This window comes from Oncorhynchus kisutch, linkage group LG5 (genome assembly GCF_002021735.2).
Source record: "Oncorhynchus kisutch isolate 150728-3 linkage group LG5, Okis_V2, whole genome shotgun sequence".
In the NCBI taxonomy this organism is placed as follows: Eukaryota; Metazoa; Chordata; class Actinopteri; order Salmoniformes; family Salmonidae; genus Oncorhynchus; species Oncorhynchus kisutch.
Window position 1 is genome coordinate 23493391 of NC_034178.2, and position 72089 is coordinate 23565479.

Consider the following 72089-nt stretch of genomic DNA (forward strand, 5'->3'; position numbering starts at 1 on the left):
TTTGGAATGTCACAGCATAAACCAAGCTATGAGGTCAAAGGAATTGTCTGTATAGCTCTGAGACAGGATTGTGTCGAGGCACAGATCTGGGGATGGCTACCAAAATATTTCTGCAACGTTGAAGGGGCCCAAGAACACAGTGGAGTCCATCATTCTTAAATGGAAGAAGTTTGGAACAACCAAGACTCTTCCCAGAGCCGGCTGCCCAGCCAAACTGAGCAATCGGGGGAGAAGGGCCTTGGTCAGGGAGGTGACCAACAACCTGAGATGGGAGAACCTTCCAGAAGGACAACCATCTTTCAGCACTCCACCAATTAGGCCTTTATGGTAGAGTGGCCAGCCACTCAACAATAAAAGGCACATGACAGCCTGCTTTGAATTTGCCAAATAGGCACCAAAGGACAAGATTCTATGGTCTGATGAAACCAAGATTGAAGTTTCTGGTCTGAATGCCAAGTGTCACTCCTCGAGGTAACCTGGCACCATCCGTACGGTGAAGCATGGTGGTGGCAGTATCATGCTGTGGGATGTTTTACAGCGACCGGGACTACGAGACCAGTAAGGAAACGAATAAAATAAGTCAGTAGGAACGTTTATTTGACCTGAGGAAAAGATGAAAAGAGCAAAGTAAAGAGAGATTCTTGATGAAAACCTGCTCCAGAGCACTCAGGACCTCAGCCTGAGGTGTGGGTTCACCTTCCAACAGGACAAGGACTCTAAGCACACAGCCAAGACAACACAGGAGTGGCTTCAGGACAAGCCTCTGAAAATCCTTTAGTGGCCCAGCCAGAGCCCGGAATTGAACCTGATCGAACATCTCTGGAGAGACCTGAAAATAGCTGTGCAGCGACGCTCCCCATACAACCTAACAGACCTTGAGAGGATCTGCAGAGAAGAAAAGGGAGAAACTTCCCAAATACAGGTGTGCCAAGCTTGTAGCGTCATACCGAAGAAGACTCGAGGCTGTAATCGCTGCCAAAGGCGCTTCAACAAAGTACTGAGTAAAGGGTCAGAATAAGCCAAGGGCGATTTATCTATTTGACAAGCATTTCGTACAATAGAAATAAAGTACTTCCTTGTTTATCACGCATACCATAACCTTTGAATGTTGGTGTAGTCTACTGACTGATTTCTTATGAACATTGGGGGTAAAATAACCCTGGACTGTCCATATTTGAAATGTGTAACTAAATCAAACCCATATCAACTCAGTAGGTCTATATGTGCGTGCTGAATGCAGTCACCCTAACCGCTAGACCACCCCAGACCACTGTTGAACTACATTTTGAATTCATTCATAACCTTAGGATACACTAGAAACTTGTTTGTCATAGATTAGTGGAGACCTATATCTATCTTGTCTTGATTGTATTTTATTTCACCTTTTATTTAACTAGTCAGTTAAGAACAAATTCTTATTTACAATGGCGGCCTGCACCCGCCAAACCTGGACGACGCTTGACCAATTGTGCACCGCCCTATGGGACTCCCAATCACGGCCGGTTGTGATTCAGCCTTGATGCATCAGAAAAATTCTCTATGGCAAAATAGTGATTGAGTTAAGATCTAACATCTGTATCAGTATCGACACATGCCTCAACAACCCACTTAGCAATCGTTCTCTCTGCGTAGTGTTTTGGGGAACACCGTTGTGTTGGAAAGATGCATCGCTAAAACACTCTGAAGCCCAAGTTCCATTGCTAACATGAAACCGGGCACCATATAATAAAATTGGGGTTTAAACGCACAGGACAACAACTGTCCATCACTGGCAAATCCCTAAGCCAAACACATTATAGCAAAATAATAAAAACATCCAAGCTTACTGTATGTACAGTAGTTTTCCCACTGACTTTTATGTACCAGTTCAGTTTTATATGCTCGTCTCGTTTCTGTAGACATAGTGATGTATGTTAAAATGTCTCATTGAATTGTCTCACAATAACTTCACTCTTACAACTATTTTCCCTTATATAGACTTTAAGATGTGAGTGGGGCTCTAAGTTCAGAGAATGTTTTGTCCAGATCACTGAGCTCTTATTTGACCCTGGGTTCACAGTTGACTTGAGCTGTCTGCCTAAACACCAGGGTGCCAGGAGTTTAAATTAGACTTTCTCCTAGAGGTCACGGCATCAGGAGCACAGACCTACTGTTTTTTTACACCATGCATGGCTACATAGTCATGAAGTAAACAAAATGCACTCCAACAGTTACGAAACTAGGCCAAAATTACTGTTAATGTTGTCATTGGTAAGTCGTTGTTACAGTATTAGCATTGGTCATTTGGAAAAGCACAGTGGGTAGCCTAGAGTTAAATAGTTTCATTAAACTTTATTTAGTCATCTCTAAGTTTGAATTTATTGTATTCCACACAAAAGGCGCAAGATCATCCCAGTCCTGGCATGTGTCCCTACTGTGCCTTCCCAGTGGTTCCTATTTCAAAGGGGGGTGGGGTCTACACTTGCACTGTCATTGCCTGTATTTTAATACCTGCATGAGCCTCCACTCCTTCATTCCATGACAGAATACCAGTTGAGACGAGGCAAAAACCTCACAGGAACACTCATTCCTCCCAGCTTGGTGACTTGAATCTTGGATACCTTTACTTTTACTTGGACTTTTTGTGAGTCACAACAAGCATTTTGTGTGTTTTAAAAAGTTGCATTTACAGCAGTAGCTTACCTGTTCCATTCCAACGGCCAAGGTTCCGTCCTACCCAGCATCATTCCCAGGAGAGTGAGCGAATCCCCGGGTGGGTACAGGTGAGTAGGGTCCAAGGAATTCTGCAGCGATGCTGAAAATGTAATGGAGAGAGCATGTTTTTTTTTCAGTATTCACTGACTGCATATCTATAGACCAGTGTCAGTGTGTTTTGTTTTGCTACTCTATAGGCAAATAAATATTTTGGTCAAACAGGCAACATGACCCAGTAAGGAAATGTCTGTCTGACCCTTCATTAGCGGCACTATGGGATTGTCATTTCTGATGTTACCATCATAGGGTATAATAAGAGTTGCCAATATGAAGTCTATCCCTGAGGTGTAGCTAATTTATATACACCTATACTGCTCAGTCATATCAAAGCTATGTATGCACTACTGTGCAGTCACGGTAGTCTACACTTGAAGATAAGAAATGCTTTGTAGTAAAACTATTACAAATATTTACAACTTATGTTGTTAGTATTAGTGTTAGGCAAATACATTACTGTAGTAGAAATTGCAGCAGAAGTTGCTGGTAGCCTATTGGTTTGTGCTGGACTAGATAATGATTATCTTTAAAGAGTTCATTGGGATAGGATGGAATTAGTCAAATCTATATTTGCCAATCTGTGCTTATTAGGCTAATGGTTTGATGAAATGCTATTATTAAATTGCAGTTTAAAAAGTATACCTTAAACAAAACTTGGCTTACACTATCATTTAGTACAATTCATTATTTAGAAACTATCATCAAACAGGATAATATCCAACAAACCCACATCTCCCAGTGAAATTGTGTATAATGAGAATTGCGGTTAGTTTAAAAAACAAAAAGTGATTCTATACAACCTGGTTATCAATGCAACATTGTGTTTTGTAGAGCGAGTGTGTTGAGGGTGCTAACTGCCGGTATGTGTGGGTGCACAGTGACTGCCTGGAGAAGAAGAGGCAGGAGAAACTGCTAACAGTAGCAAAGTCCACATCTGCTTCCAATCGAGAAGGAACAAGAAGCTGCTGTGTCTTAATCTGAATATGTGCTCAAGCTGTCACTCAACTCCCTTCCAGCCACATAGCCAGCCACAACTGTCTATTCTCTTCACTCACTATGAATGTGTAGCTCACTCTCCCTTCCTCCCTCTCTCTCTCCCCCTTCCTCTCACACCTCTTTCTCCCCTCTTGTAGAATTTACTTAATTAAATTGGTGGAACTTGATGTGCACCAGGTTCATTCATGTAGAAATTAATTGACAAAATTTTGTCTTGTCTTTTTGGGGGAGGTAGAACTCATTAGAATAATACCAAGCATATTTCGCAACCATACCTTAACAACTGCTGGCTTAGGAACTGGCAGAGAAGCTCATCGGTGAGAAAGAAACCCCACAGGAAAAATAGTTGTATTACTATATTTATATACTATACTATCCACTGGTGTTTTTGCACAAAAACATTACAATGAACACTGTGGTATTTACTGTTGTGTTTTTGCTGATATGACTGTGGTGTTTTGCAGACATTAGTGTAGCATACTGTAGTCTGTTTAATACATTTTTTTATTATCCTATTTTATGATCTTTTTGGGGCTTTCTCCTTGAAGAAACCTACCGGACAAATACATTTTCCATAACCTGTAAGTAGGTAGGACTGGGGAATGAATGGCTAGGTTCAGTTCTTCTGCTCTTTTCTTTAACCTGTAGGGAACAAAATATATAGTCACAAATATGAGGGAGGGGAAAGGGCATATGCAAATTGTATAGTATTCTACTACAACATTCTATAGTTAGCACTACACAATCAAGGGATAATACAATGTGTAGTATAGTATTCTACAGTATATTTAAAAAATATATAGTAAGCACTACATGATTGAGGGATACTACAGTGTGTAGTATAGTATTCTACAGTATGCTACACAATTCTATAGTAAGCTCTACACACGATTGAGGGATAGAAAAGTGTGTAATATAGTATTCTACAGTATATTACAAAATTCTATAATACGTACTACACATGATCGAGAGATACTAAAGAGTATAGCACACTACAGTTTACTACTATAGAATGCTATAGTAAGCACCATAGTATTTTTTTGTAAACAGTAGTATTTTGTTATGTGGGGTAGATGGGAGCATAAAGCTCCCTACTGAAATCTTCAATCTTCTTGTTAATGTCACGATCTTGGAAATGAGTAGACCAAGGCGCAGCATGAGAATAGTTCCACATATTTGTTTAAGTGAAACTAACAAAATAACAAAACTTACAAAGACCGTGAGGACGTAGTGCCCAAACACTACGTCTACCAGCTGCCTCTAATTGGGAACCACACAAATCACCAACCTAGAAATCTATAAAAAATAGATAACCCCCCCAGTCACGCTCTGACCTAAACACCATAGAGAACCGAGGGCTGTCTATGGTCAGGGTGTGACAGTTAACTGGAAATAAATGTTAGTAGCTAGGACGAATACAACTCAAAGAGCTAGAACTGACACAATTAATTAATTTGGGAGGTACTTGAGTTTAAACATGATTACCTGAAAACATTTTGTCAATCTGACATAGTAAATCAGTTATTATTTCTCAATTCAATAGGTGAATCTAGGATGATGTCCTTCTAGGCAGAGTTGCAAAGAAAAAGCCATCTCTCAGACTGACCGATAAAAATAAAAGATTAAGATGGGACACAGACACTGGACAGAGGAACTCATCCTGAAGACCAGCATCCCGGAGTCGCCTCTTCATTGTTGACGTTGAGACTGGTATTATGCTGGTACTATTTCATGAAGCTGCCAGTTGAGGCCTTGTGAAGCATCTGCTTCTCAAACTAGACAGTCTAATGTACTTGTCCTTTTGCTCAGTTGTAATGTACTTGTCTTCTTGGGCCTCCCACTCCTCTTTCTATTCTGGTTAGAGTCAGTTTGCACTGTTGTGTGAAGGGAGTAGTACACAGCGTTGTACCAGATCTTCAGTTTCTTGGCAATTTCTCAGAACAAGAATAGACTGACGAGTTTCAGAAGAAAGTTATTTGTTTCTGGCCATTTTGAGCCTGTAATCGAAACCACAAATGCTGATGTTCCAGATACTCAACTAGTCTAAAGAAGGCAAGTTTTATTGCTTCTTTAATTAGCACAACAGTTTTCAGCTGTGCTAACATAATTGCAAAAGGGTTTTCTAATGATCAATTAGCCTTTTAAAATGATAAACTTGGATTATCTAACACAACATGCCATTGGAACACAGGAGTGACGGTTGCTGATAATGGGCCTCTGTACGCCTATGTAGATATTCCATAAAAAATCTGCCGTTTCCAGCTACAATAGTCATTTACAACATTAACAATGTCTAGACTGTATTTCTGTTCAATTTTCTGTTATTTTATTAAATAAGGCAAAAAAATTGCTTTTTTTTCAAAAACAAAGGCATTTCTAAGTGACCCCAAACCTTTGAATGGTAGTGTATGTATATATATATATATATATATATATATATATATATATATATATATATATATATATATATATATATATTTAAATGGGAATCACATTCTTATCAATAGGCCATAATGAATTTTGGCCCAATAGGCCTGGCATATTGCCACGTTCAAGGAGCTTTCCGTTTTGATTGGCTTATTTTGCCTAAAAACCTTTAGGACTACCTATATAAAAAAAACTGCATCTCTGCCCAGCCTCGCAAGAGTGACCAAAGGGATGTTATGCATCCCCAGTGGCTCTGCAAGTGTGGATGATATTCTCCGCTGCTGGCCTGCTCTCCTGCTCTCCAGTCATAGCATGAGCCTGAAGCCACAGACTGGCCAAACTCGTGTTTTAAAAATGAATTCAAAGGCACTAATAAGTCATTTTTTGTTTAATTTGTATTAAATTCTAAGTATGTCACAGCCTATATGTGCAATTTATAGACTATAGTGATTTAATACAAAGAAATGTTTAAATGCTGACCACTTTCCAACAGGATTTCCAACAGCAGAACTCTTGCTCACATACTCTGGTAGTGGGGCACACTGAAGCTTCTTTGTACCTGCACACAGACACATGCACAGGGTTACGGCAGGAGGCTTCTAAAACACACGTCTAGAGTTATTTCTGCACTGAGTCTGGGAGGAGAACAAGTGAGACTGATCAAGACCACAATGCATAAGGCTTTCTCTGAGCAGGATCTGGGCTCTTTGCGAGGTCCTGATCTATCTTTTTCATCACACTTAGTTCTGTCTGTATCCCTCTTTTCTTCTTTCCATCACTCTCTTGTTATCTATGAAATTAGTCTGTGGGATTTAACATACGTTTTCATATCAGAGGGATTCATGGCTCATGTCAATTTATATGGCAGAGCTGGGCAGGAATGTGCTGGTGGTAAAGTACCCATGGATGTCTCTGACATGTTTTGTTCTGTATTCTCTCATTGCAGTGCAGTGTGAAGCCTGCCTAAACCCAGACCAGCTCCGACAGGTCCAGCTCCCAGCCCAGCACCCTAAACATGAGACAGCTGTGTGTCTGTGTGTCTGTTCTGCTAGTCTTGGCCACCCTGGCTGTGGCTAGGCCAAAAGCAGGTTAGCCTAATCCAACAGTGAAGTAATAAAATTACCATGAATGCATTGCAGTTCGGCACACATTCAATTGCTTCTTACCTCATAATGTTGTGTTAGATTCAATTAGAATGAGATCTGGCTTTGCAAGGAAGTTAATGAAATTCAAACAAAATTACTGTTTACTTGTATGCTTATGCCGTAGATAATTTCATATTCATGCAGTTTGTGATGAATTTGCAGATATTCAACTCAATTCCAATCCGGCACCGGAGCAGAAGTGCAAGTCTGGCCCAGTGGACCTGGTGTTCATTATTGACAGCTCTCGCAGTGTGCGACCCCATGAGTTTGAGACCATGCGCAAATTCATGATCGACATCATCCACACACTGGACGTGGGATCGAACGCTACCCGGGTGGGCCTGGTACAGTACTCCAGCCAGGTCCACAACCTTTTATCTAGTTCTCAATTTATCTGTGTTTTTACACCTTAGTGAAGGACTACGCTTGGAGAGGGAAGATAGTTCTTGGCATGTATTTCTTATCTTGTCTTCCATTTCCAATCGTAGTTATTGTAACTCCACAAAGTCTAGAGAACTATCACTAAAGGCTAAAAGCATTTGCGATGCCATGTTTTTTTTCCCTAGGGTTTAACTAAAAGGTTTTTTTCACTGTTAAAGACACAGTTGTACCTAAATATAGTAAGTTAGACATTCAAACCCTGCAGATGAAGAGGTGACTGATGCTTTGTATGCTTCTATGACTCTAGGTTCAGAACGAATTCTCTCTCAAGACCCACGCAAAGCTGCAGGGCATGGTGAAAGGCATCAATGAGATCATCCCCTTGGCACAGGGCACCATGACGGGCCTGGCCATCAAGTATGTCATGAACCATGCCTTCACGGCAGCTGAGGGTGACAGACCCAAGGTGCCCAATGTAGCTGTCATTGTAACGGACGGACGGCCCCAGGACCGTGTGGCGGAAGTGGCGGCCGAGGCTCGGGACAAGGGCATCGAGATCTACACAGTAGGCGTGGCCCGGGCGGATATGACCTCACTGCGCGCCATGGCATCGCCACCCTTCGAGGATCATGTCTTCCTGGTGGAGTCCTTTGACCTGATCCACCAGTTTGGCCTGCAGTTCCAGGACAAGCTCTGTGGTGGGTTGGGTTGATATATAATATTTTTGAATTATCATCAAACGTGTGTACAGCAATATGCGCGATGTAAGCAATTATCAAGATACCACTCAGTTTCAATCATATATTGAGAAAATCACACTTTACAGTTGCTGAAGTGTCAAGGTCATCAGTGTTCACAAAGGTATGTATTCGTACCTGAGACTTTTAAAGCTTGTAAAATGTTTATCCGTTAATTTGTCCTCATAAACTCAACTCATTTTCAGCTCTCGCTATAAGTTACATCCTTGGCAGCACAATATCAAACATTTAATTCTAATTCTAGCTTTGGGGAACTTGATCATCTTCCAAAACAGTATGAGCAAATCCTTGATATTTCCTAATGTCAATGATATGAGAGTGATTGAAGGTAGATGTCTTTGCTCACCTGCTGGGGTTCCAGGGATGGATCTATGCCTGGAGTCTGACCATGGCTGCGAGCACCTCTGTGAGAGTTCCCCTGGCTCTTTCCACTGCCTGTGTCGGCCAGGGTACACTCTCAACAAGGATTCCAAGACCTGCACAGGTAGGCTGTCCATTGGGCTAGACATGAGACAACTTAATGCTTTTTTAAAATTAATGAACGATATATAATGTCAGTCAAGTGCATGCATAACTGTAGTGTATTCATTTTCATCACTTGAATTTAATTTCATCACTTGATCACAAGTAAAAACAAAAACGAGCAACGAGCTCTCGATTAAAAAGAAAGCTGGATGAAGTGGGACAGGTAACGACAGCGGAGACATCTCAGCTGACAACCTATATTTACAGTATGGAAACCATAGACAACCATGGCAGCCCATCCAACAGTAACTGGGCCTGGTTCTTGTATATGCCAATGGGAAATTTGTAAGAAAGTTTTAATTGTGAGCATGTAGCCATGTATCTATTCAATATGCATTGCGGAAGTTCAGCTTTACAGCGTCATTGAAATTTAAAGGCAATGTTCTAGCTTACTGAATTCACGATAAGCGCTGCATATGTCATCTCAAATGGAAATTATCTTCACATTTCTATCACAGAATCTGTAACGATTCAGATTGAATAGAGCCCTAGGTCAAGTTAGGATTCAGCAGTTACTGATTTACCATCAACCGTGATTTTTGTCTCTTTGTATGATACAGCCATAGATCTGTGTGCTGAGGGGAAGCATGACTGTGAGCAGAGCTGTATCCCCTCCCCTGGAGCCTTCACCTGCGGCTGCAACATTGGCTACACCCTCAACAACGACAAGAAGACCTGCACAAGTTAGTGAGGCCATCATAGCATAATCCATCCAAACCCATAGACCAGTGGTCACCAACCTTTTCTGAGTCAAGAACAGTTTCTGAGTCAAATTGCAAGCAGGGATCTACTGCTCAGATTTTTTTGAAACATTACTTAAAAGCCTATGAAACATTAACCAATTAAAAACAGTTATGTAGCAACGATGTTTGTGCAGTAGGCAATAGGCCGAATACATTATCACTGCATATTGGCTATGCTTGAATTACCCTGCCAATGTTGTTCTTCTCAGACCATTTAGAAATTATTTTCAAAAATTTTAGGTACATACCTAAATCATATGTTTTATTACTTCTGAGGCACAGATGAGTGAGCATAATAATTAATTTATAGGAACACATTGATATACTCATTTATTGCAGCTGCAGCGCTGGTTTTAGCCAGAATGTAATTATTGATTTTTAGATGTTTTATTATTATTACTTGTTAATTTTTTTCTCACAAAAGTAGTGCACTGGGCTATTAATAGTCCTGAATTAGCAGACCGATATAACATCTGCAGAACTTGGAAAAGTATTTTCCCAGCATTGTGAAACACTGAATTTGGCCTCGCTGCTATTAGCCCATAGAAACACTTTGAATAACAGCTTCTTACTTGGATAAACAGACAGTCCCCCCAAAAGTCTAAATGAAGTTTATTCTGATGTGTCATGTAACTTTAAAAAAAATGTATTTAACCTCTTATTTTAGGCTCTAAACTATCTCCATATATATGCTTCTGTATATTTTTTAAACTGGTACCCGGCTACATTCAGACTAGTTATGTGAGGCTTGTGGGCGTCCTAGAGCAAAACAACCAACATGTACGTGTTCGTGAGAGACTCACCTTTCCACCATATTAGTGTGTAGCCCAAACAGATCAGACGCTACAGAGGCTTTCGTGAGAAGACTGATTTTCGGGATGTCTCGTGGTCTGACAAACACTGCTCTAGCTCTGACACCTTTCACCACAGTTGCGGATGCAGTGGAATGAGATGCAGCCCATGCAAAATATGCGGAGTTCTACTTTCAGACACATGAAATGGTTCAAAATGGGAACACTTTTTGTTTTTACTGTCTATGGCTCGAGGAAACTGTGCAGACACAGTGATCTGAGCTATCTGATTGGCCAGCAGTAGGCCTATAGGTGCACTTGATTTGCTCTCTGGGCCTGCCGTGTAGTCGGAGTTCTACTTTCAGACACATGAAATGGTGAAAAATGGGAACACTGCCATTCCCGTGCTAGGGCTGCTGAATCAAGTGCACCTTGCTATAAGACTCTAAATTGAGCTCAGATGCATCCTGTTTCTACTGATCATCCATGAGATGCTTCTACAACTTGATTGGAGTCCACTTGTGGTAAATTCAATTGATTGTTCATGATTTGGAAAGGCACACACCTGTCTATTTGATCATCCATGAGATGAGGCCTTATACAGCTCATTTAGTGCCAGCATCGGTTTGTGGTGGTAAATAGACAACTCCGAAAAATATAGATGAAAACTCTTTAAGTAAATAGTGTGGTATACAGCTTATCATTCCACTGATACCGAGGGTCTCAGCGGTCTAAGGCACTGCATCTCAGTGCTAGAGGTGTCACAACAGACACTGGTTCGATTCCAGGCTGCGTCACAACCGGCCGTGATTGGGAGTCCCATAGGGTGGCGCACTATTGGCCCAGCATCATCCGGGTTAGGGTTTGGCCGTCATTGTAAATAAGAATATGTTCTTCACTGACTTGCCTAGTTAAATAAATAAAATAAAAATATATAAATGAGATACTCTACCTCAGACGAGCAAAACCTTAAGACTTCCTCAATATTTGATTTTGCTCAGCTGTTCTATTATGCTGATGGACCAAAAACTCAGCCAGCTGTATGTTAACCATGTCGGCTTCAGCCACGACTTTGTGAAACTTAAGATATTACAGTTTTTAATGTCCCATTGGTTGGATTGTCTTGATCGGAGCTCATCCATTTAGTTATCAATTGATTGCACGTTGGCTAATAGGACTGATGGTAGAGGGGGATTACTCACTCGCTGTCAGATCCTTACAAGGCACCCCAACCTATGTCCCCAATATCTCGGTCTCTTCTTCATGCGAATGGCGGGGATTGGGCCTTGTCCATCGTCTGAAGTAAATCCTTCACGTCTGACTCGTTAAATAAAAAATATTTGTCTAGTACGACGTGAGTAATCGCTGTCCACAAGCACTTTCGGTCATAAGAGACGGTGGCAAAAACAACCAAATAACGTGAAAAATAACGTGAAAAAACACACAATAGCACAATTGGTTAAAACGGAAGCCATCTCCTCCGGCACATTCATCAAAGGTAGATGCAGGCGTTCTGTACTAAAAACAGCAGTCAAGCACCCAAATGACCTTGCTAGCTACTTTCAGGCAAAAATGAAGGAACAGCTCACTGAACATAACTTGCACTAGCAGAGCTGGTTAGGCTGATATGTTATCCAGAGTGTTGGTGAGTGCAACTGTGCTGTCAGATTGTCTGCCAATGAGTAGGGTTGATCCGAACACTCTGACCTCACAACGGCAGTCAAGCACCCAAGCTAACTGGCTAACATTGGCTAGCTTGCTAGCTACTTCCAGACACAAATGAGAGAACACCCTACTCTGACCATTTTAATCGCCCTAACAGAGCTGGTTAGGTTGTTTTCATGTTATCTAGAACGTTGGTGACTGTAACACTGCTGCTGGCAACAATGTAATTACGATTTTTGGCCAACATTTACTGACAGCGGCCATATTCGGTGGGTTTTGAGCATTAGTCAATTCAGCGCTCTGGCACACTCAGACGAGAGTCTTTTGTTCAGACATGTAGCTAGCTAACAATGAGCCATAATCCCAACTCATGTGTCACGTTCGTCGAATGGAGGAGACCAAGGCGCAGCGTAAGATGAATACATACTTTTTAATGAAGACGAAGAACACTTAAAACCTGTTGTGACTAGGGGGCAGTATTTTCATTTTTGGGAAAAAAACATTCCCGTAGTAAATATTTTGTCAGGACAAGATGCTAGAATATGCATATAATTGACAGCTTAGAATAGAAAACACTCTAAAGTTTCCAAAACTGTAAAAATATTGTCTGTGAGTATAACAGAACTGATGTTGCAGGCGAAAGCCTGAGAAAAATCCAATCCGGAAGTGCCTCATGTTTTGAAAGCACATGCGTTCCAATCCGTCCCTATTGAGCAGTGAACGGGCTATCAACCAGATTACTCTTTCTCCGTATTCCCGAAGGTGTCTACAGCATTGTGACGTACTTTTACGCATTTATGTTGAAGAATACCCGTAAGCGGCTACATTGCGCAAGTGGTCACCTGATGCTCTCAGAGAGATTCTCGCGTAAAATACAGAGGTAGCCATTACTCCAATCGGTCCTACTGAAAAATGAATTGTCTCGATGGATATATTATCGAATATATATTTGAAAAACACCTTGAGGATTAATTATAAACAACGTTTGCCATGTTCCTGTCGATATTATGGAGCTAATCATGAATATTTTTCGCCGTTTTCGTGATTGCAATTTCCGGGCGATTTCTCAGCCAAACGTGAAGAACAAACAGAGCTATTTCACCTACAAAAATAATATTTTTGGAGAAAAGGAACATTTGCTATCTAACTGGGAGTCTCGTGAGTGAAAACATCCGAAGCTCATCAAAGGTAAACAATTTAATTTGATTGCTTTTCTGATTTCCGTGACCAAGTTACCTGCTGCTAGCTGGACAAAATGCTATGCTATGCTACCGATAAACTTACACAAATGCTTGTCTAGCTTTGGCTGTAAAGCATATTTTGAAAATCTGAGATGACAGGGTGATTAACAAAAGGCTAAGCTGTGTCTCAATATATAAAATGCATATTATCGAACAAAACAAAAATGTACTGTGTAACATGTCATATGACTGCCATCTGATGAAGATTTTCAAGAGGTTAGTGATAGATTTTTTTTTTTATCCTGCTTTTGTGCTTTTTATCTTTTGCTGGAAAAAATGGCTACGTTTTTTCTTTGGTTTGGTGGTGGTCTAAAATAAATATCTGTTGTGTTTTTGCCGTAAAACATTTAAAAAATCTGACACGCTGGGTAGATGAACAAGGTGTTTGTCTTTCATTTGAGGTATTGGACTTGTTAATGTGTGGAGGTTAAATATTTCTAAAGAATATTTTTGCATTCCCTACGCTACCTTTACAGCTGAACGGGGGGGTGGAGTTCCCGTAGGGGAACCCATCGCCTCAACAGGTTTTAACCTCTCTGAACTACCGATACCGGATCCGGCAGCGTGACTACACCCTCAGGCTCATTACCATAATGCAACGTTAACGATTTCTAAAAATCGCAAATGAAATGAAATAAATATGCCTGCTCTCAAGCTTAGCTTAACACTGTCATCTCAGATTTTCAAAATATGCTTTTGAACCATAGAAAATCAATCATTTGTGTAAGAGTGTTGATGGCTAGCTTAGCATTTAGCGTAGCATTTAGCACATAACATTTTCACAAAAACCAGCAAAGGAATCAAATAAAATAATTTACCTCATGTTTCAATGAGGAGACTCTCAGTTACATAGCAGATGTCCAGTTTTTCCTGAAAGATTCTTTGTGTAGGACAAATCGCTCCGTTTTGTTACTGCACATTTGGCTACCGAAACGAACCGAAAACTCAGTCACCAAAACGTCGAACTTTTTTCCGAATTAACTCCATAATATCGACCGAAACATGGCAAACGTTGTTTGAATCAATCCTCAAGGTGTTTTTTCACATATCTCTTCATTGATATGCCGTTCGTGGAAGCATGGTTTTTTCTCAGAATCCCATGGAAAAATACCAGCACCTGAGTTTTGCGCACCAATTTCCACGCAGGACACTGTGCGGACACTTGGAAAATGTAGTCTCTTATGGTCAATCTTCCAATGATATGCCTGCAAATACGTCACAATGCTCCAGACCCCTTGGGGAAACGATAGAAAGGGTAGGCTCATTCCTGTCGCATTCACAGCCATATAAGGAGATGATGCAAATCGGAGCCTCAGAAATCCTGTTCATTTCCTGGTTGCAGAAACATCTTGGTTTCGCCTGTAGCATGAGCTCTGGGGCACTCACAGTGAAAATCTTTGCAGTTCTGGAAACATCAGAGTGTCTTCTTTCCAAAGCTACCAATTCCATGCATAGTCAAGCATCTTTTTGTGACAAAAAAAATATAGAATTTTCCGTAGAGCTCCGAGACAAGATTGTGTCGAGGCACAGATCTGGGGAAGGGTACCAAAACATTTCTGCAGCATTAAAAGTGCCCAAGAACACAGTGGCCTCCATCATTCTTAAATGGATGAAGTTTGGAGCCACCAAGACTCTTCCTAGAGCTGGCCGCCCGGCCAAACTGATCAATTGGGGGAGAAGGTCCTTGATCAGGTAGGTGACCAAGGACCCAATGGTCACTCTGACAGAGCTCCAGAGTTATTCTGTGGAGATGGGAGAACCTTCCAGAAGGACAATCAATCAATGAAATGTATTTTTAAAGCCCTTTTTATATCAGCCGAAGTCACAAAGTGCTGTACAGAAACCCAGCCTAAAACCCCAAACAGCAAACAATGCAGGTGTCGAAGTATGGTGGCTAGGAAATAATCCCTAGAAAAGCAGAAACCTAGAGAGGAACCAAGCACTGAGGGGTGGCCAGACCTCTTCTGGCTGTGCCAGGTGGAGATTATGACAGAACATGGCAGAGATGTTCAAACGTTCATAGATGACCAGCAGGGTCAAATAATAATAATCGCAGTGGTTGTAGAGGGTGCAACAGGTCAGCACCTCAGAAGTAAATGTCAATTGGATTTTCATAGCCCATCATTCAGAGTTAGAGACAGTATGTGGTGGAGAGAGAGTCCATAACAGCAGGTCCGGGACACGGTAGTACCTCCAGTGAACAGGTCAGGGTTCCATAGCCACAGGCAGAACAGTTGAAACTGGAGCAGCAGCATGACTAGATGGACTGGGGACTGCAAGGAGTCATCAGGCCAGGTAGTCCTGAGGCATGGTCCTGGGGCTCAGGTCCTTCGTGAGAAGAGAGAGCAAAAGAGAGAGAGGAGAGAGAGAAGGAGAAAAAAAGCGAGAGAATTAGAGGGAGCATACTTAAATTCACACAAGACATCGGATAAGACCGGCGAAATACTCCAGATAACAGACTGACCCTAGCCCTCCAACACAAACTATTGCAGCATAAATACTGGAGGCTGAGACAGGAGTGGTCGGGAGACACTGTGGCTCTGTCTGACAATACCCCTGGACAGGGCCGAACAGGTAGGATATAACCCCACCCACAAGCACAGCCCCAACACCACTAGTGGGATATCTTCAAACCACCAACCTTCTACCCTGGGACAAGGTCGGGTATAGCCCACAGATATCCCCCCCTCGGGGGGGCACCAACACAGACAAGAAGATCACGTCAGTGGCGCATCCCTCCTAGGGCCAGCATGGAAGTGCACTAGTAAGCCAGTGACTCAGCCCCCCCCCCCCCCCCTCGTAGAGGGTTAGAGGCAGAGAATCCCAGAGGAGAGAGGGGAACCGGACAGGCAGAGACAGCAAGGGCGGATCGTCGCTCCAGTGCCTTTCCGTTCACCTTCACACCCCTGGGCCAGACTACACTCAATCATAGGATCTACTGAAGAGACGAGTCATCAATGAAGGCTTAAAAGCCAAAACCGAATCTGCGTCTCTCACATGGCCACATAGACCATTCCATAAAAATTTAGCTCTATAGGAGAAAGCCCTGCCTCCAGTGTTTGCTTAGAAATTCTAGGGACAGTAAGGAGGCCTGCGTCTTGTGACCATAGCGTACGTGTAGGTATGTACGGCAGGACCAAATCGGAAAGATGGATAGGAGCAAGCCCATGTAATGCTTTGTATGTTAGCAGTAAAACCTTGAAATCAACCCTTGACTTAACAGAAAGCCAGTGTCGAGAGGCTAGCGCTGGAGTAAAATAATAACATTTTGGTTTCTAGTCAAGATTCCATCAGCCGTGTTTACCACTAACTGAAGTTTATTTAGTGCTTTATCCAGGCAGCCGGAAAGTAAAGCTTGGCAGTAGTCTAATCTAGAAGTGACAAAAGCATGGATACATTTGTTTGCATAATTCTTGGACAGAACGTTTCTGATGTTAAAAAAGCTGTCCTTTAAAAATTCATGATATGTTCGTCAAAAGGGATCAAGGTCCAGAGTAATGCTGAGGTCCTTCAGTTTTATTTGAGATGACTGTACAACCATCAATATTAATTGTCAGGTCCAACAGAAGATCTCTTTGTTACTTGGGACCTAGAACTAGCATCTCTGTTTTGTCCGAGTTTAAAAGTTAACTTCATATGGTATAGGGGCCAAAAGCCAGGGAAAATGCAGCGTGGCAAATTCAAATAAAATGATATAAAAATCTAACTTTCATTAAATCACACATGTAAGATACTAAATTAAAGCGTCATCCAGCCAACATGTCAGATTTTAAAAAGGCTTTTCGGCGAAAGAATAATAAGAAGCTATTATCTGATGATAGCACAACAGTAAACAAAGAGGGTAGCATATTTCAACCCTGCAGGCGCTACACAAAACGCAGAAATAAAATACACTGCTCAAAAAAATAAAGGGAACACTAAAATAACACATCCTAGATCTGATTGAATGAAATATTCTTATGAAATACTTTTTTCTTTACATAGTTGAATGTGCTGACAACAAAATCACACAAAAATGATCAATGGAAATCAAATTTATCAACCCATGGAGGTCTGGATTTGGAGCCACACTCAAAATTAAAGTGGAAAACCACACTACAGGCTGATCCAACTTTGATGTAATGTCCTTAAAACAAGTCAAAATGAGGCTCAGTAGTGTGTGGCCTCCACGTGCCTGTATGACCTCCCTACAACGCCTGGGCATGCTCCTGATGAGGTGGCGGATGGTCTCCTGAGGGATCTCCTCCCAGACCTGGACTAAAGCATCTGCCAACTCCTGGACAGTCTGTGGTGCAACCATTGGTGGATGGAGCGAGACATGATGTCCCAGATGTGCTCAATTCAGGTCTGGGGAACATCAATGCATTCCTATTGCAGGAACTGCTGACACACTCCAGCCACATGAGGTCTAGCATTGTCTTGCATTAGGAGGAACCCAGGGCCAACCACACCAGCATATGGTCTCACAAGGGGTCTGAGGATCTCATCTCGGTACCTAATGGCAGTCAGGCTACCTCTGGCGAGTACATGGAGGGCTGTGCGGCCCCCCCAAAGAAATGCCACCCCACACCATTACTGACCCACCGCCAAACCGGTCATGCTGGAGGATGTTGCAGGCAACAGAACGCTCTCCACGGCGTCTCCAGACTATCACGTCTGTCACGTGCTCAGTGTGAACCTGCTTTCATATGTGAAGAGCACAGCGTGCCAGTGGTGAATTTGCCAATCTTGGTGTTCTCTGGCAAATGCCAAACGTCCTGCACGGTGTTGGGCTGTAAGCACAACCCCCACCTGTGGACGTCGGGCCCTCATACCACCCTCATGGAGTCTGTTTCTGACCGTTTGAGCAGACACATGCACATTTGTGGCCTGCTGGAGGTCATTATGCAGGGCTCTGGCAGTGCTCCTCCTGCTCCTCCTTGCACAAAGGCGGAGGTAACGGTCCTGCTGCTGGGTTGTTGCCCTCCTACCTACGGCCTCCTCCACGTCTCCTGATGTACTGGCCTGTCTCCTGGTAGCGCCTCCATGCTCTGGACACTATGCTGACAGACACAGCAAACCTTCTTGCCACATCTCGCATTGATGTGCCATCCTGGATGAGCTGCACTACCTGAGCCACTTGTTGTAGACTCCGTCTCATGCTACCACTAGAGTGAAAGCACTGCCAGCATTCAAAAGTGACCAAAACATCAGCCAGGAAGCATAGGAACTGACAAGTGGTCTGTGGTCCCCACCTGCAGAACCACTCCTTTATTGGGGGTGTCTTGCTAAATGCCAATAATTTCCACCTGTTGTCTATTCCCTTTGCACAACAGCATGTGAAATGTATTGTCAATCAGTGTTGCTTCCTAAGTGAACAGTTTGATTTCACAGAAGTGTGATTGACTTGGATTTACATTGTGTTGTTTAAGTGTTCCTTTTATTTTTTTGAGCAGTGTATAAAACATGCCTTACCTTTGACGAGCTTCTTTTGTTGGCACTCCAATATGTCCCATAAACATCACAATTGGTGCTTTTGTTCGATTAGTTCCGTCCATATATATAAAAATGTGCATTTATTTGGCGCGTTTGACCCAGAAAAAAATAGCTTCCAAATTGCGCAACATCACTAAAAAATATTTCAAAAATTGCCTGTAAACTTTGCCAAAACATTTCAAACAACTTTTCTAATACAACTTTAGGTGTTTTTAAACATTAATAATTGATCAAATTGAAGACGGGTCTATCTGTGTTCAATACAGGAAGACAACAAACCAAGCTACTTTTCAAGTCTTGCGCAACTCTCAACAGTGTTACGCAGTTCCTAGATGGCCATACTTCTTCATTGCACAAAGGAATAACCTCAACCAAATTCCAAAGACTGGTGACATCCAGTGGAAGCGGTAGGAACTGAAAACATGTTCCTAAGAAATATCGTTTCCCAATGAGATCTCAATGAACAGACAGAAACCTAAAAAAAAATCTGAACAGTTAGTCCTCTGGGTTTTGCCTGATACATAAGTTCTGTTATACTCACAAACAAGTTTTAGAAATCTACTAATAATATGCATATTTTATATTCTTGGCATGAGTAGCAGGAAGTTGAAATTGGGTACGCTATTTATCCAAAAGTGAAAATGCTGTCCCCAATACCTTAAGAAGTTAAAAATGTGCCGCAATCCACTACCTTATGTCTGAAACACAGGCTTCCAGGGAGGGCAATTTTGAGGATTCACATGTTTCATCGAAAGTTACAGCTGTGTATTGTCCGCATAGTAGTGAAAGTTAAAATTATGTTTCCGAATGACATCACCAAGAGGTAAAATAATGTAAACAATAGTGGTCCTAAAACAGAACCTTGAGAAACACCGAAATTTACAGTTGTCAAAAGACCAACCATCAACAGAGACAAGCTGATATCTTTCCGACAGATAACATCTAAACCAGGCCAGAAATTATCTGTCTAGACCAATTTGGGTTTCCAATCTCTACAAAATAATGTGGCCTCCAGTAGAAAGCAGCACTAAGGCACAAGGACAGATGCAGAGCCTTGGTCTGACTCCATTAACCTCTAGTGACACCCCATCCCGTGAACTGGACCGTTGTCATCATCTGACACTAATTAGCATAACACAACGGACATAAATATTACAAGTAAATATTCCTATTCATGAAAATCACAAGTGAAATATATTGAGACACAGCTTAGCCTTTTGTTAATCACCCTGTCATCTCAGATTTTCAAAATATGCTTTACAGCCAAAGCTAGACAAGCATTTGTGTAAGTTTATCGATAGCCTAGCATAGCATTTTGTCCAGCTAGAGCAGGTAACTTGGTCACGTAAATCAGAAAAGCAATCAAATTAAATCGTTTACCTTTGATGAGCTTCGGATGTTTTCACTCACAAGACTCCCAGTTAGATAGCAAATGTTCCTTTTTTACAAAAATATTATTTTTGTAGGCAAAATAGCTCCATTTGTTCTTCACGTTTGGCTGAGAAATCGCCCGGAAATTGCAGTCACGAAAACGGCGAAAAAATATTGCAAATTAGCTCCATAGTATCGACAGAAACATGGCAAACGTTGTTTATAATCAATCTTCAATGTGTTTTTCAAATATCTATTCGATAATATATCCATCGGGACAATTCGTTTTTCAGTAGGAACGATTGGAGTAATGGCTACCTCTGTATTTTACGAGAGAATCTCTCTGGGAGCATCAGGTGACCACTTGCGCAATGTAGCCGCCTACGGGTATTCTTCAACATAAATGCGTAAAAGTACGTCACAATGCTGTAGACACCTTCAGGAATACGGAGAAAGAGTAATCTGGTTGATAGCCCATTCACTGCTCAATAGGGACACATTGGAACGCAGCGCTTTCAAAACATGGGGCACTTACGGATTGGATTTTTCTCAGGCTTTCACCTGCAACATCAGTTCTGTTATACTCACAGACAATATTTTTACATTTTTTTGAAACTTTAGAGTGTTTTCTATCCTAAGCTGTCAATTATATGCATATTCTAGCATCTTGTCCTGACAAAATATCCCGTTTACTACGGGAACGTTATTTTTCCAAAAATGAAAATACTGCCCCCTAGTCACAATTAAAGCAATATTTCCCATAGACTTAAGGGTCCTGCTTTAAATGACGTGCAGCTTATGAAGCCTTCATAAAGCCTTCATTAGCACTACATAAATGTGTGACAAATACAATCAAGAGCATTACTGAATACTATTTAATATTATGCATTATAAATGAATTTCTACAAGCATATCATTTTCTTGCATTTTCCTTCCTTCAGTGATCGACTACTGTTCGTTTGGGAATCACAGCTGTCAGCATGAGTGTGTGGATGTACTGAATGGCTATTTCTGCCGCTGTGCTGAGGGATACACGCTCCAAGAGGATGGAAAAACCTGCCAGAGTAAGTTTCTACACACTTTAAAGGGCCAATGCAGCTGCTTTTATCTCAATATCAAATCATTTCTGGGTAACAATTAAGTACAGTTCCTTACTGTGATTGTTTTCAATTAAAATGGTTAAAAAATAAACAGCAAAGAGCTGTCTCAAGTAAGTATTTTTGCTAGGACTGTTTGGGAGTGGTCTGAGTGGGGAAAGGAAAACTGAAAACTAGCTGTTATTGGCAGAGGTTTGGAACTCTCATATTTAGATCATTTACTGCCAGGTGATGTCAACAGGCAGGCCAAACCTCTATCCAACTAAAAGGGCATTATCATCAATTTCACAGTATTATTCCAACCTCATATTGTGGAAATATATATAAATCATAGAAAAATCAAATTTTTGACTGCACTGGGACTTTAAGAGGCTTGAATCTTTATAAAGCCAGGAGCACGCTTCAGCTATTGAACCCAAATATTGAAGTCTATGTAAGATTAATTGACAAAAATGTTTTTGTTTTTTTACATTAGTCTACACATAGCCATTTGGGTGTACAACTGTTTTATTTTACATGGGGGGAAAAATACTCTAAATTGGATGTTCGGAAAAAGTGGTGACCATTATCTGTGTGTACTGTTAATCTAATGAACGAACATTAGATTAATAAACACAAACCTAATAAGTGGTATGACCTACAGTAGTTACTCCTCTCTACTTAAAAACAAACAAACAAAAAAAGCTATCCAACCAAGCCTTTGTTATCCAATTCACTTTCACTGAGTTTTCTAACTTAATCAAATACACTGGACTCAACTGGATATGGTCACTTGCCTAGAAATACTCGAGAAAATCTCAAGATCAATCTGCTCTTTGACAGATAGTTCCCATGAAGTGAAACCTTATATTTTCGCCAGGCCACATCCATGGATGACTATACCGCCAAACATAATACTAAAGCCTTTATTAATTTATTCATTCATCATCATACATGTGCCAAAAAAAGTATGTTGGTTATTTCTCCAATTGGTACATCACAATGACGTATGCATACGTGCATAAATGTTTGCGAGTATCTCCTGATAATGCTTACTGGCCATATCAATATTTTTGTACTGTTTTGTTATTTATTTGTGCCAGACGTGTCTACAATTACAGTGGCTTGCGAAAGTATGCACCCCCGTGTAATATATATATATATTTTTGGGGGGGGTTGTATCATTTGATTTACACAACTTTGAAAATGCTAAATATTTTTTTATTATTTTTTATTATAAGACAAAAAAACTGAACTTGAGCGTGCAATACTTTGTAGAGCCACCTTTTGCTGCAATTAAAGCTGCAGGTCTCTTGGGATATGTCTCAATAACCTTGGCACATCTAGCTACTGGGATCATTGCCCCTTCAAAACTGCTCCAGCTACTTCAAGTTGAATGGGTTCCGCTGGTGTACAGCAATCTTTAAGTAATACCACAGATTCTCAATTGGATTGATGTCTGGGCTTTGACTAGGCTATTCCAAGACATTTAAATGTTTCCCCTTAAACCACTCGAGTGTTGCTTTAGCAGTATGCTTAGGGTCTGTCACGATCGTCGTAATGAGCGGACTAAGGCGCAGCGTGAGTAAAGTTCCACATATTTTTCATCTCCGTGAAACAAACAACTAAACGTGAAGTCATGACGTGCACACAGGCAACTAAACATAAACAATATCCCACAAATGGCTACTTAAATATGAAAAATGGCTACTTAAATATGGTCCCCAATTAGAGGCAATGATTACCAGCTGCCTCTAATTGGGAACCATACGAAACACCAACATAGAACATTTAAACTAGAAGACCCCCTAGTCACGCCCTGACTAGAAACAAGAGCTCTCTATGGTGAGGGCGTGACAGGGTCAATGTCCTGCTGGAAGGTTAACTTCTGTCCCAGTCTCAAATCTCTGGAAGACTGAAACAGGTTTCCCTCAAGAATATCCCTGTATTTAGTGCCATCCATCATGCCTTAAATTTTGACCAGTTTCCCAGTCACTGCCGACAAAAAACATCCCCACATGCATCATGCTGATGCTGCCACCACCATGCTTCACTGTGGGGATGAATATCTCGGGGTGATGAGAGGTGTTGGGTTTGTGCCAGACATAATGTTTTTCTTGATGGCCAAAAAGCAAAATTTTAGTCTCATCTGACCAGAGTACCTTCTTCCATATATTTGGGGAGTCTTCAACATGCCTTTTGGCGAACACCAAATGTGTCTGCTTATTTTCTTCATTAGACAATGGCTTTTTTAGCCACTCTTCCGTAAAACCCAGCGCTGTGGAGTGTACGGCTTAAAGTGGTACTTTGGACAGATACTCCAATCTCCGCTGTGGAGCTTTGCAGCTCCTTCAGGGTTATCTTTGGTTCTCTTTGTTGCCTCTCTGATTCATGCCCTCCTTGCCTGATCCCTGAGTTTTGGTGGGTGGCCCTCTCTTGGCAGGTCTGTTGTGGTGCCACATTCTTCCCATTTTTTAATAATGGATTTAATGGTGCTCCGTGTGATGTTCAAAGTTTCTGATATTTTTTTATTACCCAACCCTGATCTGTACTTCTCCACAACTTTGTCCCTGACCTGTTTGGAGAGCTCCTTGGTCTTCATGGTGCCCCTTGCATAGTGGTGTTGCAGACTTTGGAGCCTTTCACAGGGGTATATATACTGAGATGATATGACAGATCATGTGACACTTAGATTGCACACATGTGGACTTTATTTAACTAATTACGTGACTTCTGAAGGTAATTGGTTTCACCAGATCTTTTTTAGGGGCTTCATAGCAAAGGGGGTGTACACATTTGCACGCACCACTTTTCCGATTTGTTGTTATTTCGAATTTTTTTAAACAAGTTTTTTATTTTTTTTCTCACTTTGGACTATTTTGTGTATGTCAATTACATGAAATCCAAATAAAATTGATTTAAACTACAGGTTGTCATGCAACAAAATAGGAAAATCTCCAAGGGGGATGAATACTTTTGCATCATTGGTATTACCAGGTCGCAGTTGTAAATGATAAATACAATAACTCAAACGGTAAACAGTCAGAAAGTACATTTGACTGACTGCCGGAATATTTTTCTCAGCTGATCCTCAAATCTGCATAACGTTCAAGATGGTTAGGATGATCAGTAGTAAGCTGGACTGCCAGTATGAAGTAAATGGGTATCACTTCACCTAAGGTGCACACGCGTAATAAATTAATATTAGTTATAAGCATGTATGAGTTCATACCGTTTTACAGTCAACACATGATATCTCCTGTCTTTGGCAATTTTTCAACACGACTCAAAAGATTTTACCTCAGGATCATTATGGAATGATAAGACATTTTAAGACTGTCATAACTCCTTACTGCATGATAATGCATAATGTGTGTGGACCTTAATGAACTGTATTCTGTACATGACACCACAGCCATGTCGTAATCAGTGTCTCTGTTTTTTATGAAACACAGTGATGGACCTGTGTGGTGAGGGGAAGCATGACTGTGAGCAGATCTGTATCGCCTCGCCAGGCGTCTTCACCTGCAACTGCAATGCTGGCTACACTCTCAACAATGACAAGAAGACCTGTACAAGTTAGTGAGGCCAAACAGTAGAATGTATTTAGCTGGGAGCAGATCTATCCAACAGCATATTTAAGGTGGCTGCTTGTTAAGGTTTGCAGTGATCATTGTGAGCACAACAAATCTGTTCCATATTGGTCAAGCCCGAGACCCGCCTTTAAAATATGAATAGTGAAAATCTGTTCTAAAATGTCATTCAATCAAAATGATATTTAACGATTAACTTTGACTATATATCCATAACACATTCATTCCACATCTATAAGTGTTTAATGAACATGTTATAACATGTCCCAACCACATTATTAAAGATTAATGAAAAATATCCATAGCATATCTATAGCACATTCATATCATGCTATGCAAGAGTTCATATTTAGGCATCTTAATAGATGCATCGTTACAATGACAGAGTAGTGTCATCATTATGACTGTTCTGAAAAGTGTGCTTCTGCCATACCATTGTTATCGTATATGCCAAAAGGCCAAATCTAATTTTTAAAATGTTGAAAATTATGCTTATTTATACAACGGGTGTTTTGGAATTCCCATTGTTAGACCTAATGTTATAGTCTAGGGCAGCAGGTAGCCTAAGCGGTTAGAGTGTTGGGCCAGTAGCCAAAAGGCTGCTGGTTTGAATACCTGAGCCGTCAAGGTGAAAATCTGTTGCGGTGTCGCCAATTTAGCAACTTAGTTGCTATATTTAGTGAGTTTTCAGACCCCTCCAGAGACTTTTATGGGTAAAAGACTCTAGCGACAAATTCAAAATGCCATCTAGTGACTTCTGGGACAAATCAAGGAGCCAATAGCAGATCTCACTGAAAAATAGTTGGCAACACTGGTCTGTTGATGTGTCCTTGAGCAAGGCACTGAACCCTAATTTGCTCCAGTGGCGCCGTACTACTACGGCTGACCCTGTAAGACAACACATTTCACTAGACCTATCTGGTGTATGTGATAATAAAACATCTGTTTATCATGCCCATGATACACTAAATACCATCCACATGGCGAGTACGTTCAGAAAAAGTGCCATCATTTACGTTGTTACCAAGACCCACTGCCCAGCCATGCAATTTATAAACTTAATCACCACTGTAAAAAGCATCTAGACATTATAATTTGCAACATCAATTTTGAAATTCAATCTCCACTGTGTCTCAGAGTAATAAACGGAACGAGACCAATGATTTATAAACTAAATACACTAGATGACTGATAGGGGGCACTGTGTCCCATAGTAGGGAGTTGGAACGAGACCAATCATTTATAAACTATATACACTAGATGACTGATAGGCGCTGTGTTGAAGCCACAGTGTCTCCATCTTGGCATCCCCTTACCATTTTCAATTTTTTGGGGAAGCTTTAGAAATGCATTTATTAATGTCTACATTCGTTTTTGCCATATGAGGGTGATTCGTGCAAGTTGGTGGAAGAACACGGGAGTTTTTATAGAACGCCAGCAAAAAAAGCCTCTATTTACATGTTGCTTATGAGTGCATTGCACACAACTTTTGGATTATAATTGCATTTTAAGGCTCGTATGATTGTCCTGCTTAATAATAAACTTCAACCAGTACAATGGCTCTTTGGCTAGTGTTAGAAATTAGATATGTAGACGGGCGAGTCGGTCAAGGATCGATTCAGACAAGGTGGTAAATTGTATGACAAGCGACAGTTTATTCAGAGTGAAGATATCTAGAACAGCGTAATTACGGCTCCTCCGTTGGTTCGTACGGAACGGCAGGCAAAGAGACCGTTACAATCAGTACACCACTTATATATAGAACAGAAAGTAGGTTGATTCTGGAAGATCGGATCTTTGGATTGGTTCAGCTGGGGTGTAGTCTGTAGTCTTCCGCCATTGGCTCAGTTGTCTGTCCGTCATCGTAGAATCCTCTTCGGGCACACAATGTTCAGCTACAAAGGAGATTATGTGTGTGCGCTGGTTTTGGCAGTTAGTGTAATGCGGGAGCTATCCTGTAGGGGACCCCACAGGCTTTACTTTGAGTTGTAGCCCTGTATTAGCAATAGGTTGGTCACCTGCATAAGAAATAGCATTTCTCTACAAAACCCTCTCTTCACGTCTCACCAGAGACGTGACACAACCTAACTAGATCCAGACACAAAGAGAAACTTCTCCCAAGGGGACTATGAAATAAGGCACGGTATTAAACAGAAATAGATATATATGTATTACCATCATGTTCTCCATTCAATCCCACTATGTACTAAGTTGGCTACCAGCCACCTAGGAACTTACAACCCTCATTTAACAGAGCGGAGAGCAACAGCTCAAAATAAAAGTAAAATGCTTGTCTACATAAGCCAACTTTTTCCCGCAGGAAAAAGTTGTGATTCCCTCTCTTCACATCTCCAAAGAGATGTGACTTAAACTAGGCAAGTCAGGCGGAATGATCCACTTGCATAACACATACATACATCCCCATAAGGCAACAGCAGATATAATGTAAACCTAATAGGCACTCTCCTCCTCATCCTCAAATTCAAGTAGGTCTTTATCCAGCAGAGGAAACATCTGGGAAGGGGAGGAAGGGTCAATAGCTCTAGAGATAACCCTAGTGGTAAGGGAACGGATGCATGGAATGCAACATCATCCACAGAGAACTAAAATGGCAGCGAACACCGAAATGGATACCAAAATGGAGGACACCAGGGTTTTATATTTACCAAACGCACTCATCCAGGAGTCCCACATCGAGGTATCCATCCCAGAATGAGATTTCATTTTACCATTAAGCGTCCGCAGACCTTCTAGGGCTATGGTCAAGCTACCATCGGAGGCTGTGTTACTAGGGATGAAAGTACAACACTGTTCACCAAACATAGTACAAGCTCCACCTTTCTCCGCCAGTAGCATATCCACTGCAATGCGATTCTGGAATGTCATAAGAGAAGTTGCAGCCAGGCTCTCATGCTCCATACCGTTATCTCGCACCTGGCTCCTGTTATCTAACAAAAGACCGCTTGTTCTCGCAACCCCACGCTCTGAATGTGCCCTCCCTTCTGTATTTTTTCCAGCATGAGAAAGTCCCCTGGCCCTGACACTTTTAACAATGTTTCAAGTCAGCTATGTTGCATAACACTTACATACATCAACACAAGCCAACAGCAGATAATATTCAATCATATATATGGTAATGGCTATAATGTAAAACACAGGATCCAATAATCCCTCTTTTTCACACCCCCAAGGGTGTGAACAAAAATTCAGCAATGAATCATATAACAGTCACAAAGTTTAAAATACCTTCATGTCAAAAGAGAACAACAGCTCATTCAAAAACAGAACAAAAGAAAATGGTGTGAAATTTAAGTCCCCCTTTTGACACCCACAAGGGTGTCACTTAGCAAAAACAGGATAACACTTTATTGTTTATTGACATGTAAGATACAGGATAAAACTTTGGTCATGGAAAACAGTAAAGCATAGCAAAGCATTATTATAAACCATCTGGTCCTCTCAGCTACTCCTATCCTGCCCCAGTTGGGCTTCATGCCACCCAGGGACTCGAAACCTTCACAACAGGGAGAACAAACATACTGGAAAGAAAACCTATCATAAAAAATGTATAGCAAGGAACTGTGGTGGTGTAAGATTTATTCTACTACCTCACCCACAGCATACCATGGGTCATCCTCAGTCAGTCTCATCCTCCCCTGAAAGCATGCTTCAGTATCAGCATCTCCAACTGGAGCATCAAGCAAAGGCATCATCATGCCTGAAGCCTTCACCACATCTGTAACAGACTTCTTAAAACACGGTATGATGCAAGCAGCACAACACATCAATAACAAAAATACAAGAATTAGGGTCAGAAATCCAGTAACCACCATACTAGTGTACTTACCAAACCAGGCTCCCACTCAAGAGAACAGGCCAGACTCCTCCACCCCCGCCATGGTCCTCATCTCAGCAGATAGTGCATCAAGCCCACTAAGGGCCTTAGATATACTACTATCTGGACTGGTGTTATTAGGAATATACGTGCAACATTGTTCACCGAACATCTTGCATACGCCCCCCTGACTGGCAAGAAGCATATCCAAAGCAAGTCTATTCTGTCTGGCAACCCTAGATGTGGCCTCAAACTGTTCAGACATACCAGTGAGTGCATCACGGGGGCAATTAACAAAACGCTGTTGATCATAGTAGATGTAATGAATCCATGCAGTCTGTCTTGCATCCACTTTGGCTGGACCTATAATCCATCGTTCCTACCCAAGGCCTGAAACTCATGAGGAACCCCCACTGGCACTCCCAACAGGTTAGTGTGTATGTCAACTACATCCTCTGTCCATGGAGCACTACTTCTATGTCTCCCATGGGATGGAATGTTTTCAGGTCCCCTGGATACAGAACCCAACAGCTGTTCAGCAGTAACATCAACAATGGTCAGTGGAATTATCAAACTGGTCAGAGCACACGTACCTTGCCAGTCTCCTCTAAGAATGGGTCTCAGCACTCTTTTGGGTCCACAGATCCACCACACATCAGCCAGACCACTAGTTTGGTTTAGGCCTGTAACTGGCCAAGTGGAATTAATGGTTATGTTACTACTGCAATCAGCTTCAGGCAATCTCTATAATCAATGCCATTACCTGTACCCGTGATGCAACTGTAATTGCCCCCATATGCCTTAACACCCCAAGGGGCCCGATGAGGAGGTACTGTAGGAAACACAAGGCTCAAAGAGGAACAGAGAGTTGAATTGGCCTCAACCAGGTAATAACCTCTCAGAATACACAACCACCCCTCTCCTTCTCCTATAGCAAATGGGTGTGTAGCCAGAACAGGTCTAGCATGACCAATGTTTCATGTAACTCATGCAGTCCTTTCTTTTCAGGGTCTTAACTGTATACCTCATATAAGACAGCCACAAATTGTCCCTACCATCAAAACCAGTCTCAGTGCCTAATTGATCAATAGCTGAATAGTCTCTAACATTAATTACCTGAATGGGATTTTTAACACAGTGGTGGCAGGTTCGGTCCAGGGGTGGTAGAGGAGTGTGTCTGGCCCTGGTTCGTCTGGGACCTCTGGTTTTGGCAGCACCTTAATAGAAAACACACCCATCGTGTCTGTCCCGGTCCTTTGGTAGTCCGAGGGTGTAAGTGCCTGCATCAGAGAGCTTAATAGTTTTGATGGTTAGTAGGATTTCATCACCTTTACAAAGTTCAACAGTGCTCCCAGGTTTTCCCCATATCATGGAAAACCTATCCACCTTTGTGGGATCCCCTATGCTATAAGGATACCCTCTTCTCCAATCCCAGAACTGTCCCAAGTCGGTTAACATGTAATCCCCATACGGACACCCTCCCAATTTAATATAATTTCATTTATAATTTTCGTCCACTTGTTCTGTAGACATACATTCAGCACTCCACGGGTCACAACCTGGAATCCGCTGGTACATCACCATCTATTTCCATCGATTTCTCCAGAGTCCTGGAAATAAGGCCTCATACACAGGGAATTAGACAACAGCCCCATAAAACTAAAACAGTCACACAGGTGAATGTAGCCCATAATACAGTGATCATAATATTTTCCCCATTTTCTGAACATACTATCAAACCCAATTAATCAGAGAAGTATCCACCCCAGAGTTTTCTGTCAACCCGTGAGCCAGGGTGGTCAAACCAGCTGAGGCTTCGGGCACTGATTCGTCCGGAGCTGTGTTACTTGGGATGTCACCCACGATAAGACAGCTCAGACAAACAGCTTCCATGTGAAGCCCCACCCTTTCCCCGAGAACACATCACTTAGCAAGACCCAGACACATCTTCACTTCTATGAACAAAAACAGGGGTGACAGGACAGGGAGGATTTTCTTCATTCGAGAGATGGCCCCCGGAATTCTGTTAATTCCAGTTCTCCTCTCGAACACTGTTTATTGTTCGATAGTGTCAGTGTGTCTTACCCTCCCGCCGTGCGATATGAATCCGGGTAGCTCTTTCAGCTAGCTGTCACCAGGAGACCTTGGTATGGTCCCCCCAACAAGCCTCTGGGACTGGATTGAGTGACTTCACCTGCAGTTCACCTATAATGCATAAAATGCTGGACATACAGGCTTGGTTAACAAACAGTTTCTCATATGTTTTATCTGATTATATCTTTAACTTCTATGCCCATTTGTTAGCTACATTTTTTTAAATTATTAGTTTCTTATCCAATAGGCCCCATCCTATCCTAGACCACAGGTAACAACCTTACCTACTCTAAATAATGACTTAGGTAAGATTAGTATATTATCCTTCTGTTCTGACATTATCATGTAGGAGCGCCCCTTTAATTTTCCACATGTCCAATTCTCCCTTTTGTCTCCACTCAGTGACTGTTATCTACACATTCTGTTATCTTTGCTCGTCCTGGCTCCCTTCTAAAACTTCTCCTCTCTGCTCTCCAACCTTCAAGGTCTCTGCAGTGCGGGGGAGGGCTCTTCTGTCTGCCTTTTCCCATGTTTCCACATTTTAACTAAATGTCTCACTGTTTGACTTTATCTAAACTCATGGATATTTTATTTTTTGAAAAACATGTCTATGGTGGCAATTTCTAAAGTCTTTATATAGGTTAAGTAAACTCCACTATAATTAAGTTACGTTATTTTTTTTTTTACAAATAAAAGTTTTTTAATCTTTTTATTTATTTTTTAAACAGTATTACCCATGACCACAAATTCATTATTCAAATGGCACCCCCTTGTGGCTGATCAGACCACCCGAGAGAGCCATGAAAGCAGGTCAAAAATTACACCATCCCCCTACATTCGTGTTCCATACCATATTAGACATATTAAAGAACCCTTTATCCTTAAAATAAAATAAAAATCACTTGTGTAATTAAAACTCATAAAATAAAAAACTCATAAAGGTTCCATATGTGAGCGTGCCTCTTTAAAATATCATGTCTCTGGGAACATGGAAATCCCCTTAACCCAAACATTTACTACAAAAACAAAACCTCATAATTATGATAATCCCCTCAAACTCAAATAATTTGTCTCGATGTTTCATGTCTTATTCGTGTTTCTCCAAATTGTCTCCCCAAAATACTTCTTAAATACCCAGCCATTAGACAGACACACACAACTGTGATAAATGTGCACTGTCCCTTTAACATAAAAACCTCAGCCTGCAATCCACTCTGCGGGCCTTTCATTGTTCCCCATAATGAAAACAGATTCTAATGTTAGTATACCTTGACCTCCTGTTTAATTTCAATGATGTTATCTGAACAATCAAACCAAAATCAATAACCGGGAAGTACTTGTGTATATGAATTAAAATAACTAAATAAATCTACCTTATTTCTCAGCACTTGGTTAGAACACCACTCCCGTCGCTCCGTACCTAGTGTATATCTTATCTATTACTCAGTGGCTCAATTAATGTTTAACGTAAGTATGTTCAGATGTTGATTATGTAATTGTACAATATTAGTATAGGTCAAACCTCATAATATAAATCTACAAAAATAATTTTACGTTAATAGAGTTTAACACTTTTTCCAACAGTCATGCACCCCCCCTCAATATTCTATGATATAACTCTCATCAGCAAGCCTGCGACTTTTTCAACATTCTCACCGGTACCAGCTCCAACTGAAATACCTAATGTACCACACTCGCTTGGTCCCCGACCTCATTCATACCGATATTAGTCCCCGACTGAATATCAAGCGTATTTCATGCACAGGATTTGAGTCTCACAAATCTTCATTTACGCCAGTAAGCTTCAATCTACACCATACACACACAAATCTTCATTCACCCCAGCAAGCAGACCAGTGGGAGACGCAATGGCCCCGCCTTCTGTTCATTCTCTGTTTGGTCCCTTGGTTCTTAAATACATGGCTTTTATTTCTTTCAACTTCCTTGTCTCTGGCCTCCTGCAACGTCCCTCTCAACTCACATTCCATTGTTTTCAGCTGGGCCCCTGTTGGCGGCCCCCCTCCTAGATAACCTGCTTGTGTCCATTTTAACTTCAATCCCTCCCATACTTTCTTTATAGGCTTCCATTGTTCCTTTCCCCCGGATCTATATTCAATTTTTTGGTCTAGGAAATCATTAAATTTCAGCTTAGGAGTGTTGGGGGTTGCCATTGTGAATTTGCTTTAATCGGAATTTAATTTAATTCAATCGGAATTTAATCGTAGTTTTAATCGAAATTCTCTCCTTCTATCTGAATATAGTTAGCATATACTTCGCCCGACGTTGATTAATACCCACGATGTATTCGAAGAGACACTGCTGCTCGTGCTCTGTCTTATCTCTGAGCTTCTCCTTAGTATGTTTTAGTTCGAGAAAAAACGCATGGGTCTGTATAGCATTATGGAGCGCGCAACCAAGGGATCTATTCGACTATTTAGTCTCAATATTTAAATATTATATTCAGATATTATTTCAATTATACATCAGTCATTTCGTTCCTGATTATACATTTAACACAGAAGTCATAGGTACATACAATATAGAAGTTTCGGATTTATCCAATACCCCTTATTATAATTCTATCTCTCTCCCTCTATCTAACCACCAACAATCTTAATGGAAACAATTACAACCACATTGCATTTTAATATAAACAGTTACAAATAGACAAAACAAGACAAAACAACACGTTATATCTCTGACCCCTGAAAGCCGATCCTTATCAGTGAATTTCTATCAGACTGAGCCGTACCGGGTCGCGGGACAAAATTACAATTTATCCCCTCGGCGCCAGATTTAATGAATAGTAATTAACTACCCCATTACTGATCTCTATTCCTGATCCCTATCGAGCTGACCCCTATCAGAATTATTACACATGTCCGACCCCTATCGGTGAATCTCTATCAGACTGAGCCGTACCGGGTCGCGGGACAAAATTACAATTTATCCCCTCGGCGCCAGATTTAATGAATAGTAATTAACTATCCCCTTACTGATCTCTATTCCCGACCCCTATCGGAACTATCCAGGCCTTAAAAGTGATCACTCATCATTGAAAGCTATCAGACTGTGCTGGCCGGGTCACGGGTCACAGAATTACAATTCATCCCCTCTGCGCCAGATTTAATGAATAGTAATTAACTATCCCCTTACTGATATCTCATCAATGATTTATATCACACCGGCCGTCGCTGGTTCGTTACTACATATGTTCACTACACTGTTCTTTCGACTCGTCAGCAAATTATAAATTTACACAAGAATTCATACTTACTCGGAAAAACTGATCAAAATTTGGACAGACTATACGACAATATGCAAAGTTTGATTTAACAGGCTTTGCTTACCTTTTTTATGGTGCACCTTGAGATCAGTTTCCCGAGTTGAGCAGAATTGTTGTCCTCCCCCGAAAGTCTTCACCAGTCCTCCGTGAACCGTCCTTTCACCAACTCGCCCTCTCACACCCAAATCAACTCACTTCGACTGGATCGTTAGTAAACCATCCTCTGCTACCAAGTTCTGTTAGAAATTAGATATGTAGACGGGCGAGTCGGTCAAGGATCGATTCAGACAAGGTGGTAAATTGTATGACAAGCGACAGTTTATTCAGAGTGAAGATATCTAGAACAGCGTAATTACGGCTCCTCCGTTGGTTCGTACGGAACGGCAGGCAAAGAGACCGTTACAATCAGTACACCACTTATATATAGAACAGAAAGTAGGTTGATTCTGGAAGATCGGATCTTTGGATTGGTTCAGCTAGGGTGTAGTCTGTAGTCTTCCGCCATTGGCTCAGTTGTCTGTCCGTCATCGTAGAATCCTCTTCGGGCACACAATGTTCAGCTACAAAGGAGATTATGTGTGTGCGCTGGTTTTGGCAGTTAGTGTAATGCGGGAGCTATCCTGTAGGGGACCCCACAGGCTTTACTTTGAGTTGTAGCCCTGTATTAGCAATAGGTTGGTCACCTGCATAAGAAATAGCATTTCTCTACACTAGCTTTTTTGATACAGCCTATGTCAATGAGCGTTAGCATTCCAACTAACAACGGCTGCATTCCAGATAGTTATTTTGTAAAGAGCACAACCAAATATAATCTTAGAGACTGTTCAAGCATTTTAGAAGTAATAAAATTCAAATCTAGACTATGTTGAATGGGCGCAGATGGCGTTGGTTTTCTTACTGCAGCCAAGAGTCTCGCGCATCTGTGTGTGACGTCAGTGTGTCGTGTACTGGAAAAGGTTGTATTAATATCAAATCAAATCAAATTTATTTATATAGCACTTCTTACATCAGCTGATATATCAAAGTGCTGTACAGAAACCCAGCCTAAAACCCCAAACAGCAAGCAATGCAGGTGAAGAAGCACGGTGGCTAGGAAAAACTCCCTAGAAAGGGAAAAACCTAGGAAGAAACCTAGAGAGGAACCATGCTATGAGGGGTGGCCAGTCCTCTTCTGGCTGTGCCAGCTGGAGATTATAACAGAACATGGCCAAGATGTTCAAATGTTCATAAATGACCAGCATGGTCAAATAATAATAACCACAGTAGTTGTCGAGGGTGCAGCAAGTCAGGAGTAAATGTCAGCTGGCTTTTCATAGCCGATCATTAAGAGTATATTTAACGCTCCTGCTGTCTCTCGAGAGTTGAAAACGCAGGCCTGGGACGGGTAGCACATCCGGTGAACAGGTCAGGGTTCCATTGAAACTGGAGCAGCAGCACGGCCAGGTGGACTGGGGACAGCAAGGAGTCATCATGCCAGGTAGTCCTGAGGCATGGTCCTATAGGGCTCAGGTCCTCCGAGAGAGAGAAAGAAAGGGAGAAAGAGAGAATTAGAGAGAGCATACTTTAAGACAGGAGAAGTTCTCCAGATATAACAAACTGACCGTAGCCCCCGACACAAACCACTGCAGCATAAATAAATACATTTCATTAACCTTTTAATAATGTGGTTGGGATCTGTTGTAACACGTGCCTGAAATGCTTACGGATGTGTAATGAATGTGTTATGGATATATAGTCAAAGTAAATCACTAGCGAGAGATAAAAATGTAAACAGTAGTTACCCAGGGGAAAATGTGGGAGTGTCATGCTTTTTCAATTTCAGTCAAGGGGAGGTTTTAGTATTTTTTTTATTTAGTCCAGGGGAGGGTTATGTAATTTGTAATCGATTAAATGTTATATTGCTCAGGGTTTGAGAATTAGTTGCTTATCATAGTATCTCATGTGTGTCCGATGATGGCCCTCATCCCTGATTTTCTGCTGGGTGTACAATATCAAGTTCACCTAGTGTGGTAAAATGATCCATGACTTACTATAGGCCTAGGCTATATGAAGAGCATGCTCGTAGAAGCACAGGGAAAAGTTATATTTTTAAGAAAATGTACTTCAGTCCCGAGCTTTTTGCGCTTCTGGGATGGTGTATATGATTGGCGGACGGTGCCGTTTAAAATGAGTGAGGACAATTTGTTTGAAAAAATTATGAGCATGGATTTATTTCTATTACAGCATATTGGATGACTGTCATATTCCATTCACCCAGCTCAAATTAACATCAATAGGTTTACTACATGATACTAAAATGTTCCTTATACCCAGCATGAGGTTACTACAACCTAGCCTATGAATGAAAGTTTAAAACATATGTGCACAGGTCCAGCGAAATTTGAATAATCAAGGTGACAGACATTGACACATTCAATAGTGCCTTGCACAATCTTGTCTGCAGCTAGCTGATCTAGGGTGTAATCATAAGTCTAACACTTGCAAACAAGAGTTCCTATTGTTTATCCCCATTTCGTTCAGTTTGCTTCTGTTTAATACATTATTTTCAGCTAAATTGGCGGAATGAATACACCCTTGATCACACACAAACACAGTTCACTGTCATAGCAGCCACATACAAACTGTATGATCCCTTTGATCATTGGATACTTCCTTCTCGCATCTAGGTGCTCTTCTCTTTTCACCTTTTCCCTTCGCTTGTGGACTTCAGTGCACAACACATCAGCTGTCTGTGACCAGGCGAAAAAACCTTTCCAACAAACCTTCATATCATCACTGCTAAACTGCTACACACAGCCTATATCATCACCATATTAGCTAACAGAACTAACGCATTAGTAAACCCGCTACAGTCATGCAGTAAGTACAGTGCACAGTTAGCAAGCAGTTTATCAGTTACACTGGTGGGTCCCAGTAGCAATAAATTATTCAAACTAAAAGCTTACCTTGACTTGGAAGAGTTCCAGTGTTGGATAGCCATAACCAGTTTGGTAACATAGCATACCTCTCTGTTTGAGCCGGGTGTTTGAGTAGGCTAAGCTAGATTGCAGATTTTTAAAAAAAAATATAGCTAGGTCTCTCTTGCTTTTCCTTAATTTTTTGTTCAAAACTGTTAAACTATTGTCTTTTCTCTTTTTAAGTCAACTACTCACCACATTTTATGCACTGCAGAGCTAGCTAGCTGTAGCTTATGCTTTCAGTACTAGATTCATTCTCTGACCCTTAAATTGGGTGGACAACATGTCAGTTCATGCTGCAGAAGCTCTGATAGGTTGGAGGATGTCCTCCAGAATTTGTCATAATTACTGTGAAAGTATATGGAAGGGGCTGAGAATCATGAGCCTCCTAGGTTTTGTATTGACGTCAATGTACCCAGAGGAGGATGGATACTCCGGCTACGCTATGGTGCTACCCGACAGAGTGCTGTTGAGGCTACTGTAGACCATTGAAAAACAGTGTTTTAATCAATTATTTGGTGATGTGAATATATGTAGTATAGTTTTATCTAAAAAGGATAATGTTTCACAATTTATTTTCTTCTGAAATTCAGGATGGTCCTCCCTTTCCTCCTTTGAGGAGCCGTCACTTGTGTACAGTGCATTCGGAAAGTATTCAGACCTTTTTCTACATTTTGTTACGGTACAGCCTTATTCTAAAATTTATTAATAAATATATTTCTTTACTCATCAATCTACATACAATACCCCATAATGACAAAGCAAAAACAGTTTTGCAAAGTTATTGAATATAAAAAACAAAAATAACTTATTTACATACGTATCACCTCTACTCTCCTGAAGCTGACTCCTTCCATGCCTGCTGTAGCACGCCATCAGCCAGCCACAGTCTTTCAAACTTTGACCACAACTCTTTGGTCACGAGTGAGTGTGCTGTCACCTCTTCCCATGGTGGCCTCACCTGTGACTCAACCCACTGTAGCACTGGCTGTAGGTCTGTGTCCTGTCCCTGCTGCTGCCCCTATTCAGCCACGTTGACAGTCTGCAGCTCACAGCAGACAGGCCTGCTCGTCCGACAGACTGTGGCACAGACCCCCTCCTCTGCACACAGCTCTCTCTCACGTCCCTCTCTCCGCTCACAGTGGAGGCAGCCATCTGCAGTAAAGGGCAGACGGGACATGGCGTCGGCGTTAGAGTGGCGTGCCCCTGCCCTCTGCACCACTGTGAAGTCATATGGCTGAAGCTCCTCCAACCAGCGTGCCACCTGGCTCTCTGAAAGACAAGAGCCACGGGAGAGCAGAGTGGTCAGTCCTTACAGGCCACCCAGGTAGTATTTGAGGTGTTTGATGGAAGCCACAACAGCCAAGAGCTCCCGCCGGGTGACACAGTAGCGGCGCTCATGTTTGTCAAATGTTTTGCTGTAGTACGCCACCACTCTCTCCCCCTCTGGCCCCATTTGGGCCAGCACCCCACCCATGCCCACATTGTTCGCGTCTGTGTCCAGGATAAAGGGCAAGGTGAGGTCAGGGGGGTTGAGCACGGGGGCCTCGATCAGTGCACGTTTGAGGGTGTTGAAGGCCCCCTCACACTCCACTGTCGAAGTGAAGGCCTTGTCCTTCGGCAGTACGCAGTACAGGGGACAAGAGACGCTTGAGAATACAAACGTCCTCTAGTACGAGGCCAGACCCAGGAAGCTCTTCAGCTGACGCTGGTCGGACAAGCCCCCACCTTGTCCTCCATGGTGATGATGCCCTCCTTCCCCACTCGTTGGGCCGAGAGGGACACCTCTCTCATGAATTGGCACTTCTCTGGGTGGAGCTTCAGACCTGCGGCAGCCACGCACTCCAGCACACGCCGTAGCGCCACCAGGGCTGACTGGAAGGAGCTGCCATGGGCCAGGATGTCATCAAGAGATACCAGACACAGCTGTCGGGGGAAGCCATCCAGCACCTTGTCCATCAAACGCTCAAAAGTAGCTGGAGCGTTGCACAGGCAGAAGCACAGGACCTTGAACTGCCAGGGTCCTTGGTTAGCGGAGAACGCAGTTTTGGCTCTGTACTCTGGGGAGAGGGGCACCTGCCAGTAGCCACTGCGGAGGTCTAGTGAGGAGAATCAGGAGGACCCCTAACCAGGTCCAGCGACTCATCGATACGTGGTATGAGACCTTCCTGGTTTCCTGATTCAGCCGCCTGTAGTCCGCACAGAACCTCAGCTTGCCCCCATTCTTAGGAACCATGACTGGCGCCGCCCAGGGGCTGTCTGAGGGCTCGATGAAGTCTGCCCGCTGCATCTCCAACACAGCCTCGTCTGCCGCCTCCTGGTGTGCCAGCAGGATACGGTGTGGACGCATCTGATGGGTCGAGCATCACCTGTGTCGATCTCATGCTGCACCAGATGAGTCTGACCCACCTCTTCCTCACTCAGCGCAAAGCTGTCTCTGAATTCAAACAGAAATCGTTCCTGCTGCTCGTGGTCAACACCAACACAGTTCCACTGCAGACATTTTCCTCTCCTCTCCCATCTGGGGTAGCTGGGCTGTGGTGGCGTGGCCCGGGCTCACGGAGGGATGTGTTGTGGAGGTAGCTGGGGCATGTACCACACAGCCGTAGGTGACAGGGGGGCTGGGGAAAGGCACAGACAGATGTGGGGGAGGGGGGGCAGCCATGAGTCTCTGCTGCTTTAACTGTTGGAGTAAAGACTACGTTGGGTTGAGTGAATGTGAAATTAGGGGGAGCCATGGGGACTGCCGGGCCTCCCTGGAAGCTCAGTGTGCACCCATTTAGGTCTAACTGGCAGCCTGTGTTTTTAAGAAATTTGAATCCCAGGATACAAGGGTCCTGCACAGCTGCACCCACACAGGATGACAGACAGACCTGCCCCCTACTGTCAGAGTCATTATTCCCTTCCCTTTCATGGCTGCCAGCTCCCCTGTGACTGTGTGGAGCTGCACAGTTGTGGGCTCACACTGAGTCCAACCTGGCACAATATCCGGCCTCACCAGGGTTACTGTGGACTCGGTGTACCCCAGGGCAGAGCAGGGCACCCCCTCCACAGTGACAGCGACATGACAAACGTCCCCAACACAGGTCCGACCCACCACAACAGGCTCCATCAGCTTGCCCTCGTCTGCTTCTGAGGTAAGTGGAGCCTTGCTTCCCCGTCTGTGCCGGTGGGCTCCTCCTGAAGATGATGGTGGTTTGGCAAGAAAGACAGGGGTCTGCACTACCCTGTCTATGCGGATCCCGAGCCGTTTCCCTGAGCTCTGGGGGACATGGGGCAATCCCGGTGCAGATGGCCTGGCTGGCCACACCCCCCAGCAGACCCTGGGACCAGGGCGTGTGTTTCTTGTCGCCTGTAGCGACACAGCAGACAAGATTTTTCAGCCACCCTTGCAGGCTTTTCCGTCTCTGGGCTGCTCTGCCTCACAGCCCGCACAGTGGGTCTGTCTCCCTGCACCCCCATCAAAGCCCCAGCTGAAGCCTCAGCCCACACCAGCTCCTTCTCCAAAGCCGTCTGAAATGACTCAGGATGAGCCAGCTGGGTCTGTTTGCTCAGCTCCATAGGAGAAAGTGCATGTATGAACTGGTCCCGTGCTAGCTCCCAAGTTCGCTGGCAAGGAGGGGGGCATGTGAGCATATGCCCGCCGAGAGAGGCTCTCAATGTCATTAGCTAGCACCCGTAGTGGCTATCCAGGCTGCCTGCGTCTATTACTCAGTTCAGAGCGCAGCAGCCCGTGCTGTACACACTGTCCAAAGAGTCTCCGCAATTTTCCCACTACAGCCCCATAATCACATCTGTCCTCTGGGCTAATCAATATCAAACAGGCCAGAGCATCATCTGTGAGGCACAATGCCAACTGCAGTGCCCTTTCTTCATTCGACAACCCCTCAAAATTAGCTAACAGTTCAAACTGAGCATGAAAAGCTTCCCAATCCGCCTTACCGGAATAAGGAGCCACCATGTTTGTATACATCCTGAGCCCCCCCAATTCACACAGGCTACTGTTTGGCCGTAGCCCACGCAAAATGATACCCTATAAACCAACCGTGAGCTTCTCTTGTGAAGACCAGATGTAAAAGAGAGAACAATGGCTAAACCTGGTCTTAACTTCCAATGCTCCATCCCCCTGCCCAACCCCCCTTCACGCCACTCCGCCAACCACCAACATTCCAGGCATTCCCGTGATTGGCAGATAGCAGGTTGATTGGCATATCGGACCCCGTAAACACTGGGTACTGGTAAGTACAACACAACCAACTGATAGCCTAACACATAACAGACTGTCTGTGCAGGTCGCTACAGTATTAAGGATCCTCATTGGCACTCTTCCTGGGGTGCAACAACATTAAGGCAGTTATAAACAATAAAAAATATTACATGAAATTACATTTCACAGCACATTAAGTGTGTGCCCTCAGGCCTTTACCACATATCTACAATACAAAATCCATGTGTAAGTGTGTGTGTGTATAGTAAATGTGTTAGTATGTGTGTGTCTGTGCCTGGTTGTGTCTCTTCACAGTCCCCGTTGTTCAATAAGGTATATCAGTTTTTTATCTGATTCCACTGCTTGCATAATTTACCTGATGTGGAGTCATGCCATGTAGTCATGGCTCTATGCAGTACTGTGTGCCTCCCATAGTCTGTTCTGGACTTGGGGATTGTGAGAGTCTTCTGGTTGCATGTCTTGTGGGGTATGCATGAGTGTCTGAGCTGTGTGCTAGTAAGGCTAGGCGTCCCACTAGCGGGACACCTTTCAACAACATCCGATGAAATTGGCGGGCGCGCAGTTAAAATAAATAATCGTAATATTAAACATTTATGAACATACATGTATCTTATATCATTTAGAAGCTTAAATTCTTGAATAATCTAACTGCATTGTCCGATTTACAATAGGCTTTACAGCGTAAGCATACCATGCGATTGTTTGAGGATGGTGCCCCACAACATATTTTTCAAGCAGCATAGGCTTCATAAAATCCCAAATAGTGATTAAATAAATCACTTACTTTTGAAAATCTTCCTCTGTTTGCAATCCCAAGGGTCCCAGCTACAGCATGAATGGTCGTTTTGTTAGATAAAATCCTTCTTTATTTCCCAAAAAGTCTGTTTAGTTAACGCCATCAATAGAAATGTAAAATTAGCTGATTCTGGGACTTTGTACAAAAACTCAAAATTCTTGCTTGTTTTTGAAGAAACAAGCTTGAAACAAAGAACCAAGACTGTTGACATCTAGTGGAAGCCATAGGAATTGCAATCTGGGAGCTGGAATTACATAGAACCCATAGCTTTCCATTATAAGAGCCTGGGAGTTCAAAAAAAAATATTCCGGTTGGTTTATCTTTGGATTTTTGCCTGCCATATCAATTGTGTTAAAGTCGAATACATTATTTAATCATTTCTACAAACTTCAAAGTGTTTTCTATCCAATGCAACCAATTATATGCATACCCTGGATTCTGGGCCTGAATAACAGGCAGTTTCCTTTGGGCACGTCAGTCAGGAGGCTTATTCAGGAAAATAAACCCTAGCCCTAAGAACAGACAGCTTGGTACATTTATGTCAATTCTTCTCACAAATGCAAGTAGTGATGAAGTTACTCTCTTCTCTACCTTGAGCCAGGAGAGATTGGCATGAATGTTATTGTTAGTGCTCTGTGTACATTTAAGGGACAGCTGTGCCCTCTTTTGTGCCACCTGAACACACGACCTGCCTTGTTAATAGTGTTGTTAAGAAGGCAGAGCATTGCTTTATTATGGACAGACTTCTCCCCATCTTAGCTACTGTTGTAGTATCAACATGTTTTGACCATGACAGTTTACAATCCAGGTTTAGTCACCTCAACTTGCTCAATTTCCACATGATTTATTACAATATTTAGTTGAGGTTTAGGGTTTACTGAATGGTTTGTCTTAAATAAAATGCATTTAGCTAGGACTAACTTAGGACTAATCTTTGTTAAGTTTTGCAGCGATTTCACTCGTGTGGGAAGCATTTGAGTCAACATGGGCCAGCATCCCTGTGGAACCCTTTTGACATCTTGTAGAGTAAATGCCCCAACGAATTAAGGCTGTTCTGAAGGCAAAAGGGGTGCAACTCAATATTAGGAAGGTGTTCCTAATGTTTTGTACACTCAGTGTATATTCGGATCTGCGTATAAACGTATAATATGTTATGAATTTTCAAAACGTATGATATGTTACGAATTCTAGGTAGGTGGCTAACGTTAGCTAGCTCACTAACTTTAGCTAGGCTAGGGGTTATGGGTTAAGGTTAGGGGTAGGGCTGTGGCGATCACAAAATGTATTCCGCAGGTGACTGTCAAGCAAATAACTGTCGGTCTCACGGTAATTGACTGCAATTAACATAAACACATTTAGCATCTCCTGGCTTCCACACAGCCTACACACCACTGATGCAGACCTTGGAACTACATTTTTAAAAGTCTAATAAATCCATGTAATATAGTCTACACCATCACAATAAATCCATTATTTATTTTAGACAGGTCTAAAGAAACATGATATGAAGAAAATGTAGTCTATTTCAGAAGAACAGAACAGCATACTCTGAGTTGTCCTTATGTTAGGTCCAGATCTGGATATGCCAAAAGGCTGTGGGCTACATTAGTTAATTTAGCAGACAAGATTTGCTTAGAATTCCATTTTATATTATATTTTATATTTTTTTATAGTATGAAGAATTACAATTGAATAAATCTGAATAAAAGTGATTTGAAGGAGTGCGGTTATTCTGTGTTGAGCAGTTAACAAATAAATAGTTACTCCTATATGCTTAATTTAGAGTTATAAATGTCATTTATGTTTTGATTTTTAATACATTGTAAGGATGCATTATGCGACTCTAATGATGATTTGAAAAAAGTGTCTTGAAAGTCATGAGTTCTTGCTTAGTTTTTGGCGCAGGCTGTACACACTTCATCAGTCACTCATTCACAAATTGACATGCACTTGATAATGTCCTGAATTTCACGGCGGCATCCCCTTTGTGTTGCCATAATGCACCCTTTTGTGGCCAGTGGCCGTTGTGCCCTTGGCCCGGAGTGCTGCGTTGTGCCCTTCTCCCAGCTTATGTAGGAACTCCTTCAAGACTGTTGGAAAAGCCTTCCTCATGAAGCTGCCAAGATGTCATAAAGGCAAAGGGTGGCTTCTTTGAAGAATATAAAATAAAACATAAACATAAAACATAAAATATATTTTTATTTGGTTACTAAATTATTCCATATGTGTTATTTCATAGTTTTGATGTCTTCACTATTATTCTATAAATGTAGAAAATAGTACAACTAAAGTAAAACCCTGGAATGAGTAGGTGTGTCCAAACTTTTGACTGATACTGTATCTTAAGCCATCACTTTAAATACGGTGTACCTTTTTAGTTAGAATTTTGTTGACAGACTCACTAGAATACACTGTATATCGAGAGAACGGGTTCGGAATATTATGGATCAATGGGAAGGAATCTATCTAAATATATGCATATTCGTCTCCATTTAAAATGGTAGATCTACAAATACTCTGATCATGTAAATTATTAGTTAGACAAGTATTTATGAATCATACTGATTAATAAAATACAGTGGTTTGATTCATCCTGAAAGTTGCGAAATTCAGTTATACAACCGATAGTAATGTTGGAAGATTAGTGCACATAGAATTATAATAGGGAGAAGAGTGTACAATACAGGCTATACCATCGTCTATTGTCTGCACTAACCATTGGGTTCAAACTGTTACGGCTTGGTCTGCGCTCTGCTCCATAATGATTTAATAAGCCTACATGTTATTTTTTTAAATATTATCAACTGTAACTAATGATCCTACCAAGATGATCATACCAAGATGGCGTAGCAGTCGGAAGTGTGTTTGTCTTTGTCTTATCCTGTGTCTTATCCTGTGTAAATAGTTTTTTCATATATATTTTAATCTCACTTTCTATCTATGAACTAAATATACTTTCCTGTAACCCGCCTCACCCAATGTGGTACGGATCTGCTTTGTTTATCCCTTATAACTGGAACCTCCATCAGGAGCTAGCTATAGCTACTAGCTATCAGTCTTTGTTAGCCACGGCTAGCGGTCTTCACCTATAGCTCGGACACCAGTCAGCTTTACCTCGGACAATATCTGCTAGTCTGCACAGCATGATATCAACCCAGAGCATATCGGACTGCTTCTCTCTACCACGTCACCAGATTCCTGCCTCAAGCTCTAGACCATTACACCAGATCATCGCAGCTAGCTAGCTGCAATCGAGTGGCTACTGTTAGATAACGCCTCTGTCCCGAAGCAAGCACCAGTTAGCCTCGAGCTAGGCCCATATACCAGCTAACTTCTTGGGTTACAATGCCTCTTTTGCCAATTGGCCTGGACCCTTATAGTCGACATGGAGCCCCGCCGATCCATCACAACTGGTCTGCCGACATGGTTTCAACAGGCTTTTCCGTTGTGATGTCGCCAAAGACCCATCTGCTAGCCCGCTAGCTTTCTGAACACCGTTGTCCCCCACTTGCCAAGCGTAGAGCGACTACCGAACGGCTCTCTGACTCATCAGACTCTATGATCACTCGGCTACACAGCTGATGCCTGTTGGACAATTCACTAACGCGGTACCTCTTTTTGTTTATCAGTCAGCCCCAGCCTCAAACTCAGGTCCTGTGCGTATCTATTGACCCTCTCTGCCCATTCATCGCCATTTACCAGGTGTTATCTAAGCTCTCCCGATCAACACCCGTGATTGCTTATGCCTCTCTCTAGTGTCAATATGCCTTGTCTACTGCTGTCTCAGTTAGTATTTATTGTTTTATTTCACTGTAGAGCCCCCATTCCCGCTCATCATGCCTTAAATAGCTCTTTTGTCCCACCCCCCACACATGCGGAGACCTCACCTGGCTTAACAGGTGCCTCCAGAGATGCAATCTCTCTCATCACTCAATGCCTAGGTTTACCTCCACTGTACACACTTCCTACCATACCCTTGTCTGTACATTATGTCCTGATTCTATTCTACCACGCCTAGAAATCTGCTCCTTTTATTCTCTGTTCCCAGCGCACTAGACAACCAGTTCTTATAGTCTTTAGCCGTACCCTTATCCTACTCCTCGTCTGGTGATGTAGAGGGTAGCCCCCAGTACCACACACCTATTCCCCAGGCGCTCTCATTTGTTGACTTCTGTAACCGTAAAAGCCTTGGTTTCATGCATGTTAGCATCAGAAGACTCCTTTGTATTTTTCACTGCTTTAGCACACTGCACCAACCCTGATGTCCTAGCAGTGTCTGAATCCTGGCTTAGGAAGGCCACCAAAAATTCAGAAATGTTCATCCCCAACTACAACATTTTCCGTCAAAATAGACTTGCCAAAGGGGGCGGAGTTAGCCTGCAGAGTTCTGTCATACTATCCAGGTCTGTGCCTAAACTGTTCGAGCTTCTACTTTTAACTGTTGCTCTCACTGTTGCCGCTTGTTATAGACCCTCCTCAGCCCCAAGCTGTGCCCTGGACACCATATGTGAAATGATTGCCCTCCATTTATCTTCAGAGTTCCTACTGTTATGTGACCTAAATATGCTTAACACCCTGGCCATCCTACAATCTAAGCTTGATGCCCTCAATCTCACAGGAATTATCAAGGAACTTATCAGGTACAATCCTAATACAAGGGCACCTTCATAGATCTCATTCCGAACAACTTGCCTTTTAAATACACCTCTGCTGTCTTCAACCTTCAACCAGGATCTCAGCGACCATTGCCTGCTTCCGTAATGTGTCAGCGTTCAAACGCCCACCCCTCATCACTGCGAAACCCTCCCTAAAACACTTTAACGAACAGGCCTTTCTAATCGACCTGGGTATTGACCTCATCCCATCAGTAGAGGATGCCTGGTTGTTACTTAAAAGTGCTTTCCTCACCATCTTAAATAAGCATGCCCCATTCCAAAAATGTAGAACTAAGAACAGAGATAGCCATTGTTTCACTCCAGACTTGACTGCCATTGACCAGCACAAACAAATCCTGTGGTGTACAGCATTAGCATCGAATAGCCCCCGCAATATGCAACTTTTCAGGGAAGTTAGGTACCATTATACACAGTCGGTTAGGAAAGCAAAGGCTAGCTTTTTCAAACAGAGATTTGTATCCTGTAGCACAAATTCCAAAAAGATGTGGGACACTGTAAAGTCCATGGAGAATAAGAGCACCTCCTCCCAGCTGCCCACTGCACTGAGGCTAGGAAACATTGGAAACACTGGCCCTTCTTTGGACACCAATAAATATTTCAAGAAGCATTTTTCTACGGCTGGCCATCCTTTCCACCTGGCCAACCCTACCCCGGCCAACAGCTCTGCACCCCCCGCAGCAACTTGCCCAAGACCCCTCCCCCCACATCTCCTTCACCCAAATCTAGATAGCTGATGTTCTGAAAGAGCTGCAAAATCTGGACCCCTACAAATCAGCTGGGCTAGACAATCTGGACCCTCTCTTCCTAAAATTATCTGCCGCAATTGTTGCAAGCCCTAATACTGGCCTGTTCAACCTCTCTTTCGTATCGTCTGAGATCCCTAAAGATTGGAAAGCTGCCGTGGTCATCACCCTCTTCAAAGGGGGAGACACTCTAGACTCAAACTATTACAGACCCATATCTATCCTGCCATGCCTTTCTAAAGTCTTTGAAAGCCAAGTTATTTAACAAACAGATCACCGACTATTTCGAATCCCATTGTACCTTCTCCGCTATGCAATCTGGTTTCCGAGCTGGTCATGGATGCACCTCAGCCACGCCGCTCGTGGTACTAAACGATATCATAACCGCCATCAATAAAAGACTGTACTGTGCAGCCGTCTTCAAAAACCTGGCCAAGGCTTTCGACTCTGTCAATCACCGGATTCTTATCGGCAGACTCAATAGCCTTGGTTTCTCAAATGACTGCCTCGCCTGGTTTACCAACTACTTCTCAGATAGAGTTCAGTATGTTAAATCGGAGGGCCTGTTGTCCAGACCTCTGACAGTCTCTATGGGGGTGCCACAGGGTTCAATTCTCAGGCTGACTCTTTTCTCTGTATATATCAATGATACTTCTGGCCTTTCTTTGGACACTGTGTTAACAAACCTCCAAACCAGCTTCAATGCCATTCAACACTCCTTCCGTGGCCTCCAACTGCTCTTAAATCCTAGTAAAACCAAATGCATGCTCTTCAACCGATTGCTGCCCGCACCCGCCCGCCAGACTAGCATCACTACTCTGGACGGTTCGGACAACTTCAAATACCTAGGTGTCTGGCTAGACAGTTTTCTATTTCGCAACAAAGCCTCCTTCACTCATGCTGCTAAACATACCCTCAAAAAACTGACTATCCTACCGGTCCTTGACTTCAGCGATGTCATTTACAAAATAGCCTCCAACACTCTACTCAGCAAATTGGATGTAGTCTATCACAGTGCCATCCGTTTTGTCACCAAAGCCCCATATACTACCCACCACTGCGACCTGTATGCTCCCACTTCATATTCGTTGCCAAACCCACTGGCTCCAGGTCATTTATAAGTCTTTGCTAGGTAAAGCCCCACCTTATCTCAGCTCACTGGTCACCATAGCAACACCCACCTGTAGTAGGCGCTCCAGCAGGTAGCCAACACCCTTTGGCCTCCTTTCCTTCCAGTTCTCTGCTGCTAATGACTGGAACGAATTGCAAAAATCACTGAAGCTGTAGACTTATCTCCCTCACTAACGTTAAGCATCAGCTGTCAGAGCAACTTACCGATCACTGCACCTATACACAGCCCATCTGTAAATAGCCCACCCAACTACCTCATCCCCATATTGTTATTTATTTTTTGCACCCTAGTATCCCTACTTGCACATCATCATCTACATATATATCACTCCAGTGTTAATGCTAAATTGTAATTATTTCCACTATAGCCTATTTATTGACTTTCCTCCCTAATCTTACTACATTTGCACACATTGTATATAGATTATTCTATTGTGTTATTGACTGTACGTTTGTTTATCCGATGAGTAACTCTGTGATGTTGTTTTTGTCAAACTGCATTGCTTTATCTTGGGCCAGGTCGCAGTTGTAAATGAGAACTTGTTCTCAACTGTCCTACCTGGTTAAATAAAGGTTCATTAAAATAAAAAATTCTTAGCATTAACCACATGGCCATGAGAGCGTTTACAGAGAAGCAAATGGAGGTAAACAAAACAATGTAACAATTAGTTCTCTACACCAGGATTAGATTGATTCATCTGACAGAAGAGTGTATTGCATTTGGTTAGGAGAACTCAATTTAGTTGGAATCTTCAACGGTTGTGGTCCCGGCCAAACCCCATGAATTCCTGGTTAATCAGCTGGTTTACCTTTTCAGAAGAAGGTTTAGCCGCCTTTGTCTTCCTTCAGATGCCCTTCATCTGCCAGTTGGGTTTCGGTGAGGGCAGCACTGTGAATCCAATATCAACTCTGTTCTCTTGGAATGATCACAGTTCATCTCTCCGGTTGATCACTGGTTGCATTGTTCATCAGAGTTTGCACTCTCCAGGCTCCAAAATTAAAACGTTTGCTTTCTGACCTTAAAGAGGTGATCCTACTGGCAGCTCCAATGGCATGCAGCCCATGACGACTGGTGACCTCTCGCTACTGCAGTCTTCCTCCACCTTTACAACCATTGTGACCATTATATTCTGCCTGCTCTGCAGTTAAGGTCTTTGTTCTATCACACTTCGCCTGTAACATCCGACCTTACCGCTATGGGTGACCCTACCAGGAGCTTAAGCTCCAGACGGCAATTCAGAATCTTGCTGACAAGAAGACCTGCACAAGTTAGTGAGGCCATCATCAGGCTAAACAATATAATGCATTTAGCTAGTGGCAGAATTACCCAACATCGTGTTTGAGCCAGCTGCTGGGTGACATTTTTGTTGTGATCATTACAAGGGGAACAAATCTACATTTGACTCTGTATTAATCAATTTAAACCACTGTGAAATATATTTTTAATATATAACCCAAAATATTATTTTTTCAGCTGTTTGAGACTGGTGTACAAAACTGAATGTAAAAGACGTAAAAAACTCAACTTGAGAAGGGGAAGCATAGAAATAGCACACACAGAACATTTACCGGTTCTTAAACTTGCTTTCAATGAGAATGACAGAGCTATAACTCACATTTGCCCAAAAAGTTATATATTGCAGCTTTAAAGGAAGATAAATATATTTTTTTCCCCATCCTTATTACTTCTACACAATAGGATTTTGTTCAAATCTCTCAGCAGAACTGAGTTCAAATAGTCTGATTTATTTCAAATACTTTTGATTGTCTGATTCAGCCTACCTGGAGTGTAGGATTGATGGATTGTACTTTTTGGACTATATCATTGCTTCCATTGCGCTGGCCAAGCTCAATCAAAAGCAACTCAAGTTACCATTATAGGTTATTACTGTAGGTTGAGAATTATTTTCCTCCTGTTGCTTCCTGTTTGTGGGTCTTCAGATAGCTTAAGAGGATAATCCAAGAGATGCAAGATTCTGCTGCAGTGTGGCCAAGGGTATGTGATGGTGGTGGATGATTGGTGGGCCTTCTTGGAGGTAAAGCTCTCCTTACATTGTTGTCACTTGTCTTCTGCGGAGTGGCAGAGTTCTTGTAGTGTAACTCCCTTGTTGACTGTCTTCCTCCATGTGGTTCTGTCCTATGCATTGTCCTCCTAATTAGTGGTGTTGATAGGGCACTTTTTCAGGTTGGTACTTGTAGCGTTTCTTATGTCCACCAAATTGCTTTGCGGTTACCTGGGAGTACAGGACCTATACTAGTGAGCTGCTGATGGTAGTGGTGATGCTTTAAAAAAAACACGAGTCAATACTTCACGTCATTTTGAATATTGAATAGCTTCCTGTGTGTTTATGTTAGAGACTTATCATTTCTTTCGGTGGCTGCAGCTCAATACCCATTTTCCATCGATATAAAGCTTGTGCCCATTCCCATAACATGGAGCTTGTGAAAGCTGTGTTTTTCTACACATGAGAGGATCTGAACAAGACAATCATCACAAAATTGTCTGGTAAACCCAAACCGTTTGAGCTAGCAACTCATCACCACATGTTGTTGTTTGTCTTGCTCTACAACATCCACAAGCTTTAAGGCAGTCTGAAGTTTCTGATGCCTACGACCTAATTTCGGGAAACTGACTGTTCAGACAGAAATGTTTGAGCAACAACAACATCGACAGGTAGGACTCTCAGGAACAATTAGCACTCACTTGTTTTGCTCTACGACACACACAACCTTCAGGGGAGTCGTCATTCGGTAACCCAGTACCGGACCATATAAATGGCACAATGTGAATAAGGTGTAAGAAGTTCCATAGCCAAAGTTGGTAAGTTTGGGTCAATTTTTTTTATATATATATATATATATATATATATATAAAACATCCTGAGTTGCTTATACTGTATATATATCTCCTAGACATAAGACAGACACTTCAAAACCTTATTCCTCATTGTTATTATATTTACTCTCTGTTTTATAAATGTGTTATTCACATTCATGGCCTATGACAGTAAAGGCCTTTTTTTTAATTTTTAATATACCTACAGGGGTCCTAAAATTTCAAATCAAATAGCTAAATTATCCATCATATGACCATCTTAAAACAATTCCATATGTTAGCTTAGTAGATATTGCGAACCAAGGGCTTAGACTTACAAGGGTTTAACATGTTGAGTGTAGGGGGCAGTATTTTGATGTTTGGATGAAAAACGTACCCAAATGAAACTGCCTATTTCTCAGGCCCAGAATCTAGAATATGCATATAATTGTCAGATTAGGATAGAAAACACCCTAAAGTTTCCAAAACTGTCAAAATATTGTCTGTGAGTATAACAGAACTGAACTCTGTTCCATTGCCTGTTCCATTGCCTGCCTTCGCTCCATTTAAAGGGATATCAACCAGATTCCTTTCCTATGGCTTCCAAATGGTGTGAACAGTCTTTAGACATAGTTTCAGGCTTTTATTTTGAAAAATGAGCGAGAAAGATCACATCGTGTCATTGGATGGCTGGGTGCCAGCATCATTTTGCATGTGCAACAGCTTTTAGCAGACATTTTCTCTCTCTCTCCTATTGAAGAAGCTACAGTCCGGTTGAAATATTATCGATTATATATTGTAAAAACAACCTGAGGATAAAAAAACGTTTGAGATGTTTCTACGAACTTTACGCATACTATTTGGAATTTTCGTCTGCACGGTCGTGACCGCTCGAACCTGTGGATTCCTGTGGGCACGCCAACCAAATGGAGGCATTTTGGATATAAAATAATCTTTATGGAACAAAAGGAACATTTATTGGGTAACTGGGAGTCTCGTGAGTGCAAACATCCGAAGATGGCTGCTAGCTGTTTGTAATGTTTTGTCTGCTGAGAGAGATGTCCTTACATAACCGCTTGGTATGCTTTCACCAAAAAGCTTTTTTGAAATCTGACACGACAGGTGGATTAACAACAAGCTAAGCTGTGTTTTGCTATATTGCACTTGTGATTTCATGAAAATGTAATATTTTTAGTAATTTAATTTGAATTTGGCGCTCTGCAATTCAGCGGATGTTGACGAAAATTATCCCGCTAACGGGATGGGTGCATCAAGAAGTGTTAATGTTTGCCTCCTGTCGTGGAAATTTCCTGTGTTACCAAATCATGAGAGCAAACCACACACAAGTCAGAGTTATCATAAGTCCATCTTTAATTCTATGAGCTTCACCATAGCCCTGTGATCAATTCAGTGTCTAGTGCTTACATATTGGCAACTGAGATCCTTTATAGTAAAGACACACATAGCCAGACAGCATTGGCTATAAATTATTGTTTAGTTTGGTCTCCTAAACCAAGTTCTTATCTCGTTCTTGATCCCACTTAGAACCAAAAACATTACCCCATCCAATGGCATACAGTGGGGCAAAAAAATATTTAGTCAGCCACCAATTGTGCAAGTTCTCGCACTTAAAAAGATGAGAGAGGCCTGTAATTTCCATCATAGGTACACTTCAACTATGACAGACAAAATGAGAAAAAAAATCCAGAAAATCACATTGTAGGATTTTTACTGAATTTATTTGCAAATTATGGTGGAAAATAAGTATTGGTATTGGTATTGCTGACACCTTCCTTCTTTATCTAGCCTCTTCAAATGTTGTGGTCCTGGCCGACCCTGGCAAAACAATCCCCAAGAAGTATGATCTTCCTTAGGAATACTTGAGAGTCCAAGTTGGTATAGAATGTCTCAAACAATAGAAGAATCCTGGGCATGAAACCACAACCTTCCCTTCAAGCTGTAATCAGTGTATCTGTTTGTATGATACAATGATAGACCTGCGTGCATGACTGTAAGCAGATCTGTATCGCCTCCCCATGCACCTTCACCTGTGAATGAACACTTCAAACTCAAGTTAGTGAGGCCATCATCAGGCAAAACAGTAGAATACATAGGGACAGATGTATACAACAGCGTATTTGAGGCGGCTGCTACGTGAGATTTGTGGTGAACATTGCAAACTCAACAAATCGACATACTATCCTGTACTTATCAAGCTTAAAATACATATTTTCTGTCCTTATTACTTGCACACAACAGGATTTTGTTGATATTTTTGATCAGACCTGGGTTCAAATAGTATGTGTTTTCTTTGTAATATTTTTAGCATTTGATTGAGCCTGTCAGGAGTGCCAGTTTGCACATTCGGGATTGGTCATTGGTTGAAGTGCTCCAAGCAAGCTCAATCAAAAGCAACTAAAGTATTCCTAACAATACAAATTCTATTTGAACCCATCGTGTTCCATTGATCCCGGACATAACCTATGACACTACACACTTCTCATCCATTGCCCCTCAGTTTGTCAGTCTCTCCATGTGTGTTTGTCCTCCAAAGATCTTGACCTGTGTAACACAGTGGTGCATGGCTGTGAGCACCAGTGTGTCAGCACACCAGGATCCTACTACTGCATCTGTCCTGAGGCACAGCTACTGGCGGAGGATGGCAAAGGCTGCGGAAGTAAGTATAACTCACACACCCACTGAATACAATAATGAATATCTCTAATACCCTATACAACTCCTGTGGTTCACCAGGATGCAATGGCTCTATACAACTACTACCATTCAGTTGTCCCTCTGTAGTATCTAGAAAATCATATCTAATATCTAATGTACTCCAGGACTAGGACTGGAATTGCATAACCTACAAATAAAACCTCTTCCAAAATAAAATATTTAGCCATGTAAGTAATTGAGAAAGTTTTACAGTAAGGACCTGTTAAAATGCATAATATAATTTTTTGTTCGGTAGGTTACAGGTACATTATCCATTACCCATAGGCTACCACTCAAAAGTTTAAGTAATAATAAATTCAGTATAAACAGGAAAATAAAAAAGAAGGTGGCCTCTACCCCCAAACTTTCATCTCGTTCTCCCAACCCCGCCCAGCCAACATGTCACCATCCCAGATAATGTATTTATAAATCCCATCATTGGGTGGTCGGTAGTTGGGTTGCCCAAGGGACTCCATAGTCCAGCATAGCTGACCTAAATTGTAAATACAGAAAAAATGATTTGTTTGTAATGTGTTTGGAATGTTCTCAAACCATTGCTGTCCATGATATCAGCAAGGGTACGGATTCCACATTTGGACTATTTGGGGGATGCAAAATACTGCTCTCCAGACCACAAAGCATTATTGTCAAATAGCGGAGCATAGCATTTCATTTTGCACCAATCGAAATTGTGTTAGCACTAATAGGACCAAAGCGTAGTTTACATTGTTAAAGGGATATATCAGTGACGAACACCTCTTCCATGTCTCTCTATACTCAGCAAAGGGGCAGAAGAATCATCTCTAAACCAAATTAGGATTGGGAGAAATGCTGCCTGGAAATACAATTTAAAGTTTGGTACGAATAGTCCTCCTACGTCTTTCCCTCTTTGTAAGTTTGTTAATTTTTACAGGGAAAAATATAAAAAAGCCTTTTCTTCATCAAGAGAACACTGCCAAAGGAGCTGTTGTTTCTGATGAATCCCACAGTGTTTTATGAAAGACCAACAATCCATGCATGGTAAATGCAACAAGGGCATGTTACTGTATGAAAAGTGCCCTGATTCGCCCCTTGTCCCACCCAGCCTGCAGATCAGCCAACATTGACCTGGTCCTCCTCATCGACGGCTCCAAGAGTGTGCGTCCCCAGAACTTTGAGCTGGTAAAGCAGTTTGTAAACCAGGTGGTGGACTCCCTGGACGTGTCGGCGCACGGGACACGAGTGGGCCTAGTGCAGTACTCCAGTCGTGTGCGAACCGAGTTCTCCCTCAACATGTACCAGACGGCGGTTGACATCAAGAAGGCGGTGATGAATGTGGAGTACATGGAGAAGGGCACCATGACGGGCCTGGCTCTCAAGCATATGGTAGAGAACAGCTTCTCAGAGGCCGAGGGTGCCCGCAAGAATGTCCCTCGTGTGGGCCTGGTCTTCACTGACGGCCGCTCTCAAGACGACATCACCGAGTGGGCCAAGAAAGCCAAAGAAGCAGGTACTGTAGATGACACACGGGCTGTAATTTATTTGCCTAATGTATTATAAAGCTTCTGCAGTAATGTTTCCATAAGACCAAGAACATTAAGATTTGATTATCTTTCTATAATGAGAGCTCATATAACATGGTTATGAAATATGAAAGCCTACTACTTAAAGACAACAAATCATGTCCAAATCGACTGCCATTCACTACTTTGGTGAGTGGCTAGATGTTTCAACAAAACAGTGCTTGCAATCAAATACAATTCAGGACTTCATCCACCCCTTCAGTGAGATACTGCATTGTCCTGTGTGCCAGGTATCACTATGTATGCTGTTGGCGTTGGGAAGGCCGTGGAGGATGAGCTGCGCGAGATTGCCTCGGAGCCACACGACAAGCACTTCTTTTATACCACTGACTTCACTTTCATCAACCAGATAGCAGAGAACCTCAAGCTCAACATCTGTGCAGGTATTCTATTCTATGAGCAAATCATAACATAATCGGAACTTGTTATTTTAGAGCACCATCTAGTCAGGCAAAGATTAATAGATAAGATTAGGTTAAATACTTTTTACACAATAGACACCTCCTTACATTTCTTAATTTGGAGAGAAAGTGACTTTTTTTCACAATGTGTATGTGATCCCCTGTGGGCTCAGTTGGTTGAGCATGGCGCTTGCAACACCAGGGTTGTGGGTTTGATTCCCATTGGGTACCAGGAAAGGGGGGGGGGAATGGATAGGAGTGTCTGCTAAATGATGTAAATGTGTGTTTTCAGAGGAGAGCCAGGGAGAGATTGAGGTAAAAAACCCATGTGCCTGTGAGAGTCTGGTTGAGTTCCAGCAAGCCACAATGACCACGCTGGAGCAGCTGACAACAAAACATATCCTTTTATATACAGTTCCTGTTCATTTAAGGTGAACTTTGTAGCAAATCAAATCATATGTATTTATATAGCCCTTTGTACATCAGCTGATATCTCAAAGTGCTGTACAGAAACCTAGCCTAAAATCCCAAACAGCAAGTAATGCAGGTGTAGAAGCACGGTGGCTAGGAAAAACTCCCTAGAAAGGCCAAAACCTAGGAAGAAACCTAGAGAGGAACCAGGCTATGAGGGGTGGCCAGTCCTCTTCTGGCTGTGCCGGGTGGAGATTATAACAGAACATGGCCAAGATGTTCAAATGTTCATAAATGACCAGCATGGTTAAATAATAATAATCATAGTAGTTGTCGAGGGTGCAGCAAGTCAGCACCTCAGGAGTAAATGTCAGTTGGCTTTTCATAGACGATCATTGAGTATCTCTACCACTCCTGCTGTCTCTAGAGAGTTGATAACAGCATATCTGGGACAGGTAGCACGTCCGGTGAACAGGTCAGGATTCCATAGCCGCAGGCAGAATAGTATATAAGCATGACTTATATACACACTCGTAGCTCAGACAAAGCTAACACACACCCAAATATTGTTCATTTATACTAGTCAGGGTGCCTGTTCCTCAAATCTATTTATTTATTTTGCACTTGCCACAATCTTCCCCCCACCATGTGTGGTGTGGTCCACATACATTTGTTTTTGTCTCCACAAAGCCAGAAAATTGGCCTGAAAATAAAATCAACCAGTGTTTGCTGTCTCTGGTTAAATTATTATTTAGCTCTCTGGACAATATTAAAAATGATTGGACATCAAATGGCACAATGAATACTCAAAACAGTCATCAACATATACATTAATGTCCAGTTTCCTGGACCCAGATTAAGCTTAGTACTGGACTAAAATGTTTTTCAATGGAGATTCTTCATTAAGCATGCTTTTTATTCCAGGACTAGGCTTAAACTGTGTTAAACTCATATGTATATATTTGTGTTGGATTCTCACTTTCATAAACGGTAAAAGGTAACATTCATGAAAAAACATGTTGTATCATTTCTGAGTCAGTAAAGCATGACCATGTCTGTTCTGGTCTACATGGTAAACTATCACTTTTAACTTAAGCGTAACATACCTAATATATTCATCACTGTGTAAAGTGGATCACTGTTTACTCAAAGGCTCTAGAAACAGATTCGTCCAAAGAGGGAACACTATCTGAAAGGACAACGTTTCAAAGACCAATTGTTTTTTTCCTTGTAAATGATTAGGGATTAGAGGTGATGAGGAGTTACAATGGCACTTCTGTTGCAATGGAATTCCACATCAGTCTCCATCATGCTATTGCACATAAGTATCTTTTGATTGACTGTGCACATGGCTACTTTTCATTGGGAGGACATCTTTTTTGTGCAGCGCCCATTATAACATTTGTGCTAGTAGATTAGATTTACTGATGGCTATTGATCCAGATATTTCAGATACAATCTTATTTTGTCCTAACATTTTAAAGTTTTGTGATAACAATTACTATAACAAAATACTTTATGTGGTTTATATAAATGTGTTTTTAAACCATAAAGTTGTTAGCGCCTTCGGAAAGAATTCAGACCCCTTGACTTTTCCACATTTTGTTACGTTACAGCTTTATTCTAAAATAGATTACATTTTTCAAAATCAACTACACACAATAACCCATAATGACAAAGCGAAAACAGGTTTTTAGAAAAGTATTCAGACCCTTTGCTCTGAGACTCAAAATTGAGCTCAAGTGCATCCTGTTCCACTGATCATCCTCGAGATGTTTCCTTGATGTTTCTACAACTTGATTGGACATGATTTGTAAAGGCACACACCTGTCTAATAAGGTCCCACAGTTTACATTGTAGGTCAGAGCAAAAATCAAGCCATGAGGTTGAAGGAATTGTCCATAGAGCTTTGAGACAGTATTGTGTCCAGGCACAGATCTGGGGAAGGGTACCAAAATAGTTCTGCAGCTTTAAATGTCCCCAAGAACACTGTGGCCTCCATCGATCTTAAATGGAAGAAGTTTGGAACGACCACCACAAGACTCTTCCTAGAGTTGGCCACATGGCAAAACTGAACAATCGGGAGAGAAGGGTCTTGATCAGGGAGGTGACCAAGAACCCGATGGTCACTCTGACAGAGCTCTAGAGTTCCTCTGTGGAGATGGAAGAACCTTCCAGAAGGACAACCATCTCTGCAGCACTCCACCAATCAGGCCTTTATGGTAGAGCGACCAGGCGAAATCCACTCCTCAATAAAAGGTACATGACAGCCCCCTTGGAGTTTTCCAAAAGGCACCTAAAGACTGTTAGACCATGAGAAATAAGATTCTCTGGTCTGATGAAACCAAGATTGAACTCTTTGGCCTGAATGCCAAGCGTCACGTCTGGAGGAAACTTGGCACCATCTCTACGGTGAAGCATGGCGGTGGCAGCATGATGCTGTGGGGATATTTTTCAGTGGCAGGGACAATTTAATCAATTTTAGAATAAAGTTTTAACCTAACACAATGTGGAAAAAGTCAAGTGGTCTGAATACTTTCCAAATGCACTGTACCTTAGGTACTTAATATATATGCATTTAAGTGATATACTGTTGGCCCAAATACGTCAGTGTCTGTAACTCAAGTTTTTGCACAGATCTTCCCATCAACATCAATGCATGATTTATGCCAAAATCCAAGTTTAGTGCACACATTTCAAATTAGGATTCGGACCAAAATTAATCCCATAAAAAAAGCCATATGATTCTTCTACTACAATATCATTCAACTCAGCTCAACTTCATTCGTTCAGCCCATTTGACAATAAAATGGAATGATGTGCTTATTTCCTTAACCCTTTTCTACTGGCGGGGATGACTGCTCGATTGGAGGACTTGGAGAACCAGCTGCTGTCACGGAAATGAGGGGTGTCAACCATGTAACCCAACAAGGATGTGGAGATGCATTGAGTATAGAGGACTCTTCCTGTCAAGAATGTAACGGGAAAAACAAGTCTGTCAATGTTGAATATCCATGATGTAAATTACCCATAACAATATTTCATGTAGAGTATCTCGTATCAGAGCATGAATGCACTGGACTTAAGTCATGTCAAACACATCAATAGGAACAGTTGGCACACTACTTACTAGACAGGCAACTAGAAAGTACAGCCATTGTTTATAACTTAAACACAGTATTTTTCCATTGACACACCAGATACCAGTTTCTTTGTGCCCTATTTATACTTGATCTGTTTTATATGGTTTGTTAAATGTGATGTATTTATAGCCATTTTTTACACCGGCAGTAGATATCTGAGAAAAGAGAAATTAAGAAGTGTTATTATTACCAGTCCTTATGATCTAGCCTAGGTCAATTCAAAGCACCAATCAGTGATTCGTAGAAAGTAATATAATGCAATATTTGTAGAGGAATAAACAATAGCAGCATCAAAAAGAGTACAAATAATGGTTCCTGGATTTACAAAAGTGAAACCAAGCATCACCCAATTACCCAGATCAAACCAAAATATGACTATCAAGAGGATGAGATCAAGTACTGTATTAACTTGATCACATTAATTGTCTTACTGGGGAACTATGTATGAAATTGAATTAGGTAATGACTTTACTGATATATTATGTGAAATCAAAATACCACCAAAAACAAAGCGAAGTTTATGCCCCACCTTTTGCTATGGTTTAATTTTAAACCGATTGAGCTTTTTACAGTTCAATTAATTATCCCTCTCTGTTATGCATTTTACTGCATTTTTGAGGGACAGAGAGAATGTCACTGAGATATGTAACTGAACAAGAGGGCCTTTTAAGTTTCTTGTTATTCTTTGTTTAGTCTTGTATTAAACGACCACGTGATGGAAAGATTTATACCCCTATATTTGGTTACCTGTAGGTTTTGTATATTTCTAATAACCTTTTTTTGTTATGTTCAAAGGCTCTCTGTATTCTGGCACAGGCGGCAATAAAGACTAAATTGTTCGCTGTGTTGTTTCTTCATAACTCTAAACAGAATCGTAGGATCATTGCAACCTGAGAGCAGTCACCCTGTAATTGGTCAGAGATGTGTTATGGTGTGTACCCCCAAGGGACTAAATTTACGAGTGATGTGTAATGGGATTTTTCTTCATTATCGTTTTCAAACAGAGACATACTTTATGATGATGAACTTCAGTTCCTATCTCCATAGAGGGTCTAATAAGTCCCTGGGATACCTTTTGTTCTTTTCACAATAAGTGTTCCACCATGGATGACCTTTGTAAGTACCTTCTAATTAAGGCTAATGGGGGTGAGCTCCTCTTTCCATTGCCGTGTTTGTTGACTTCCAACCAAGACTCTGGAGAATGTGAAATGCCAGATGATCCCCCAAGCCTTGGTGAAGAAATGTTAATTGTCCCAAAAGGTAGCCTGGCCTTCGACTCTCACAAGAAGCTTTGGAAGAACATAAGCAAATGCTTTTCAACAACAAATTGCCTCTAAAGTTTTCAGACTGATGTAACATTGTCAAGTGAGCGCAGGAAACAGAGGAGCTCAGACAAGGATGTTTTGGCACACAGCATAGTAGCAACCTACCGGGCACACACTGGTTGAATCGACGTTGTTTCAGCGTAATTTGTCAACGTATTGTGTCATGGAATCAATGTGGAAAATACATTGGTTTTGAAAAAAGTTATCAACCAGTGCTGTTTTCATCTCATTTCTACCAGCAGTGTAAATATAAAAATTGGGGTAAAACGTCTACTTAAAAACATTGACTTAACCTGTTACGTCAATGTAATTTCAAAATAATGATCAGATCTATGTACAGTATATATTGAAATTCTGTAGAAAATTCCATAAAGAAACAAAGAAAGTATTTTTCATCCTATATTCAATATACAGTTGAAGTCAGAAGTTTACATACACAATAGCCAAATACATTTAAACTCAGTTTCATCTAATCCTAGTAAACATTCTCTGTCTTAGGTCAGTTAGGATCACCACTTAATTTGAAGAATGTGAAATATCAGAATAAAGGTAGCGAGAATGATTTATTTCAGCTTTTATTCCTTTCATCACATTCCCAGTGGGTCACAAGTTTACATACCCTCAATTAGTATTTGGTAGCATTGCCTTTAAATTGTTTAACTTGGGTCAAATGTTTCGGGTAGCCTTCCAATAGCTTCCCACAATAAGTTGGGTGAATTTTGGCCCATTCCGTCTGACAGAGCTGGTGTGTAGGCCTCCTTGCTCGCACACGTTTTTTCAATTTCACATTTTCTATGGGATTGAGGTCAGGGCTTTGTGATGGCCACTCCAATACCTTGATTTTGTTGTCCTTAAGCCATTTTGCCACACCTTTGGAAGTATGCTTGGTGTCATTGTCCATTTGGAAGACCTATTTGCGACCAAGCTTTAACTTCCTGACTGATGTCTTGAGATGTTGCTTCAATATATCCACATAATTTCCCTTGCTCATGATTCCATCTATTTTGTGAAGTGCACCAGTCCCTCCTGCAGCAAAGCACCCTCACGACGTGATGCTGCCACCCCCGTGCATCACGGTTGGGATGGTGTTCTTCGGCTTGCAAGCATCCCCCTTTCTCCTCCAAACATAACGATGGTCATTATGGCCAAACATTTCAATTTTTATTTCATCAGACCAGAGGACAAAAGTACCATCTTTGTGCAGTTACAAACTGTAGTCTGGCTTTTTTATCACGGTTTTGGAGCAGTGGCTTCTTCCTTATGAGCCGCTTTTCAGGTTATGCCAATATAGGACTCGTTTTACTGTGGATATAGATACTTTTGTACCTGTTTCCTCCAGCATCTTCACAAGGTCCTTTATGACATCATTTTCTGGAATTTTACAAGCTGTTTAAAGGCACAGTCAACTTAGTGTATGTAAACTTCTGACCCGGTGGGAATTGTTATACAGTGAATTATAAGTGAAATAATCTGTCTGTAAACAATTGTTGGAAAAATGACTTAAAAGTAAAGTAGATGTAGACAAACTATAGTTTGTTAACAAGACATTTGTGGAGTGGTTGAAAAACCTAAGTGTATGTAAACTTCCGACTTCAACTGTATAAACTTACTTGGTGGTTGAAATTATGCTGGATTTTGTATTTGATTAGACAATTTTATTTAACCTTGTTTAAATGTTGACAGTAAAATGTTATGTTTAAATCAAATTCATTGTTTCAATGTCACGCTACCAACCTAAATAAAGATGTTTATTGTAATAAAATGGGAAGTCACAGTCCAACGATTCCTGAACATTGCCCCCTACTGGTATTGCACTTCAGTGAGAACAAGTCTACCACCCAGGGGCCTCATTTATAATCGTTGCATACATTTTACACGAGTGTCTGCTGCGCTGTTTCTGAAAAGACTGCACAAAAAGCACAAAAATATTGATATTTATAAACTTGGCACATGCCATACATACGCATGTTTCCTTAAAAACTGAACAAAACTATAAACACAGCATGTTGGTTCAATGTTTCATCAGCTGAAATAAAAGATCCCTCTCTCAAATGTGTTCACAAATTTGTTTACATCCCTGTTAGTGAGCATTTATCCTTTGCCAAGATAATACATCCACCTGATAATCCAAGATGGCGTAGCAGTCAGACGTATTTGTCCTTCGTCTTGTCGTGTCCCATATATATATATTTTTATATATGTTTCTTCGCATATCTTTTTATATTTTTCGAAATCCTTACTTCAAAATACTCTCCTGCAACCCGCCTCACCCAATGTGGTGAGGACCTGCTTTTTCTCTAAACTATTTTTCTCTGCCTCTATTACTGGAATCTCTCCAACATAAATTAGCCAGCTAACGGTCATCAGCTAACCCCTAGCTCGGAAAGCTCTCGCCAGTTTGTACAACGCGATTCAACAAGAGCATACCGGACCTATTTTTCTCTCCATATCCCCGGATTCCTATCGCAAGCTCTGAACCTTCTCACCTTCTGTCCTTCGCAGCTAACGTCCCCTGAATGCTAGCTGTCTACAGCACAACGGACTGTTGGCTTACGAGGCCCATCGAATCCATTCCGAAGCCACTAGCTAGCAGTCAGCTATCCTTTGCTAGCGGTCATCAGCTACCTTTATCCCAGACAACTCTCGCCAGTCTGTACAGCGCGACTCAAACCAGAGTTAGTCGGACTTATTCTTCTCCATATCTCTGGATTCCTACCGCAATCTCTGAACCTATTTTTATTTTATTTTTTATTATGATTTAAAAAAATACCCACCTGGAATTATAGCGGCTAACGACCCCTGACGCACAGCCGCTAATCTGCGGCCTACTAGCTATCTAAAGCACATTGGACTGCTGGCTTAAGAGGCCCTTCGGACATATTTCTTCGGCCACTATACATATTTTGCCAATTGGCCTGGTTTACCACACGGAGCCCTGCTGATCCGTCCGCTGATGTAACTTGCACGAGGGAGCCACAACAGACTTTCCTACGTCGCGTCATCCCTCTAAGGCCTTTCTGTTAGCCTGCTAGCCCCGTGCCGCTAGCTGCCTGAAGCCACGCACTGGACTTGTATGATCACCCGGCTACGCATGCTTTTCCCTAACGTCACCATGCGTGTCGATTGCTGTTCTGGTTTGTAACTATTGTTTTATTTCACTGTAGAGTCTCTAGCACTGCTCAACACGCCTCGGCTAACAATTTAGTTCTACCTCCCACACACGCAGTGACATCACCTGGTTTAAATGCTATTTCTAGAGACAATATCTCTTTCATTATCACTATATGCACAGGTTTACCCCCACTGTATTCACATCCTATTATGCATTCAATATCTTCTACCGTGCCCAGAAATCTGCTCCTTTTACTCTCTGTTCTGAACGTACTAGACATCCAGTTCTGTTAGCCTTTAGCCGTACCCTTCTCCTCCTCTGTTGCTCTGGTAATGTATAGGTTAATCCAGGCCCTGCTGTGTCAACCTCCACTCCCATCCCCCAGGCTCTCTCATATGTTGACTTCTGCAACCGTAAAAGCCTTGGTTTCATGCATGTTAACATTAGAAGCCTCCTCCCTAAGTTTTATTCACTGCCCTAGCACACTCCACCAATTCACTCCACCAATAGTGTCTGAATCCTGGCTTAGGAAGACCACCAAAAACCTTGAAATTTCCATTCCTAACTATAACATTTTCCGACAAGATAGAACTGCCAAAGGGGGCGGTGTTGCAATTTACTGCAAAGATAACCTGCAGAGTTCTGTCTTACTATCCAGGTCTGTACCCAAACAATTTGAGCTTCTACTTCTAAAGATTAACCTTTCCAGAAACAACTCTCTCACCGTTGCCGCTTGCTATAGACCACCCTCTGCCCCCAGCTGTGCCCTCGACACCATATGTGATTTGATTGCCCCCCATCTATCTTCTGAGCTCGTGCTGCTAGGTGACCTAAACTGGGACATGCTTAACACCCCAGCCATCCTACTATCTAAGCTTGATGCCCTCAATCTCACACATCAAACCTACCAGATAGAACCCCAAATCCATAAACTCACCCTCCAAATACACTGTTGCTGTTTTGCATCCGTAATGGGTCTGCGAGCAAACGGCCACCCCTCATCACTGTCAAACGCTCCCTAAAACACTTCTGCGAGCAGGCCTTTCTAATCGACTTGGCTGGGGTATCCTGGAATGACATTGACCTCATCCCGACAGTAGAGGATGCCTGGTTATTCTTTAAAAGTGCCTTCCTCACCATCTTAAATAGGCATGCCCCATTCAAAACATTTAGAACCAGGCATAGATATAGCCCTTGGTTCACTCCAGACCTGCCTGCCCTTGACCAGCACAAAAACATCCTGTGGCGTTCTGCATTAGCATCGAATAGCCCCCATGATATGCAACTTTACAGGCAGTTAGGAAAATTAAGGCTAGCTTTTTTAAACAGAAATTTGCATCCTGCAGTACAAACTCAAAAAAGTTCTTGGACACTGTAAAGTCCATGGAGAATAAGAGCACCTCCTCCCAGCTACCCACTGCTCTGAGGCTAGGAAACACTGTTACAACCGACAAATCCACTATAATTGAGAATTTCAATAAGCATTTCTCTACGGCTGGCCATGCTTTCCACCTAGCTACCCCTACCAAGCTACCCCTACCCGGGTCAACTGCCCGGCACCCTCCACAGCAACCCGCCCAAGCCCCCACCATTTCTCCTTCACCCATAGCAGATGTTCTGAAAGAGCTACAAAATCTGGACCCCTACAAATCAGCCGGGCTAGACAATCTGGACCCTCTCTTTCTAAAATGATCTGCCGAAATTGTTGCAACCCCTATTACTAGCCTGTTCAACCTCTCTTTCGTATCGTCTGAGATTCCCAAAGATTGGAAAGCTGCCGCGGTCATCCCCCTCTTCAAAGGGGGAGACACTCTAGACCCAAACTGCTACAGACATATATGTATCCTACCCTGCATCTCTAAGGTCTTCGAAGGCCAAGTTAACAAACAGATTACTGACCATTTTGAATCACATTGTACCTTCTCCACTATGCAATCTGGTTTTCAAGCTGGTCATGGATGCACCTCAGCCACGCTCAAGTTCCTTAACGATATCATAACCGCCATCGATAAGAGACATTACTGTGCAGCTGTATTCATCGACCTGGCCAAGGCTTTCGAGTCTGTCAATCACCACATTCCTATTGGCAGACTCAACAGCCTTGGTTTCTCAAATGATTGCCTCACCTGGTTCACCAACTACTTATCTGATAGAGTTCAGTGTGTCAAATCGGAGGGCCTGTTGTCCAGACCTCTGGCAGTCTCTATGGGGGTCCCACAGGGTTCAATTCTCGGGCCGACTCTCTTCTGTGTATACATAAATTTTGTCGCTCTTGCTGCTGGTGATTCTCTGATCCACCTCTACGCAGACGACACCATTCTGTATACTTCTGGCCCTTCTTTGGACAATGTGTTAATCTTGAAGCTAGGGGGCAGAACTTTCACTTTTGGATAAATAGCGTGCCCAATTTCAACGTTCTGCTACTCATGCCAAGAATATAAGATATGCATATTAGTCATAGATTTGGATAGAAAACCCTCTGAAGTTTCTAAAACTGTTTGAATCATGTCTGTGAGTATAACAGAACTTATGTAGCAGGCAAAACCCCGAGGACTAACTGTTCAGATATAGTTTTTTTCCCTCTCTGTTCCCTGTTTTGTCTTTGCCATGGGATATTTCATAGGAACCTATTTTCAGTTACTACCGCTTCCACTGGATGTCGCCAGCCTTTGGAATTTGGTTGAGGTTATTCCTTTGTGCAATTAAGAAGTAGGCCAACTTGGAACTGATGACACTTTTGTGAGTTGCGCAAGATGTGAAAAGCAGCTCTGGTTTGTTTTCTTTCCTGTATTGAATACAGATTGCCCCATCTACAATTTGATCGATTATTAACGTTTAAAAATACCTAACGTTGTATTACAAAAGTACTTTGAAATATTTTGGCAAAGTTTATAGGCAACTTGTGAAATATTTTGTAGTGACATTGCGTAAGATGTTTTTTTCTGGATCAAACGCGCTTTATAAATGGACATTTTGAATATATATGGACGGAATTAATTCGAACAAAAGGACCAATTGTGATGTTTATGGGACATATTGGAGTGCAAACAAAAGAAGCTCATCAAAGGTAATGCATGTTTTATATTTTATTTCAGCATTTTGTGTAGCGCCTGCAGGGTTGTAATATGCTAGCTCCTTTGTTCACTGCTGGTGCAGATGTTGCAGGCTATCAGATAATAGCTTATTTTGCTTTCACCGAAAAGCCTTTTTAAAATTTGACACGTTGGCCGGATTCACAACGAATGTTGCTTTAATTGAGTATCTTACATGTGTGATTTAATGAAAGTTTGAATTTTATAGCATTTTATTTGAATCTGGCGCTCTGCATTTCCCATGGCAATTGCCCAGTTGAGACATTTGCGTCCCACCTATCCTTAAGAGGTTTTAACCTCCAGATGAGCTTCAATTCCATACAACTCTACTTCCGTGGCCTCCAACTGCTCTTAAATGCAAATAAAACTAAATGCATGCTATTCAACCGATCATTGACCGCACCTGCCCGCCCATCCAGCATCACTACTCTGGACGGCTCTGACTTAGAATACGTGGATAACTACAAATACCTAGGTGTCTGGCTAGACTGTAAACTCTCCTTCCAGACTCACATTAAGCATCTCCAATCAAAAATGTAATCTAGAATCGGCTTCCTATTTCGCAACAAAGCTTCCTTCACTCATGCTGCCAAACATACCCTCGTAAAACTGACCATCCTACTGATCCTTGACTTCGGCGATGTCATCTATAAAAAAGCCTCCAACACTCTAATCAGCAAACTGGATGTAGTCTATCACAGTGCCATCCATTTTGCCACCAAAGCCCCATACACTACTCACCACTGCGACCTGTACTCTCTCGTTGGCTGGCCCTCGCTTCATACTCGTCGCCAAACCCACTGGCTACAGGTTATCTACAAGTCTCTGCTAGGTAAAGCCCCGCCCAATCTCAGCTTGCTGGTCACCATAGCAGCACCCACTCATAGCACGCGCTCCAGCAGGTATATCTCACTGGTCACCCCCAAAGCCAATTCCTCTCTACTTGCACATCCATCTTTAGCACATCTACCATTCCAGTGTTTTATTGCCATATTGTAATTACTTCACCACCATGGCCTATTTCTTGCCTTATCTCCCTAATTTGCACTAACTGTATATAGATCAGCAAACTGGATGTAGTCTATCACAGTGCCATCCATTTTGCCACCAAAGCCCCATACACTACTCACCACTGCGACCTGTACTCTCTCGTTGGCTGGCCCTCGCTTCATACTCGTCGCCAAACCCACTGGCTACAGGTTATCTACAAGTCTCTGCTAGGTAAAGCCCCGCCCAATCTCAGCTTGCTGGTCACCATAGCAGCACCCACTCATAGCACGCGCTCCAGCAGGTATATCTCACTGGTCACCCCCAAAGCCAATTCCTCTCTACTTGCACATCCATCTTTTCCACATCTACCATTCCAGTGTTTTATTGCCATATTGTAATTACTTCACCACCATGGCCTATTTATTGCCTTATCTCCCTAACTTTGTTTTATTTTTTCTACTGTGTTGACTGTATGTTTTATTAATTCCATGTGTAACTCTGTGTTGTTGTATGTGTCGAACTGCTTATTGTAGCCTGCCCTACAATGTTTAAGAATCCGCATCCATCCGAGTCCATCATATTTAGGTGGGTATAAAACATTGTTGAATTCAAATGTTATGCTGACAGGTCCATGACAATTTCCCATTGTTTTCTCGTTCAGAAAGGACACATTAAAAATAAAGAAAAACCCTGGTGTCGGTGTGTCCAAACTATTGACAGGTACTGTATGTCCTTCCTTAGTATAGGCTCTGAGATTAAATAGGCTATAATGCCGCGCTCCTATCGCACGGCAATACTGTGGCCCATATCCATACTGTCAAATATTTTACATAAACTACCGGTCTACTGAGCTGGCAGAATGTTTGAAAATTTAGCCTTAATTTATGATGTATCTGGAAAAGCACTATTTTCTACATTGTAGAATAATAGTGAAGACCTCAAAACCATGAAACAACACATATGGAATCATGCAGTAACCAAAAAAGTGTTAAACAAACATATTTCGTATTATTTAATATATTCTTCAAAGAAGCCACCCTTTGCCTTGATTGCAGTTTTGCTCACTCTTGGTATTCTCTCAACCAGTTTCACCTGGAATGCTTTTCCAACAGTCTTGAAGGAGTTCCCACATATGCAGAGCACTTGTTGGCTGCTTCTCCTTCACTCTGCGGTCCAACTCATCCCAAACCATCTCAATTGGGTTGAGGATCGGTGATTCTGGAGGCCAGGTCATCTGATGCAGCACTCCATCACTCTCCTTCTTTGTCAAATAGCCCTTACACAGCCTGAAAGTGTCATTGTCCTTCCTAAACAACAGGTGTAGACTAACAGTGGTTCCCAACCAGGGGTACTAGGCCTATCAACAGGGGGTACTTTAGAAGACTCAAATCACTGTGCACACCATGTCATTTCAAAGTAGAAATGTGGGTAATATTTGGTTGAGACATTGATCAATGAGATTTTCAACCTTACTTCACCCACTCAAAAAGGACAACCAGAAGTTTGTTGAATAGCCAATGCACAACACAGTTCAAATGGGAATACAATCACAGATATTTTGTACTCACACAATAATTTAATGTGTTATCGCTGTGCTTCATCTAATAGCACAACCAAATGACCTGGATTGCATTTGGATTACATTAAAAGTACATATAGTGCAGGTGAGCAATGCTGTTTGAGATTCTGTGCAGATTATTATAGCAATTGTGAGTTGCACAGACCTGTGACTTTTGCATGCTATGTTGAACATACATGCTTTCTAATATTACATAAGATATTTATAGTTACAGTAACCTCAAAATGTGTCAATTAATAATTATTGTTACATTAGTTCGTCAGATATCCTTAACTTTTGGCTATTTCTTGTATTACAAAGGTAATATTAAATTGTGTTTGGTTGACAATGCAACCAAATATCAACATTTAAAAGTGATGAATCTAATGCTTTGGGGGTTTAATCTAAGCCACTGATTTAATCCTATTCTTTAACTTTAATGTTTGGTATATTTGGAGATCCGGTGTCCCAGAATCAGGACAGTTGTTGCTCAATATGCGATAATGTGACTAGAATGACGTTGTAAACAACAGCCAATTCCAGGACATTGACATGTCTTATATGGGCAGAAAGCTTAAATTATTGTTAATCTATCTGCAATGTCCAATTTACAGTAGCTATTAGAGCAGAACAATACCATGCTATTGTTTGAGGATAGTGCACAACAACAAAACACTTTTATCACAGCAACTGATTTGATACATTCACATCTGAAGGTAAATAATGCACTTACACTCAGTTATCTTGCTCTGATTTGTCATCCTGAGGGTCTCAGATATAAAATGTAGCATAGTTTTGTTTGATAAAATCATATCATATTCAAATGTAGGAACTGGGTTCACAGTTTGACCCCACTGCAGATTCTGGCTTCACCCACTAGTATACCTTGCGAGCTAACTGAGTTAGCTCATCAAACGGTATTTAATTAGCTATTTCTGGACAATGGCACTTATTAGAGCCTTGAATCTCATGGACCTCATTGTCACTCGTCTAGCTAGCCATGTAGCCAGCAGGGTTGCATTGGTTTCCATTGGACTAGGACTAGACTAGAGATTTCTAGCTAGCTAATGCTGGCGACAATGTAGAAAATAGTTTTTTTTAAATAATAATAATCTTGAATAAGTAGGTGTGTCTAAACTTTTGACTGGTACTGTATATATATATATTTTTTACCAAAGTCAATTTTTTCTTCCACTTTGACAGAGTATTTTGTGTAGATTGTTGTCAAATAATGACAATTAAAGCCAGGTGTGAATACTTTCTGAAGGCACATTATTTAAAATATTGTTTAATTTATACTTTATTTTAACAACAAGTCTCTTGACGTACCTGAATCTGGAAAAATCACTAACTGTATTAGTTGCTAAAAGGGTAGTGACTCCTCAAAAACTACGAAAATAAAATAAAGCTCCATTAAAGTTTTATATAATCAGTGCTTTAGACTCTAAATAACACAGTTGTTTTACTTAACAAAGGCATTTGATACTGTGTAGACCAGTGGTTCCCAACCTTTTTCGGTTTCTGTACCACCAACTGAATTTTACTTAGCCCGGAGTACCCCTGAGGTGCCCCCTCATGTGCATTTTATCAGTAGACCTATGGTCTCATCCCACTGGGGACAAACATTTTGAATCAACGTTGTTTCAAGGTATTTTGTCAATGCATTGTGACGTTGAATTTAGGTGGAAAATACTTTGGATTTGAAAAAAGTCGTAAATTGTTGTTTTGAAGGTGAAATTTCAGCCACAGGATTATGTCATCATGGTAACCAACTTTCAACAAAGACAAACCTTCTATAAAATACTTTCACCTTTGAAATAACTTCAGAACTTTAACGTTATATCCACTATCTCCTACTGGAGAGTTAATCTATCTGAGGCTATACATTTGGTCTCCCATCCAGGGTTTTAATCTAGCCCAGCTTTGATATATCTATTTTACTACTACCAATGTGCAGTCATGAGAATTATTAGAAACTAAATAGATTCACTGTTCAAATGAAGCCATCCCAAAATGTAGGTTTAACAGGGTAAATCACAATTCCAGTGGGTCAGCAGTTTACATACGCTAAGTTGACTGTGCCTTTAAACAGCTTGGAAAACTCCAGAAAATTATGTCATGGCTTTAGAAGCTTCTGATAGGCTAATTTCAATGTTTTATTTTTTATTTCACCTTTTGTTAACCCAGAAGGCCAGTTGAGAACAAGTTCTCATTTACAACTGTGACCTGGTCAAGATAAAGCAAAGCAGTGCGACAAAACACAATAACACAGAGTTACACG

General features: G+C 41.8%; 1 protein-coding gene across 1 annotated transcript; it reads left to right on the top strand.

The window, feature by feature from the left end:
* The first annotated feature begins 2512 nt into the window (after positions 1–2512).
* Positions 2513–60570, top strand: LOC109890781 (matrilin-4). The gene is made up of 13 exons (XM_020482809.2): positions 2513–2762; positions 7121–7262; positions 7482–7681; positions 8008–8398; positions 8820–8942; positions 9544–9666; positions 21211–21333; positions 24801–24923; positions 54054–54176; positions 55299–55703; positions 56007–56159; positions 56470–56574; positions 59435–60570. Exons 2-13 carry the CDS (start codon positions 7190–7192, stop codon positions 59491–59493), a joined length of 2001 nt encoding a protein of 666 aa, XP_020338398.1. The 5' UTR covers positions 2513–2762; positions 7121–7189; the 3' UTR covers positions 59494–60570.
* Positions 60571–72089: the final 11519 nt, after the last annotated feature.

Bases quoted from the DNA above. Each gene is read 5' to 3' on its own strand.
- LOC109890781 (XM_020482809.2), top strand. From the start codon at position 7,190: ATGAGACAGCTGTGTGTCTGTGTGTCTGTTCTGCTAGTCTTGGCCACC. The intron at 7,682-8,007 runs GTCCACAACCTT...CTATGACTCTAG, and splicing joins TGGTACAGTACTCCAGCCAG to GTTCAGAACGAATTCTCTCT. The intron at 21,334-24,800 runs GTAAGTTTCTAC...TATGAAACACAG, and splicing joins GGATGGAAAAACCTGCCAGA to TGATGGACCTGTGTGGTGAG.